This window comes from Varanus komodoensis, unplaced genomic scaffold (assembly GCF_004798865.1).
Source record: "Varanus komodoensis strain SLA01 unplaced genomic scaffold, ASM479886v1 scaffold11, whole genome shotgun sequence".
NCBI classification, from domain to species: domain Eukaryota; kingdom Metazoa; phylum Chordata; class Lepidosauria; order Squamata; family Varanidae; genus Varanus; species Varanus komodoensis.
Genome location: NW_025335317.1, coordinates 5,816,113 through 5,886,547, shown reverse-complemented (window position 1 = coordinate 5,886,547; position 70,435 = coordinate 5,816,113). Strand labels below are relative to the sequence as shown.

The 70,435-nt window shown below is 47.2% G+C and overlaps 3 protein-coding genes across 6 annotated transcripts in view; 1 reads left to right on the top strand and 2 right to left on the bottom strand.

The window, feature by feature from the left end:
- Positions 1-80, bottom strand: part of LOC123018332 (L-threonine dehydratase catabolic TdcB-like) — a 33,395-nt gene extending 33,315 nt beyond the window's left edge. For both annotated transcript variants that reach the window (XM_044420310.1, XM_044420311.1), the window contains exon 1: positions 1-80. This exon is cut by the window's left edge and continues 162 nt beyond it. The gene's annotated coding sequence lies outside the window, so the exon portion shown is untranslated.
- Positions 81-10,699: 10,619 nt separating this feature from the next.
- PLAC9 (placenta associated 9) lies at positions 10,700-24,807 on the top strand. Its single transcript, XM_044420307.1, has 4 exons — positions 10,700-10,883; positions 18,006-18,109; positions 21,424-21,544; positions 23,037-24,807. Exons 1-4 carry the CDS (start codon positions 10,829-10,831, stop codon positions 23,045-23,047), a joined length of 291 nt encoding a protein of 96 aa, XP_044276242.1. The 5' UTR covers positions 10,700-10,828; the 3' UTR covers positions 23,048-24,807.
- Positions 24,808-25,426: 619 nt separating this feature from the next.
- On the bottom strand, positions 25,427-66,555 carry ANXA11 (annexin A11). 3 transcript variants are annotated; one of them, XM_044420305.1, is made up of 16 exons: positions 66,428-66,531; positions 58,706-58,796; positions 47,747-47,798; positions 46,050-46,162; positions 43,739-44,128; positions 42,535-42,622; positions 41,121-41,215; positions 39,637-39,750; positions 38,282-38,372; positions 36,702-36,781; positions 33,579-33,635; positions 32,583-32,676; positions 31,687-31,782; positions 28,648-28,706; positions 27,847-27,969; positions 25,427-26,729 (listed from the first exon to the last, which is right to left on the bottom strand). In XM_044420305.1, exons 3-16 carry the CDS (start codon positions 47,793-47,795, stop codon positions 26,670-26,672), a joined length of 1,509 nt encoding a protein of 502 aa, XP_044276240.1. In that variant the 5' UTR covers positions 47,796-47,798; positions 58,706-58,796; positions 66,428-66,531; the 3' UTR covers positions 25,427-26,669. The 3 variants fall into 3 exon arrangements, with proteins under 3 accessions (XP_044276240.1, XP_044276238.1, XP_044276241.1); XM_044420303.1 differs by lacking the exon at positions 58,706-58,796 and having other exon boundaries at positions 66,428-66,555; XM_044420306.1 differs by lacking the exons at positions 25,427-26,729; positions 58,706-58,796; positions 66,428-66,531 and adding an exon at positions 30,168-30,178 and having other exon boundaries at positions 27,848-27,969.
- Positions 66,556-70,435: the final 3,880 nt, after the last annotated feature.

Genomic DNA, 70,435 nt, shown 5'->3' with positions numbered 1-70,435 from the left:
TCCAAGTAGTGCCAAGAAGGACACTGCAAACTCCAGCAAACTGGCTGCCGCAAGCTGTCCTCCCACTCACGATAGGACAAAGAAATGACTTTGAGTGTTGGCTGCTGCTATTTAAAGAGATTATTTTGCAGACCAACCTGTCCCTGTCAATTTGAATCACGGCCTGGATTATACTTAGAGTTCCGTTAGCAGGCTGGTTAAAGCTTTAGGCACTTTCTACCCGCAAGATCCAGGTTTTGTTGTAAAGGTGCAAAGTGTTTTTTTCTAGGAAAGAAAACAAGCACGGTGGCCCTGTTCCCCTGCTTCTCTCGACCCGTGCTTTTCAAGAGCCAATCCCAGGAATGCCTGCACGGTCACCTTCCGCACACCTGCAAAGAATTGGGAGCTGAAGGGCACTGGCTTGCCTTCCATCCTGCTGCCTGACAGCTCACCTGGCCATTTCCCTGCTCGCTGTGGGAGTGGCCAGGAGCAGGGAAGGAACCGGCGTGGGTTGAAGTCAGCAATGCCAGCAGATGGTGAACGAAAACCCAGCCTCGTCAGAAATCACTGGGAGCGTCCGGTTTTACTGGATGGGAGACTGTAGGCTCCATACACAGCTGGGTGCATGCAGGCCACAGTGGACTGCAAGTCCTTTCTGGCCCTGAGCACACAGGGCAATCCTTGGGTGTGAGAAGAGGTTTCATGGGAGGAGGTGCATGAAGGTGGAGGAAGGAGAGGACCAAGGCAAGAGTGAGAAAGTTTGTGGCACCATTCTCGAGCAGAGTGAGGCCGGGAAACTGAGATCCGGGGCAGAGGGCCGCAGAATGCATTTGCTCCAGAACCCTTCGGCCATCTGCACAATCCTGCCCAGTACAGAGAATCTGACCACCCGTCAAGCACAGATGGGCCGCTTCATGGTTGTTTATGCATGCTCAGTGATGAGGCAGGCAAGAATGTGGGAGGGTGCAAGGAGCAAAGACGGAAAGCATTGTGCAACGAAGTGGGAGAAATCCACATTACCCTGAATCTATTCATTAAACTTGATTCAATTCACATTGTGTCAGAAAGCCCCCTTTTGTACGGAAAGGTATGTTTGGCCCCAATCCGTGCAAGGAGATGGCCGCACGGGAGTCTTGCAAGAATGTAGCTCCTCCGATTATCAAGCCACGTTGACCCGGTGGGGAACCTCTTGTGATGCAAACTGGGAAGCTGCCTCCCACCAACGCAGGCCTTCTGCAGCACCTCACCCTCGCAGGCCACGAAACAGGGGGCCGCATTGTCTGCAGACGGGACTTGGTTTGCTTTTCACCAGACTCAGGGGTGGCTCATTGCTTTGTGCAGGTGGGACAAGGGGCACCCAGTAAGAATGGGGGAGGGGAGAGGGAGGTAGTTTAATGGTGCACACAATCGCGTGTCTGGACACGCATAGAAACGCATGTGCACCTGTACAGGTGAGATCACCCCCCCCACACACACGCACACACACCTCTTGAACAGAGGAGAGCTGCTTTCCTCTGTCTCCCCCTGCTCAGTCCTTGGCTTCAGAGACATGATCTCATGACATTACTTTTCCTCATTTTTCCTTTTCTGTAAAATGGGTTGCTGCTGTGGAAAACTACAACCCCTCAGCTACACCTACCATTAGTTTTCCCAGCCCTCAGTCCCGGCGGGCACTGGCCACCCACAGAAATCAGTGTGGGGTGCAGAATGCAGCCGATGCAATGACCTGCTACTCTCCATTGTACATTCACATCCAAACTTACTGCGAAGTTAGTACAATAGATCAGAGATTCTAATGTATTCTTAAACTTTCTGCATTGCAGTTTTCCTTGGTTGGGTTTGTGACTTGCTAACTCTTCTTGCTCAAGCAGGAGAGGCAGCGTGAGGAGGGAACCCAGAAAATGAGAAGGACAAATTGCTCTCTGAAGTGGGTGAGCTACCCCATAGCTCACCCTCGGGGCAACTGGCAACAGCCCCTGTGTGGATACAGTACTCAACCATTTTGTCTGTCTTGGCTCCAGTTGACTTCAATTCTCCCTCCCCCTCCTGCTTCTCTCTCACAAAATTCAACTCCAAGATTTTCCCAGGACATCAGGTCTGCACAACAAAGTTTTAGATCAACCTTTTGTTGCAGCAAGTCAGGTGATATTGACTGAACAGTATCTGTAAGGCTCCATGTTGAAATCTTTGGTTTAAAATTAACTCTGGCTGTAGTCAGAGCTGTCTTAGGTTCTTAACGGCAGATAAACTGGCAAAAGAGCTATTATTATACTGGCCTTCCTTTCATTCCTGCCAGTCAAACTCAGTTGCTGCTCGGAAATCTTATCCAGTTCTCTGTGCTTCTAACTGTCCAGACCCAGCCTCCATAATTCTCGCAACCGAGGACCCTTCATCACAGCCACCACCTCCATATAAGTAAAGTTCAAGTCTCGGTTTCCCCTTGTGAGTTCTCTCTTCTTCTTAACTACACTCGTTTAACAAATGGTACTATATCTGCAACCCTGACCCTGCTGTCTCCTGCTTTAATCCCGTGCAAATCCTCTTCGCAACAAGGGCAGTCTTTCTTATCTAAAGAATGAATTAGGACTTTCTCATCGCCCTCTTCCCTTTTTCTCCTTTCCAGGAAATTCAAGCATCCCCCTTTTAATGCTATTCCAATTATTGGTCAGATGGTTCTGGTGAACTTTCAATGGTCACCCACAACCTTCTGCTCCCAACTCCTCCTCTGCTCTTCTCCACGGCCCGGATCAATGTCATCATTGGAAGAACAGCAGTTCGATGGAGTCCACTTTCCAGTATAAACCACACTGCTTAGCCCTCCTGTAATACTTCATGGCACATTTGAGCAAGTAGATCTGTGCTCCCATGAACATAGATTAGACCGTGCAGGCCACAAATGACCATGCTCAGAGCCCTCCTCACTGGCTGGTTGCAGAAAGATGGTGTACAAATGCAAGACATCTATTTCCCGGGCTCTGCATTTTGTTGATGGACGCACAGAGAGAATGCTGGCTATTTTAAGCTTGATCCTGATCAGCTTCCCTTGTGACTTTGCTGCCTGTTTCTTTGACAAGGAATGACTCCTATGTCCAATCGTTAATCACCAAAGCCTTTAGCGGGGAGGAGAAATTGTCTATCCATTGCTGTTCCTTTTCACTGAGATGAAGGTTGATTGTGCTGTCAGGTCGCCTCCAGCTTAGGGTGACCCCATGAGTGAAAGCCCTCCAGAGGGTCCTCCCAAGTCAGGCATGCTCAGCTCCTGTCAGCTCAAGGTGGTGGCTTCCATTCTGGACTCCACCCGTCTCATCTCTCTTCCCTCTCTTCTCCTGCCTCCAGCTTTCCCTGCTCTTCTCCGGGGAGTCTTGCCTTCTCATGATGTGTCCACAATGTAACAGCCTCAGGTTTAACATGTTTGCTTCTGGAGAAAGTCCTGGCTCTGAATGTCAAAGAGCCCTCCAAATTTCCTCCACCTTAAATGTTGCGGCACCATTTAAAAAAGATTGGACTTCTGGTTTAGCAATCTCTCCCGTTTATTAAGATTCGGCAGGTAAGTGTGCTTTATTATTCTCTGGAAAAGGCTTAGATTTTTTTCTGAACAGCGAAGTATTTTCTTATGTTACTGATAAAGAACATTCTTCATTTAAGCACCCTGCAGCTGATGCCCTGCCATGCCATGCCACTTCTCAGAGGGTCAAAACAGAAAAATAGACGCCTCTGCTTTCCAATCAGTGTCAGCAGCCTCAAGGTTAAAAGCTTAAACATTCGAAGTGTCTTATCTTGTTCGAGACTCCCAGTGATGCAAATCCCTTGGCCCCCCCCTCCCCCCTGCACCGTCTGATCAGATCAACTTCGCCTTGTGTCGCAGGTCATGCAAGGTTTATGGGCAACTTCCAATTCTGTGCCATTACAAAACATGCACACTCTTTCCCACGTGGTTCAAGATGTCTGGGCTGAAAGGGAAATGGAAGGTCCGCAGGATTAGCGTCCCTGACAGCAGGCAGTGATGGCGACTCGCCAGAAAAGCAAGAAAGCAAAATCATGGTCCATGCCTCCGGGGGTCATCGCCCTTCATTGCACAGCTTGGCCATTTTCATGCCAGGCTGCACTGAAGGTGGCCATGCGTTCTTCTAGACAGTCCCGTTTCAGCCTTCCCCAACAAGGCATGCTGGGAGTTTTTGTCCAACATACCAGTAGAGCTCCAGATTGGGGAAGCCTGCTCTTTTGGAAGCTGTGCCTTATTGAGAACGACGCATCTAAATCTAGTTAAAAAAATAACCATCACATGGCTGAGTGAGGACATTGCCCATTAAGTTATAAGCTGTCTTTAGTCTCAGTACTGAGAATAATCAGTACTGAGTGGAATCATCATCATTATCATCATCATCAGTGCTTTTTTTGTAAAAAAAAAAAAAATGGTTCCGGAACTCACATCGCCGCTGGGCACTCAGCGCGCGACCACACACACCAATCCCAAGCCGAGCAGCGTCCGTCCCAAGCCGGGCGGCGCACGGACACAAAAGCAGCCCGCAGGCACTATGTTGATGGTGTTTGCTGCTGACCTGCCACGCTGACAGGCGATTCAAAATCATTTCGTAAAATCCATTGGAAAAAATGGTGCCGGAACACCGTTCCGGTGCGTTCTATGGCAAAAAAAGCCCTGATAATAATAATAGCCTTTTGCAAAAATACTCTAACAGATGTCCTGCTCAAGTGTGGTACAAAGGCATTATTACCTTGCTTCATAGTGGCTGAAACTTTTAGAAACACTGTTTTTAAAAGAGGCTATCTCTTGGCTGTGAAGGGGATGTCAGAAAACCCAGGCGGGACAGCTCCAGATTGCCCCAGTGTTTGGCCCGCTGATGTGGACAGAAGAGGCTGACGGAACATGATCTCACCGGCAGAAGCAGGCATGTGTATCTCACAGATCATAAAACTGGGGCCAAGCCAAGATGAGCGAAACCGCACCTCCACACTTTCCCATCTTTTGCATGAATCAGCCCCGCAAAGAGCGGCTTACTTTGACTTAAGCAGTGATGGAACTCTGAAGCACTGGCTTGGGACACAGAATTCTTTCCCCAGTGCAGCAAACAAGGTTTAGCTTCATATCTTGGTGCCAGAATAGAAAGGGATTGTTAGCCCAAAGACTGACTCACCGGCTGCTGGCAGGAGGTCTCCACCTGGGACAAGCTGTCTTGGGCTTCAGCAGACTTGGCTCATCAGGAAGGCCTGCTGCAGCCTTCACCACCCGTGTGTCCCTCCCGTTCCCCATAGCAGTTCCCATTACGCAGCCACGTGCACGTTGTACAGGCTCTCCTTAGGCAGTTTTCTGTGCAGTCCAGTCACCTTGGTCTGAAGAAGTTTCCAGGGCCATTGGGACAAGCTCACCACAGGGCAAAACTCAGGCCAGAAAAACTGCATTCTGCAACCCTTCTCCATGTCACTCACGCAAGAAATTCATCTTATTTTCCATAACTGATTTTGCTGTTTTGCATATTGCATATTATTGTGCTCTTCCTGGGAATGTCATGAAAGATACACTCCCAGACTTTGGAAATCTTATTCAGTCACTAATCTGGCTTCCAAATTTCAGGAAGCCCAGCCATTCCTACCATATCAATGATCATAAGGACTAGGAACTTGTCATTTTTTACAGCTGAAAGATGAGGTCCTTAGGAAGTCAGCAACCAATACCACATTTTCTGTACACAACTATGCACACATCCCATAGGATGGTTAAATTGAAAAAAGACAGAATTCCTGTACCTTAAATTGTGCAAAGTGGGAGTTCAGCTTGTCATTAGAAGGCAAAAAAGCTTGACTTCTGAAAATCTCTCTCTTTTCATTTTACACAACCATAAGAGAGAAAAGCCTGTGTTCCTTTCCATTCAACTACCCTAAATGCACACCACCAGCATCAAGACAGAAGCTCACACAAATTAAAATTACCAGTCGCAGAAGACAATGCTTTGGTTTGCTTCATCCGAACTTCATTGTGGTGGCCAAGTGAGCAATGAGGATGTCCAGACTGAAAAAAAGAGTTTTAAGCATTATGCAAAAGAGAAGGATTTCAGCAAGTGCGGCATCTTCACACCCTGTTCATCCACAACACTCTTAATGGTACACGAACCACTGTGGAAGTGGTTCTCTTCACAGGCAACAAAGCATTAGCCATCGGCACCCCTGGGAAATATACATGATCCCATCGTCTTTGTGGATTTGTATTTATTATACCCCTTATTTCTAGCGAAAGGCATTTAAGCTTTTCTAGTCTTGTTAGCCCAACAGGCAGCAAGTTGTGGGTTTTGCTTGCTGCTCTGTACAAGTCTTAAAAGTCATTTGTGACCATTGCCTAGAAAGCTCAGGTGCGCTCTTCCAACATTTTCCTGCTTGCTTAAGAACACAGTAGGGGGACAATTCCCCTGCCTACTGGCAGCCTGGAAACATTTCTGCTGAGACCTCGTATTCTCAGGATTTCTTGGTTTTCTCAGATTAGCCCATATTTGGGTAAAGATGCTAAGGAATGCTTTCTCTCTTCTTTCCGGACAGTGCTACTGCCAGAAATCTGTGGAACTGTTTTAAATTCGAAATCACTGTGGAGTTATTTGGAAGTGCTGCAAGCATTGTCCTCTTCTTATGTTGAGGATGGAGGTGATATTTGGGGTCTTGTGTGATTCATTTTCCAGCTTTTCTTTACAACCCCCCCCCCCCCCGCCGCCGCAAGCAGAAAAGCTCAAGGATGAATTCAGAGAGGGCAGATAAAAGATGGCTCTGTCCTTCAGGGGCTGCTGATCAAAACGACTCACCTGCCAGCTGTCACGCCATCGTTCAGCTATTAGCACTGGACCACTGAAATAGATTCTGGAAGCCCCTTGCTTGTCTTCTACAGTAGGTAAAATCCAGTGCAGCGATGCAGTGAATAAGAAATACATAGAACACAGTCATATGCAACGATTCTTGTCAAGATACTCATGTCCTATAGAAAAAGGCTCAGTTCCATCCAAAATCCAAGGAAAGTGTGTCATAAATGTGCTGCGGCTAGCAAATATGAGGCAGTGATGTTTAGTGGTTAGTTTGGTCCAGGTTCTCGTCCCTGCTCAGCTGTGGAGCTCAGTAGGTGACTCACTCTCAGGGTTGTTTCTGTGAGGACCAAACAGTGAGGAGGACCTTGAAAGCCACCCTGGGTTCCTCGCAAGAGGAGGAAAGGTGAGAGATGCATGCTATAATGATCACAATGACTCTCCTAAAGCGATCACCACCAGTCAGCCTGATTTCTCTTTTTTAATCCTTAAAGAATCTGCAAGTAGAAGCCTCCTCCAAATGCAGGAGGACTTTTTCATGACATACTGCAAGATCCCAGGACAAGAAGCAGAAACTGAAAGGCACGATGTACTCCGTCGCGCAGAGCCTGAAGATACGTGGCAGCCAAAGGATGAGACAATCCCTTCCACCTCGTCACACAAGGTCTTCCCGACTGGCTCCTGCATTCATGAGTTCAGGGAACACTGCCATGGCAAAAGCTTCTGCCAGCGCAGCTGTGTCCAGCCCGCCGTCCCTGGTCCGCCTCTTTCACAGGTGCACTTGGGGAATAGGAGATTGCAGGACAAAACAGCCGCAGGGCCATCTCTCCAGCCTTGCCTGGTGGCTCCAGCCACAGCATCCATGCATGAACATGGACTCTGCAAGAGAACGGATGTGTCCACATGCGCAGTCCTTGATGCGTGTAGGATTTCCCATGAAACCTGGGAAAAGGCTCGGGAAAACTCACCTAAGTTCTCCTTTGCAGGTATGCTCACCTGTCATGGAAGTCGTCTTGGATGGATCCAGCTCCACTGCGTGGGGGTGGGAGAAGGACTAGGAGTGTGATCCTGCTACTCCCTTGCGTGTGCAGCCCCTTCATGCAACGTGAAGTGGGCTTTGATGTAGCTTGGTTCTCAGCGGGCCCATTCGTGCACCAATTCCAGACGGGCTCTGGCCTGACGGGCCCTCCACAAAGTGCTCTTCCCACATCTGAGACCACCTCATAGTGGCAGGAAACCCTCTTAGCTTCCAGCAATGACCTCGGGCTGGCCGGGGCATTCTGGGAAACTCAAAGAACCACCCAGCACGGCTACCACCCGCTAAGGTGCCCCTGACTCCCCAGGGGAGGGGGAGCTAAGTGACGCACAGGTCAGAGAAGAATTGCTTCCTGCAGAAGGTGGGTGGGGAAAGGAATAGGGCTGTGCCAAAGTGGGCAGTAGGCAAATGACCCCTCCCCAAATACCTCTGTACTTTCTGGACCAATGCCTTCACAACTGGTCCAGGACTTCTTTTCCTCTCTGATTGGTCGCTATTGTAACACCATTAATAGTTTGCTTGCAAGAAGATAGGTGGGACATGAATACAATAATATTAACAGCAACAACCACAATGATAAAGTAGCTGCCACATCATTCATTCACTTTGGCGATATGGCCTTGAGCTTGCTTGTCGCGTAACATGATCTCCCTTTAAAAATGCTGCCACAGCGAGGAGGGCTGCAAAGCTTTCCAGTCTGGAGTCTGTGGCATCACTTAGCGAGCGGGTTTTGGGGAAGGGAGCCAGAATGGGTGCGGAAAGGCTGCCGATGCATCGGCCTCCGTTGGAGCTCCGCCCTAAAGGATGAGCAACAATGAAGGATTGTGGAATTTCTCTCTGCTAGAGGAAGTCACAGTTACCATGAACCAGCCGTGGTGTAGCTTGGCCCTGCTGGATAAGGCTTTGCTCCTGAATACCAGCAGGGATGCCAGGGGCACAGTATCTGCATAGTAAGGACAGTGCCACTGGTGGCCTGCCCTGGTCACTCCTTCTGGTGACCACTGGTCCAGTCCTTTGCATGGAACTGCTGCAGCTGAAGACCGTTTGGAAATCTTCCCTGAACCATCTCCTAGGCTTGCTGCTCAAAATGGAAAATGTGGCACAATTTTGGGATGGCTCCAACTAGTTCTAGTTAGTTTTTAGGGTAAATTCAAGAAATTGCTTTGCATGGTCAAGTGCTACAGGGCCTGGGCTTGGAGTATCTGTGTGAACTCCCTTGCATAGCAGCACATTTTGAAGCCTCGTTACAGCATCAGGGATGTAAGGCTAGCTGCTTGAAACAAGAGCTTTCTGGCGCTGGCTCTCATCCTGGAAATTCCTTCCCAGGGGAGACTCACCAAATCTGTGCCATTGAACCAGGAAATTGTAGCCAGTAAATTTTCCTGTTTCTCCTGGACACAGAACTATTTTTACTGTCCTCTTCTCCTTCTCCTTCATGGATTATGCTTTCCACTGTTTTATACCGTCTGGTGATTTGTTACAGAGCTATATAATAAAACAATGACAGCATAGCTTTACACTTTTGTCTTCTTTGGGTTAAGCAGTGAGCAACCCACCCACTTTCAGGGTGGTCTTTCAGAAGTTCTCTCCCACTTCCTTTCATTTATCGGGAGGGGAGAGGAAGGGAGGGGAGGGGAGGGGAGGGTCATGCTGGGGTTTGAGAGCTGCAACTGTGTGTAAGGCACATGCTGGCTGGGGAATTCTGGGAGTAGTAAAAACCCCATTCTGCCTGAGCAGACATAGGATTGCACCTTTGAGCATGATAAATGTGGGAGCCAATGTGATGTAGTGAGTCGTGCTGAAAGACCTGCGGTCAAGTCCCTGCTCAGCCATGAAGTCCACTGGCAAAGGCTGCATCAGCTGTTAACCTGACTTACCTTGCGGAGTTGCCAGCGGATAAACATTGCAGCCTAAAAGGATGCCATCCTGAGGCCCACTTGGAGAAAAGCTGAGATTCAGGTGTCGACATAATGAATGAGTGTAGCCCAGAGTCGGAGCCAGTGTGGTGGCAAGAGTGCTGGGCTGGGGATCCGGAAGATCCGGGGCCAAGTCCCCACACATCAAGAAGCTCACTGGGTGACTCCGAGCCACTCACTCACTCTCAGCCTAGCCTACCTCACAGGGTTGTTGTTGTGAGGATAGGATGAAGTGGAGGGAAACGATGTAAGCCATTTCGATGCCCTTGCAAAAGGAAGGGAATGGCAGGATATAATGCCTTAGGGATACTTTAGGGTATCAATGATACTTTAGGGAAATGTGCTGGTAGATTGCATCTTTGCCATGAAAAAGATCCCAGGTTCGCCCACCGGTGTCTCACCCACAGGCATGCAGAGAAAGTCTCCTGTCTGGTCTGGCCTGGTACACGGGGACTCTCTAGCTTCCCTGTTTCTCTCAGCTGGACATCTAAGTTGGCATGGCTGTATTTTGTGTATGAAACAAAAGACAGCCATGCCAATGTAGATGCCCAGCTGAAAGACCATAAATAGAGCCAGAACTAGTGTGCCCTACACTGAGCCTTTGGACAGAGTGGATTGAAAAAGATCTAAAGCAGTGAATAAGAGGCCTTGCAGAGGGTGCCAAGGGACAACTCCTCCTCTGTAGGCACGGGGGGATGAAAAGAGCAAATGCAGAGATCTGGGGCAGCAGCTCCGTGCTTCATCCACTGCAGTGACTCCACCAAAGCATTTCCAGCGCATTCCATTCGTGCTCAGGATAAATAAAGGACATGCTCCCCCTGCCACCCCCCAGATTTGGCCTAGAATGAGCTTGCCTGGGTGCCTAGTTCCACTGTGGAATTTGAAGGGTTGCTTGGGACAGAGAGGAGGGAGGGAGGAGGGAGGGGAGGAGGGAGGGAGGAGAGAGCAGGCTATGAAACTTGGCTGAGCGACGGACTGTTTCCTCCAATTCTCCGGCTGCCAATGCAAACTGTTCTGCGTATTCTGGGGAGAAAGTCTGCTTATTCCTCCACTTCTGCTGGGGCAAGAGAGACTTCTCTGGACCGAGACCCCGAGAAGACATGCCTTCCATTTGGCCTCTGCTTTTTCTTTTAATGTGGAGTGGACAAGGACTGGGTAAGTGCCCCAGAGCCTGCAAAGGTGGGCATGCCATTCTCACCAGAAAGGAAGCTAAGAGCAACACTCAGGTGTGCTCTGAAGCAGCCAATGGGCTACTTTCATTTGCAAGGTTCATCTAAGCAAATCTCTCTATCCGCGTGGGCTTGGTTTAAATAGGGGGGCATGTTTCATAGAGGGAAATCGCATGCTTTCACGGGATTCTCAACATCTGCAATACTTTGGAACTTTTGGCCAAATGCAGAGCAATGTCAGCTAGATGGCATGTTGCTTGAGTGAGATCCACCTTCATGGATACAGGTTTTGCTGTTGTTCAGTTGTGGTGAGGTTACAATGTATGTCCAGTTGTGCTGATAAGAAAACATGGGTTTGCCATGAAGCTAAGTCAAGAGGAATCTCTTTCAAGTCTAGTTTTAATGCATTAGCCATGGTTAGTACTTGCTGCATTCCTGGGTGTTGCATTGTGCCGTGTTTGTGTGATTAAATAAATTGCAGAAAGGAGAGGGGATGTAGTTTGTGAAAAGCGCGATCTTTGCTTTTGTCTGTGTGTAGAAATGTTTTAAAGATGGTTTTGTCAGGTAATGCTGTTAGGAGTTTGCAATCCAGAAAAAGCTAAGGATAAGAAAGACTGTGATCCTGTTCATACTTCCTTTGGAGTAACTCCCACTTGAACGTACTGGAATATGCTTCAATGAACCTTTATAGTATCTGGCTTAAGGTCTCATTTATTACAAAATTTGGCCACCTCACTAAAGCACATGGGACATAAAAATGCTTAACTCTAGCTAGATCTTGCTAAAAATCTGCCAAGATTTTTTTTTTAAACCCAGCACTCAAACCTTGCTCCCTTTGGGTGTGTTCTTCTCATACACATACTTTTTCCTTTCTCAAAATTACACAGAAAAGCCAGTGACTTGTACAAACGTTGCATTATTGGTGTGTTCTTTCAAGGATAAATGGCTATTATCGAAATATAGAAATGCCCATGTTTCTAGGGCCACCCAGATAGTTCATGATATAAGTGTGCTATTTCCTTCTGCAAAGCTGCAAGAGTTCACAACTGCAGCTGCCCCTTCCTTGGAAGCAACTCCTTGTTCCCGCTTTAAGGTTAGGCAGCAAAAGCCAGTCTTGGAGACAAGCTAAGAAAGCAAAATGACAAATGGAGTGAGAGTTTGACCAAAGGGGTAAAAATGATTAATCCAGCCCATTCTTTAGCAGGCTGCTTACAAGCCAATGCTTGAACCAAGGGTGAGCCACTCGTAAGCCAAAACTTTTGGAAGTTTCCATCTCCCGGACCCAGTGCTATGGAACTCATCCAATTTCACATACACTCACTCTACACGATATCCATCAGCTGAGTAGCAGGGAGTGTGAAATGCACATTTTTCACCATTGCAAAGGAAGCTTTTTTACATGGAAAATACGGTTACACCCCAGTACTTGTTCACTTATTTTGCATTTTTCATTTCCCCTTTCTTCCTCCCTCTTTAATGCTGCTAGTTGCACTACCCACTGCTGTAAGACTAAATCTGGCTCCTCGGTCCTCCCATCCCAATGCACTGTGCTAATCAGCTGCCCAGGGTACCTTGCACTGTCTGGGGAATTGTACATGCCACATGCACGATTCCTCATTCAGCAAGACACTAAGAGAAACGAAGCTGCCTATGGCAGAAGTACGATCCTTAGCTGGAACACGGAGCCCCAAGAAACAACGCATTATTGCTGTTAAAATAGGAATGTTGTACTCTGTAGTTAGACGCCCGAGAGATATGTATTGATGGGGATCCAAAGAACACGCCTAAGGAAATTTTAGACTTCACTGCTTCTGGTGACGTGTATCTGAAACGTCCTTCCTCTAAGAAGCTCAAGGCTTTGCACCAAGGGCCAGACCAGATGTGTGGCAGAAAAGCCATTTGCTTAGTTTCAGGCTTGTCCCAGTCGTATGTAAGTATTTGTCCGCCTGTCTGTTCTGGCATCCACAGCAAAAGTGTGTGTGGGTGTGCCAACCCTTCTGCGTCTCAATGGTTTACCTCTGTCCTTGCAAACACTTTTTCCCTTCAATGACCCAGTGTGCACATCATGCCAGCAAGCCTGGAGAGTTTAATCCAGGCTTTGCAGAGCTTGTCGTTTCTGCTTTTAATTAACAACCTATTAATTAACAGATAGGCAAAGTGAACTCAGCTGGGAGAAAAGCGAAGGGGAATCTGTTGTAAAGTTTCTGGTGCCCTGCCTGTATGCGCCTCTTTTGCTCTAAAAATAGGGTAATCTGCCCTCCCCCGCCCGTTTCTATGTGGTACAGATCAACCTCAGTCTTAGATAGACCTTAGAAGTCAAGCTAGCCCACCTCGCTTGCCCCGGTGAAAGATGCACATCTGACTTGCAAGGAAAAGCAAAGCAGAAGCCCATGGGTACACACGCCACACTAAAACGGCCCTTTGGGTTGTTTCCAGCATGACTTTTCAGCCGCTGGATGCCTCTTCCTCCAACCTACAGCTGGACTGAATTCATGAGAAGTACAGGAGAAATCTCCTTGTGCCCAGTCCATGGTATAATATGGAAATAAACAACAGCTACCCTGTAAAAATGCAAGGCACAAGTCTTCCTGGTTTAACACCATTCTCAAGAGTAGAAGTTTAGCCTCTCCATTACAGTTGCAATTAGGCCAATCGTCGTGGACAATCCACTAATGAAATGTTTAGGTGGGTCTGGGAAACTTTCTTCAGAGCCAAGTCAACATTTATATTCCCTGTGCAACCCCAAAACCTTGCTCTGCAGTGGGCTTGTGTTCCAGACTTTCTTACAGTGGGGCCCAATCAGGATGTTATTCCGACAGTAACTTTATGGGAATGCTTGAGATCCGGAATTTATGAGAATTCCACCCCAGGCAGGTGGTGGGATATGGCGACAGGTTTTCATTAAGGCAAATCCAAATGAAATAAGCAATACTTGGGTTGATTACTGGGTGCTGTTCTGTTGTTCTTGGATTTTAGCTTCTGCATTCTGGCCCTACCGTTTTATGGTCTTGTACTTTTAAAGGGTTAATTGTGTTTAGATTGTTTCCCCAGCTTGGGGAAATCTTTGAACTGAAAGACAGCATATAAGTAAATGACATTATTAGTAAAAATCCTCAGGGAGGTGGAAGGAGGATCAGTGGAAGAAGTAGAAGATAAGAATACACAAATTGTTCTGGACACCTCCTTTATATAAAATATAAAGATTAAGAGAAGATGATAACCAAGACTGCTCTATGAAGAGCAATTGAAAGCAACTTAGTCTTCTCAAAAACATGCATGTTTCTGAATAAGCTTTATCATTTTTCTCAACACCGACAGTTCTAAGCAGAGCAAACATGTTTGGGCACCGGGGGTTTACTTTTATGGGAATTTGCTTTTGCATGGACCAGAATAGGCCGTGCTTGAGAAATCCTTTCTGTTGGAGAGAATGAGCTCAGCAGTGATGTTCCCACGCCGGCAGTCACAGCTTTGTGACGAGTCGCCAGCGCTCCACCCTTGGCTGCACAGATGTGTGTTGTTGACACAGACTGCTCTTTCCACACTCTCCAGCCTCTCGAAAGCAGTCGTAAAAAAGCAGTGGAAGAAACAGCCTCTGCCAATCCCAAGAGGAAGATAAGGTTATCACTGGTCTCCACACTTTTTTCCTTCACGGAACTCCTTGTCCTCTCAATATTAACCTCACAACAACCCTGTGAGGTAGGTCAGGCCCAGAATCAGTGACTGGCCCAAAGTCACCCAGAGGACTTCATGGCCAAGTGGGGACTGGACCCAGATCTGTCAGATCCCACAGCAGTGCTCTAACCACTACACTGCCTCTTCACTACACTACCCTGGCATACATTTTCTTTAACATAACATACAGTTGCTGCTAAAGCGTTCTTCTGCATGAGGCCTTTACACTGCACTTGTCATCAGTCCCTGCACACAATTCTTTGCGGGTTCTTTGGACAACACTGTGTTTCTTCAGTTTCACCTGTTTTAAATAGCACCTTAAGTTTTTTTTGTTTGTCCGTTGTTTGTGGTCTTTCCAGACAAACCAAAGACTATGCTTTCTCCTCTTGTGTAATTGCGTTGGTCTGCCATACCACTCTGCCACCTAGGGGTGATGTAACAGAAAAGCAGGAAAAGTTACCCTCTTTATGCAGAGACCAGAGCTCTACTTCTTGATGAACGTGAAAGTCGATACAGCAGATTAACAGCTGCTGGGCAGAAGAGGCTCTTGCAAAGCAGTTTAGGATACTTCCCAGATGTGTTCAAGCATAAACCTGATATACGTGCCGGAGTATGGTCTGAAGTCATCCACCCTGTTGAAGCGAAGCAGGGCTGGGGCTGGCCTGAGCTTGGAGGGGAGACCACCTGGGAACCGCGTGCAGTCACCTTTAGTTCAACCATGGGGAAAGGTGGAACAGAAATAGAATCAATTAAACCAGAAAGTCTCATTATCTGTGCTTTTGGTTCAGTTAGCAACATGGAGGCTACAAAGCTTGAACTCCAGTATTTCAGTGTAGACAATGAGCCAATTTGGATAGAAATTTTTCAGCGTCGTTTTCCACTATGGATTTACTTGGCCTGTGTGGGTCTGCCTAGCATGATGGGTTTGGTGTGGAAATCAAAGCTTGTTGTGAGAGGAGGAGGTGTATGTACACCCAATGCTCCAGGGCCATTCCGCGAACTTGATTGGTGGGAGATTTAGAACAGAGACAAGAAAGGCCTTCTTCACACAACATGTAGTTAGAGAATGAAATTTGCTGCTATGGGAAGTGGCAATGGCCACCAACCTGGGTGACTTCAAGAGGGGATTGGACAGATCATGGAGGAGGCTATCCATGGCTACTGGGCTTGCTGGCCATGTGCTAGCAGCTTCACCAGAGGTAGGATGCCTGAATAGACCAGTTGCTGAGAAGCTTGGGAAAGAGGAGGCCTTGCACCCATCCTGCTGGAGGGATCCTGCAAGCAGCTGGTTTGCCACCAGTGAACAGAGCGCTGGACTAGGTGGGCCTTCTTCTGTTCTTAAGCTGAGAATGTTGTATCTGTACTGGCCCATCTGTGGCTTTCAGGAATTCATCGGTTGTGTTCGTGTGATTGCTTCACTATGCATCCAAAATCTGATTTTTCCATCCAGGCTGATGTTTTCTCTTAAAGGATTACGTTTTCCTCATCTCTCTTACATAAGGCATGAGAAAACAGGATTTTGAAATTGTAGAGGTTTTGCCAGCATAATTAAGAACAGAAATGTTTGCACCAAGGGTAGTCGTGGTGGAAAGTCCACCACACACAGCAGGAGCTGAACCTGCTTTGCTCTGTACTCACTGGCCCAAGAAAACCCAAGCAGATGTTGGTGTTGCAGAGTTGTGTGTGCCTTTACGGAGCCAAGAAAGCTTCCATCTAATTCTCAGAACCTGCATTCGTTACCACGTGGTTTAAAAGTCAGTTTCACAATCAGAAATGCTACCTTTTCCTCCATCCACTCTAAAGGCTGAATGGAGAATTACGTAGTGAGAACAGCCTTCCCCAAGCCACTGCCAGCATCTCCAACCACTGGCCATTCGGGCTGGGAGTTGAAGCCCAAAACATCTGCACTGCATGTGGGAAACCAGGGAAGGGAAGTCTGGAAGGGAGCCACACAACTCAGTAATGGGAGTGGTAAAAGATAACTGGCAGAATGATCGGGCTTCAGGTGAGAGAGAATGGATTGGACACAAGGGAATGCCCCAGAGAAGATGCCTGTAACAGCAGAATCCAGGCTTGAGAAAAGAGTCAGTAAAACAGGCCAATTTTTATAGTGTTGTCCAGGAAGAAATTACGCAACCCATTAGCAGGGCTTTCACATGCAGCCCCTTTAAGTGCGTTCATGATGGAAGTAGCTGGAACAGGCATTTGTTTCATGAGGATGTTATACTTCCCAGCTGCAGGAATAGACATGAGAGCTGTCCTACCGAGTGACAAACTTGTGCACGAGGGGACAGTACCTGTGTTCTTAAATAGCAGCATTTGCACTTATTTTACAGCAACATCCTAAAAGTATTCTCTGCAAAGGAGCCCATTTCCTGCCCAGCCAGGGAAGGCATGGCTGAAATGTGCTCTCCCTTTTCCCGCTTCCCCTTCCAGGCTGCAACATTTTCCCAAACTCAGGAGCGGTTTAGCTTTTTGCCACTGCTTACACCCACATTCCCTGACTTTGAGGAGAACGAATTCCACATAGTTTTGGTTTGCACTCATTCTCCTCAACTGGGTCGGGGGCTCCACTGCAAACCATTGAGGGTTTGATGGGCAGCCAGACTCTGGAGGAGGAGGTGGGTCTTTTGCCTGCTCTTGAATCACATCTTGTGTTTCTTCCTGGAAAGACTGTAAAGGAGACCTTGGTTTGCCTGTATTTTGTCTTCAAATAAAAACAATGCGGAAGACAAAATAAGGGAATCAAGGTAAACAAACAGTTATTTGATGGAACAGTGGAACTCCACGGGCCAGCCCTGGAAAAAATGCCCAGACTCTGGAAGTATGCAAAACCCCTTCCCCTCTTAGTCCTCCACCTTCAGCTCTTACCTTTAAATGCCATGGAGTGAACTCAAGTTGCAACTTTTCCATGGGACACATTTTCTCTGTCTTCAGCAGCTGCTCGCTGTGCATACACAATGTGAACTTCTTATTCATTTCCAAAAACAAGATGCTGATGCAGGCTTGGGGCAACTTTCTCTGGTCAGTTGGCAACCTTGGCCTGAGCTAGTGGAACTAGGCAGGAAAAAAGACCCACAGCCCCAACGTGGTCTGAGGAACAGCTGCGAGTTGTCACTCCTGGGCCAGCCACTGCCTCTCAGCCTGATTTATCTAACAGACTTCCTGCAAGGTATCATTAATAGAAGGAAGAGGGCCATGTGCCACTGTGGGTTCCTTGTGGGAAAAAGGAGAGACTATAGATATAATAAATACATCAGATAAACAGGATAAGCAGGTCCTGCTTCTGCCTGTTTAGGATTCTGGAGAGTCCCACACGTTTCTAAACTTCAGGGAATTCTTGCAGGACCCAACAGGTATGGATGACCAACGCAGCAACACCAAATCCAGAGCTGAGAGTTAATATTGCTTCATCTGTCCCTCTCCCCATCCCCAGAAGCTGCCACTGATCCAGAAGTTGGTCCCCAAGGCAGCTTGGAGCAGGATGAATGGTGTGATGACCACAGTGCAATTCACCGGCGCTTGGATGCCATCCAGGAGGTAAGTGGGTCCAGCCACACGCAAAATTACTCTCTTTTCTAGGCACAAGAAGGCACTTGGGCCTTCTTCCCACCACACTGCAAAAGGGTCCATTATTTCCCATTTATTTCTGAGTTGCCTTTTGGCTCAGAAAGGGTCCGCAAGGCAACCCACAATTTAAAGCAATGCAAATGATTTAAACATCCTATCATAGCAAAATTAAGACCGGGGGTAAAGGATCCTTTCAAAAGGGAGAGCAGAGTGTAAAATAACTCCAGCTTCCATGGCTCACCAGACTTTAAGTGAAGAAGGGGCCAGGCTGACCTTGCTAAGCAGAGTGTTCCACCATAAGGCTGCCACCACAGAGAAGGCCCTGCCGTCCAACCTCGCTGAAGGCGGGGGGTGAAGAAACCAGGTGTTGGCTCAAAATGGAGCCAGTACTGATCCCTTCAAAGAGATCTCCTCTGTAGCAAGAGGATCAAGGGGAGGTGGTGGACCCCTCTGCTCTCCATTGCAATCTTTCCCCTGTGCTTTATAGGCACACCCATGCTGCTTCGTCATGCCGAACCAATTTTGGGGATAGGCTCCAGCACCCTGGATAGCTCCTATGAAACTCAAACTAAAAGTTGCATTGGGTAAGGATCCCCACCAGGTTGCCTGGACAGGATCGTGACCACGAGTCGCAATTTAGAGACCCATCATTATGCTGGGGGCACGGGGAAATGTAGGCACTCTTGGGAGAGTCCTGTTGTTTGCGCAGCCCATTAGCAAATGATACCCAAAGTTGCAAGGCAAACTGATCCGGTGGCGACAGTGCCAGCAGCAGCAGGACTGCAGGCTCCATGTTGGGATGCCAGAATTTGGCTCGGAGGCACCCAGCTGCCATCTTTGATATCCCTGATTTTTTACACGGAAATAACATGGGTAGCAAAGCTGGAGTTGCCTTCTCCGCTACATACCCTGGAGAGCTGCTTCCTCTGGAAGGAGAGAGAGGTGATCGGATGAAGGTCTGGCGTAACTGAGGGTAGCTGCAGATGGGACTGGGAAGGCGAAGCAGTGGGTGGCGTGCTGGGCCTTGGACTGAATGCCGCCTTCTTGAGGGTTCTCCGTGCTGGACTGGGGCTGCCGCGCTCTCTAGGAACCCGGAAGCTGCCAATTCTGAACCAGACATGGGTCCCTCCAGCCCCCACGGCTGAGTTGGACCAGCAGCGATGGCTCTGCAGGCAGGGCGTTCTCCCGCTGTACCTGCAGGTGCTGGGGGGACCGCGAGGCCTGCAAGCGAAGCTGGCACCCTGCTCTTGAGCAACGGCCTCTCCCATCACTCCACCTAGCCTATCTCACAGGGCTGTCACACAAGGATAAAAGGGGGCAACGGCTGAGCTCCTTGGAGGAAGGACAGGAGAGGACAGTGCAGATCAGTTCTGCCCACTCTGGGGAGCACTCATGCTGCTGGGACAGCTTTTCTGGGGAAGCCTGTACAGCGTGACAGTAACGTATGTTCCCCCCTTGATTCTGCATCCACCCATTTTCGCACAATGCTGCATTTCACTTGTGTGGGCTTCCTTACAGAAAAGATGCTGCATTCACATGCAACAGTAAACCATAGCTTAACGTTACAAGAACGAGCCTTCGCAGCCTTAGGCTCCCCTTCCCTTCCCTTCTCCTGCATGGCTGCGAGGAAGAGAGTGGAGGTCTGGTTAACCACCATTTCATGTCAGGAACCTCATCTTAAATGAACTGCTTCATTCTGTGCACTTGATTTGGAGCTTGCTTTAGCATCCCATAGTTAAAACCAACCACAGTTTGGCTTTGGCTATTGAGCTATGCTGTGGCCAGAAAAAGGGAACAATTCCACATTCCTCCTTCGACAGAGACTGGGGGAGCCCAAGTCCTGCGCCCACCTCACTGAACCAGGACCGGGCAACTTTAGAAGGCCCAGGAGTCGCTTTCAGTGCCAACCTTCCAAACAGCCGGTGCTAAAACAGCTACCCGAGTGCTGCTGGTTTTCGATAGTGCAGCAGCAGCAGCAACCAAGAAAAGCCAAATTCCCACTTTAAAACAAAGCTCACGATGAGCAGGTGCCTTGTCGGAGAGGCAAATCGCATTCAGCCAAACCCCAGAAAAGCGTGAGTTGTCCTTAAAGCAAAGGGCAGATCCTCTGCGCACCTTTCCTTGAAGCAAACATGCATCTTTTGGGGTCCACTCTGGGAGTGGCAGGGTCACAAAACAGGCCTGGGTACAGGTTGCCAATCCGTGCACAAAGTCCGGACTTAAGGTCAGGCATAAATCCAGCTCTCCACTTGCCGGTCAAGTTCAACTTGTGTAAAAGTGTGATACTCTTGACCGGCAGGGGGCAGTAAAAGACCAGAAATCCTCACTTTATTCCACACTAATGTGATTTTATGTCTTGAATCCATCTGTGAGCCAAGGCCTTCCAGCAAACTAAGCTTTAAATTATCCTTGTGCAGGTCTGGATTAAAGTGAAAGGATATGCTAAGGACAGACTGCCACCTGCTTTTGCATACACCATGGGAGCAATGAATCTGGAAAAAGGGCACACACAAGAAGAGCCATGCAATTAAACTTCTCTCTGGGGATGATCAAGGCATAATGTGCACCCATGCCTTGAAAAATGGCTCCAAATGCCTCTTTAATCCAAGATCAACTTAAAGCAGGGATGGGAAGCTTCAGAGGTCTGGGAGGCTGAACTGAACCTTCCAGAAATGGCTAGGTATGCACATCGCATCTTGCCAAAGATGCTCCGTTGCACAACCAGATGTTCTACTGGGAAAAGGGGCACGTGAGAAGTAGTGGGCTTTGCAAAATTCCCCCTGGCGGGTGGCAAGCATAATATGGACTGCATGTAGGCCACTCCTGACATTAAAGCATGTGAGCAGAAGGCACAGGTAAGCAACTTGCTCTCCTGCAGATGGTGAGGCTGCGTTTCCCAGGATGCCCAGCTATTGGCCCTGCCAGCTGGGCTCTGTGGGTGCTGCGGTCCAAAATATCCTACTGCCTCCCTCTCTTTTAGGATGTTTCTAGGGAAGAGCATGCACAAAGCTCCACCTGCAGCCTGAAAGTGGAGCTGCGCAGACTCCACTTGGGTTGCTTTCCCCAGGGATGAAAGCACCTGCCTTGAAGAGACCTACCTGGGCGCAGAGGGTACCGGCTCATTCAAAAGATGAATCATGCTAATCAGTGCTTGGGTGGGGTCACTGGGTCCTCAGCAGCCCCTTCATGGTTTTTGTGCGGGGGTGTTCTCCGTTTGCTAGAAGCCACATGTCTGGATGGGAATCGCTGTGACCATACCCCAAATGTCTCTCTCCCTCCATTAGCGAATGGAAAAAACTGTTGATTCTCTGGACTCGGAAGTCACCTCTTTGCTCAACACCGTAAGTGAAACAGCATGGAGTGTCCCCCTTCCTCCTGGGTCTCCACAGGTGGATCTACTTGAAGGTATTCTTACTCTCATTTAGCTCACTTCTGCATCGCCCCATAGCCAAACTTCTCTAGGTGGTTTACAACAAGATGAGGTTACAGGAGTAGCACAATCCAAGATCAGTTTCCCAAGATGGTACCCTCCAGGTATATAGGGCCATAGCTCCCATCACTCCCAGCCAATGGCCATGCAGACTGGGGAATCTGCCAGGCTGCTGATGGGGACTGGGTGTTATGCTCACATGACTCCAGTCCTCCGACAGCTTCACTGGCTTCCCATTGAAGTCCGGGCCCAATTGAAGGTGTTGGTGATGACCTATAAAGCCCTAAACGGCTTGGGACCTGGTTACCTGAAGAAGCGCTTACATCCATACCTGCCCGACCGCCCCTTGAGATCTGCGGGAGAGGCCCTTCTCCGGGAACCCTCCGTGAAGGAAATTAGGAGGGTATGTACTCGGAGGAGGGCTTTCTCTGCGGTGGCGCCCAATCTATGGAATGTGCTCCCCAGAGAGGCCCGCCTGGCGCCGTCGTTATTTGTTTTTCGGCGCCAGGTGAAGACCATTTTATTTAAACGTCATTTTAATTGTTAACAATATTTACTTATTTATCTGGCCAGGGCGACTTCTTTTCTTTTATAACTTTTCTTTTATAACTTCTTTTATATCGTTTATATTTTTTATTTATATTATTAATTTTAATTTTATATTGTTATTTTTATATTGTATTGTATTTTATTGTGTTGTAAGCCACCCTGAGGCTTCGGCAAGGGGTGGCATAGAAATGTTCTAATAATAATAATAATAATAATAATAATAATAATAATAATAATAATAATCGCAGCCCTGTACTTCTAGTGGGACCAGCTTGGGTCTAAGCATACAACCAAGCCTAGACTCAGCCGTTTAGCCACTGGCTCTTGAATCAAGATGGTTTAATAAATATTCCTTTTAAAATCCCCACTTTTCTTCCTTGCCACGTAGGGGTTTTGCACCCACATGCTGGGCAGCATCCGCTAGTTTGGTAAGAACCCTGTTCTCTTGACCACACACTCAAGAAATGCACTCAGCTTTTGCACTGTACATTTTGCACACTGCAGTGTATATTCGAGTCACCAGGAGAAATTTTCTGGTTGTTGCATCCTTAAACATCAAGGTATTTTCGCCCCCAACATGGATGTCTATTCCATACGCATGTGCTACCATCCAACAGTCCCCTTCTGTAAGTGAAAGGTGTTCTCTTCACTGGACTTTGGATGTTTCAGAAGTCTTTGCTAATGGAAAGGAAGATGCATGCAATCTTCACAGATTTCCCATTCTCAAGAAAACCCCTGGAGGATGGAGAGATCCTCTGAAACGGGATGAGCAGTGGCACAGCGCCACATAGGGCTGCTGGGGGACAGGGAGGCAAGGGTGAATCTCCCCTTATCTGCACTGTTAGTGGTCAACACTGTCTTCTTTAGCACCAGTAGTTTGGTGGTCATCCTCAACCATCATTTTCTCACTTTCTCTAGATACCAGCTGAGCTTCACAGCGATGGGTAAGAGCATGGGCTGTAAGCATATACACAACGGACCCACATCGTTCATCCAAGGTGCACTTCATAGGCTTGTCTTGTAGGCTTTTAAATCAAGCTGCAGTATGTAAGCTTGGACTGGACTATGTTTGGCAAGAAAAGGTCTTCTGTGATGTTGAGCAAAATTCAGTCCAAAATCCTAAGATAAAATTAACTCAGGAAGAAGCATGGGATCTCGAAGAGGTGGCTGTCATGAAGATGTAAGGATGCCAGCATTGTGTAAAACCATTCAGAAGCAGCCTTGCCGTAATGCTGAAGTAACTGTTGCGGAATCCTGAGCAGCTTTTGAATAAGGTGGTAGAGAAGGAAAGGAAGGTACAGGGACCAAGCTATGAAGATTTCCTTCCCAGGGCCAATTGTGATTTCTGAGACTGAGAAAGTACTCCTGGTAGAACCAAATTAAGTGGACTGGCATTAGATTAGTCCAGCATGCTGGGCTTTGGCAAGCTAAATCTTGATCGTTGCGATTTAGATTAAATGCAGATCACCCCTCCGTTGAAGAGTGCTTCAGGTGAGAGACACCTGAAAGCCTTTAAGCAGCAATAAAAGGACAGTTACTTTACTTGAAAAAAAAGTGAAGCAACCCTCAGACCTGTCATGCCAGCATCTTCCTTAGCAGCTTCACACAGCAGCATCCCAGATGATGTGGGGATCCCTCCTCTTCCACATGCCTCATGTGGTCACCATGGCAACAGAGCGGTATCCATGTCATAATGGCTCATGTGTTTTCTCTTCAGGCATCCCTCTTAAGCCTTCCCCAGACATGAGTTCAGCCTTAACCAACCCACTGTCCTCCTGATGGTTTGCAGAACTCAAAGAATTCTTGACCCTTGGCTATGCCAGCTGGAGGGCTGTGCTTCCAGCGCATGGGAACTGAGAAACTTCCTTTCTTCACACTTTATGTACATGTGCAGAGCACTGCAAAGCTGGGGAGCAAAGGGCTCGCTCTTGACCTTGATGATCCGAGAGGCAATAAAAAGGGGTGTTTACCATTTAACCAAAAGCGTTCTTGACTTGGGGAAGACTAGGCAACAGGGCACTCTCCTAATCTGCGAGAAGTTGACGGCCCTTCCGAACTTGGAGCACAACTCTCTGTGCTGGACTGCCTTCCCAGCTGGCACGGCCTTTGGATAAGAAGGGTGGAAGCTGGAGTCCAAGCTATCTGAGGAAGGCTGTAGCACTCAGCGTTTGGATGCTCAGCTGAAGCAGCCATTTTGAAGTGAGCTGCTTGAAAGGAAATATACCGAGCCCCCTACGTCAGCCACATCAATGGAGGCATGGTGCTCAGGTCACATCATGGAAAGAACTGTGTGATCTTCTTTCCTACCATTCAACACATTCTTGGAGGAGTGTCTCACTTAGTCTCCTGTGCAAAGAGCTGAAAACGGATTCTCCACTTATTTGTGCTGCACCACCCGGGCCCTCCGGATAACACCAAAAGCTACTGGGAAGAACACCAAGGGCATCTTCCCCCGATGGTCTTCCGGTGTTTAGATGCGGCAGTCCTTATTCTGGGTATTCCCTCATTCCATATGCTGCAGTGCCCATGAAGCCTGCAGCCGTCGGGAAGGACATTCTCCTCCCCCCTTGGAGTGGGGAAGGGGATGCCAGGGAGGAGAATGTCATGGGGGCTCAGTCTGCCCATGCAGTTCCCGATCCAGTATCTTATTCTTATTTTGGACAACAAGGACTAGAATATTGTATGAGCAGCATGGTTTGCTTTGAAATCATGGATCATTAACCCGCCGCACTGGTGCCACCAGCATAAGCAGCACAAGCAAGGCTTCTAGGAAGCGGCAGTGTTAGGTGTTCCCCAGCTCAGACTCAATGCCACAAAGGAGAGGAGACTCGAGGGAAGGGTGCTGTGCAGAGGGCAGTTCCTCAGGCCCAGACTGGACTTGCAGCACACTTGCTAAAAGCTTGGCCTCCATCGCTTTGGAGCTTCCCAAGGCGGGGGCATCTGGCCACTGCTGGAAACAGGGCTTGTGGGGGAGGCTGTTCCTCATGTTTCGCTCTTGTGCAACTTCCACTCTGCCCTTCTTCCGAAGCACTGGCCCAGGGAGCAAGCGCTCACGGATGACCTCATGTGCTAAGGATTACCATGCGCAAGCAAGAATCCTGTGGCAACATTTGCCCCGGACACTGCTGAAGCCAACAAACCAGGAACGGCTTGCTCAGCAGTCTGATGATTTCCCATTTCCCGAAAGACTTTTAAGAGGCCCTGTCTCGGAAGGAAGCAGGCCAATAAAGTTGTCTGAATGGTGTTGTCAGGAGAGAAACGACCTAAGTGTATACAGGGCACCAATATAAAAAAGCCGCTTCGAGAGGTTTAGAAGATAGATTGCTTTATTTATACAAATCTGCTTCATTAAAAATTACATATATTCGATTTTAAAGGCACAATTCAAAAACCATGAAAAGAAAAGAAGCTGACATGCTCTCGTATGCAAGGTTTTCTGACTCTTTCAATGATTTCTAGTCAAAGCTGAGTTCATTTAAAGTCAGTGATTCAACTGGGAAAAGCCAAGAATGACAAGACATTAAAATCAAAGGGAGACTCTGGTGCATATTTTTGCAAAAGAGGTGCATTAAATGTGGAATTTCCATTCCTCTCTGAGTACATTTCAGTTCAGTGAATGAGACTGTGCAATAGTTTGGATGCCTTTGTGTGTAACCTAGGGATGCAAACAAACCAAGCCCTTCTTTACTGCAAAATCACCCACTTCTCTCCACCAAGAAAGGAAGGTGCAAACAGATATTTTACTGCAGAACTAGAGCCAAATTAGATGTAATGCTACAGGAAGCCAGTCAGGTTTTTAAAATTTTATAATATGGGCAGCTTGGGATGAGACTTTGCACTGGGACCACAATGTACAGCCAGGGGATTTGAACCCTTCTCTTTTCTGCCACTATCTCGATGAAAACCCTCCCAGCGATAAAAGCTCCCACTGATTAAAAAAAACAGCAACAACCACACACACACAGACACCAAGCTGCTTCCCAATGACAGATTTAGTATCTCAGCCAGTTTTTCCCTGATTCTGCAGTTCTCCATTTCCATTCTCCTTCCAGTGCTCAGAGAGGAAAATCCCACCTTCTAATAGCAAAGAAGCTGCTCCCTCTTCCCTCCTTATTCTGCCTGTGGGAGAACGGAGTGTGGCTGGTAATGAATGAACAAAGCCTGAAAAAACCACACAACCCTTTTTCAGAACAGGCACTTTTGATGCAGACTACAGGAAGCGTGTAAATAGCAAACTCGCCAAGCATCAGACATCTTGCCGTTTTCAAGAACAAAGCTATAGAGATATTTGTGCACACAAAAAGAGGGTGCCCCTTCCCCACACCTCCAACAGGAAGATAAGCCATGCTGCACAGCTCTCAGACTGAGGAACATGGGAGCAAAGTCCTATCTCCAAACTGCAAGGATCCCGTTCAGCAGCCTCTATTATAGCAGAATTTATTTCTGTATTTATTATACAGTTAATGAATGGAATATAGTGAGAATTGTTTATCCAACATGGCACTGTGATGATAGTTGGTATTTTTAAACAAAAATCCAAGCCTGAGACACTTAGTCATTTCCACCACACAGTTTGAGCAGGATTTTCCGGTAGTCCCCTGAAGTGTCACCCTGGCAATAGAAAAGCAAAACTCAGTGTGTGAGGGAAACAAACAAAATGGAAGAGCAACGCTGACCCACAGCTGGAGAAAGCAAACCAGCACACCCAGCTGCTTTCCTGATGGAGGCCAGCGGACGAGCCTCGGTTAATTGCACAGGCAGTGGCAGCGGGCAAAGAATTCTATGCACCCCAATTCGTTTGGACGATAGGGTCAGTGCTACAAATTCTATTTGCCCCAGAGAGCATAGCACATGGCAAGAGCTGGAGGGAACTGTAGTCCAAGGCCACCAAGCCGCTTACTCCTGTGACTGGATGCTTGAAGGAAGGAAAGGCTGTTCCCAACACTAAGAGGTTGCTTTGTGGGGACACCTTCATCAAATCCATCCCCCACTTTGGGTGGATGACAAAATGAGTCTTTTCAAAGGTTTCTTCTCACCAGGGAAACCCAGGTGTCAGGAATCCAGAACTGCTGTACTGGGAACATCATTCGTTCGGAAGAGGAGAACTGGACGGCAGCCACATTCCACTGCCCAGGCTGCCAGCCGCTCCTTCCTCCCAGCCCAATTTGTTGGAACCAAGGGCAGGGATGGATGGACGGATGGATGCACGAACCCCCAGCGGCTGGGCCGGAGGGCTGCCAGTCGCCAATCTGAAGGCAAGGTAAACGACCCTGCCCACCTCCACCTAATGCACAGTGATCTCATGCAGTGGGAGAGGTAGCAGCTACTGCTCCCAGCGCTGATCTTCGCTTCCTTGCCTTCGCTTCCTTGCCTCGCATTCCAGATGAGCAGGGCTTCTGCTCCCAAGCGCTGCAGGGCGCTTTTTGAGCCGGCCAGCTCACAGCACAGGCTGCCAGTCTAAGCTGGCATGCAAAGCCCGATGGAGGGCCAGACACTAGTGTTGGAAGGGGCCTGTAAGGCCACTGAGTCCAGCCCCCTGCAAATTAAAGCTTCCCTGACAGAGGGCCAGCTCACTGCATCCTGGATGCCTCCAACATGGGGGAGCCCACAGCCTCCCCAGGGAACTGGTTCCTGGTAACGGGTACTGCTCTAACAGTCCGGAAGTTCTCCCTGATATCCAGCCAGCATCCAGCTTCCTGTAGGCCACTGAGAAGAGAGCACCTCTTACCGTGATGTCTGTGTAGAGCGATTTGCCGTACATCCGCTTGTACTCTTGGCGTATATCCAGCAGGTCGACCTCGCTGCGTGAAACCATGATTCGGATAAGAGTCCTGTCTTTGGTCCCAGCTCCCTAAGAAGACCACAACATGGGCCAGAATGGAATCATTACCAGACAACCATCTTTACCTTCCACAGGTTGCATTCATCGTTATTCCAAATATGCCGTGTGCGTAGCTGGCGCTGGGCCTTTCCCAACAGGGTCGAATGCTCCAGAGGTGTTGTACTACAGCTCCCAACTTCCCCTGCCAGGGTGGGCAAAAAGGCTGGGCTGGGGTGATGGGTTTTGGAGTCCAACACCTCTAGAAGGCGCTGGGTTGCGAAAGGCTGCTGATGGAGGTCAAACTTGAAAGGCCGTTGGCAGATGGTGGTGAGAGGATGAGTCGGGGAGAAGGAAGTGGGTGCCAATCCCGTTTCTGGCGGCTGTCACCCCACTCCAAATCCCCACCACCAGCACTGCCCCAGGCTCCCCATCTCATGGCACTGCACACGCAGGCGTGTTGCTAGAAGCCTTTGGTGTGCGACCTGAGTTGAGAAACGAAGCTGCCCACCCTGCCCAGCTTCTCGGCATTCAAGCTGCCATCTTCCCAAGCCACTTTTCGAATAAAAAAGTCACTGGACTACATGGATTTAGTCTGCCCAGTCCCCACCGGCAGGGCTCACAGACCCAGTAAGCAGGAGCATTTTTAAAAGAAGAAAAATCCACTCGAGTATTTGAGCCCGTTAATACACGAAAGCCTGTGGGATTTACCTTCATGGCCTTGTGCAGTCTCTCGGCAAAGAAAGCGGGGGTGTTCTTCATACACTTGACTGCAAAAGAAATTAAGTGCCAGGTTACTGGCTGCTGAGCCCCCCTAATCACCTTGTTCTAGGATGGTGTGCAAGCCTCAGAAAAACGGCACACTTGATAACAGCCCCGCTCTATCCAGCCCTTCTGAGTATGCAAATGCATCACACGCACACCCAAGTCAGACCAGTAGTTTCATTCCCATATTGCACACGCGAGGATGAGTCAGAGAGAGAGAGTTTGAGAAAGTTTGCAGCAGCCATAAAATGTGAGTCAGGAACTCTCTGATGCAGCATTCCGTCTTTTAGCCATAGTGTTTGGCCAGCTTCCACTTGCCCTTTAGATGGTGTTTAGTTTATGAGTTTTGCAGAAGAGCTGAGCAAAACTGGGAGATGGGCTCCAATTCTGATGGTCTGGCCCATCCTGGTCTAGGATGGTGAGGGAGAGGAGAAGGGATTTTAAAAGTTTCTCTTCCACTTTCTGCATTATTCAGTTCTTCAATTGCATTAGCTGCAAACACCATCGTAAAACTTCAAAGCCTCCTAAATGTGTACAATTGCATATTATGCAAATCCATTCCATGTGAATTCTGGGTCGTGGCTTATTCTAAGGGGCAATGGAGGGTCTGTGTAAAAGCATTAAGTGTAAAATAAATCCTCATTATAGCCCATGTTGCAAAGATGCAGGCCAACATTTTTTTTTTACAATTTTATAATTCTTTTTTTGTTTTGGTTTCATATGGTCATACTCATATTTTCAGTTCCACTATCTTCCCAGGAAAGGAGGATCTGAAGAATGTTTAGCAATCTTCAAAAACCTACAAAACCTATTTGAGGTTCTTCCCCAAGCAGACATCCTCCAGAGTGTATGGGCTATGACTCCCATCATCCCCAATCAGCATGGCCAGTGGCTAACGGATCTGGAAGGCACCAGATTGGGAAAAGCAGCAAGACTGAAAACAGGATAGCTCTAACTTCAACTTTGTGATAATGCTAAGAAATTCAACCTGCTCAACAGCAGGTCTCCGGACTAAATTAAATGAAGGAAAAAAGAATAGAGACTATTTTTCAAACCATTGGCTAATGACCAAACAATGTATAAAGGTACACATAAAATATCAAAATCCTATTACCATTGGTCAATATCTACTTTTCTTAAGCTTTCTTAGGAGCTGAGATGTACCAATGAATGAATCTGAGAACACACACACCATATTCCAAAATAAAAACAACACAAACACCTAATACTACCAATGGGAAGCACACAGCCATGCAGTTTAAACAGATCTTCATTGTGTTTGGGCATCATGGCACTGGAGAGAACCAACCCAAATGTTCATTGTAACCTAATCCAAGGTGTGCTTCCTTTCCATTAGCAAGGATGAGGCTTATCACATCAATGAATGAGGCACTTCAAGATAAGGCATGGCAATGAATTTAGCCACTCACACCACAAAAAGCATTGCATAAAATTACCATACATACAATCCAGAAAGCTTTAACGAAGCCAAAAAAAGAAGCACATATTTCAAGTTAGACTCAGTGAGCAAGGAGCAAAAAGAACAAGAGACTAAAATTTAAATAGCACATTTCAAACATTCAAAAGCATTTGACGTATATTCACAGGGTCAGTCATCAGAACAACCAGGTAAAGAATGGCAGGAAGATTGCCCTGTACTGCAGACAAGAGGCTGTGGTGGATACAGAGCAACTGGCATATGTCCACCTACTGAATTTGAGGCAAATGTGAGAAGTATGAGTCTTTGCTCAGTCTGTTAACCACAACCTACTATAGGGCAAATAAACCCAAAATCTGCAATCTGGCACTACTTTTTGTAGGACCACCAAATGTTACAGAATAGTAGCTGATCCTAAGAAAGGTATTGCCCAACTGTGGATTTTGCAGGGTTTTTCCCCTCTTGTGGATCAACAAAGCACCTTTGCCTTTTACATACCTAAAAAAGGGGAAATATGGCCCCCAATATAACTTTGAGAACCAAATGCCTGCACATTCTCTAACACTTGGACATCAAATTATGAATTGAACTATGTCAAGACCTGATAATCCCAATCTAATTATTATTATTATTATTAAACTTATATTGCTTGCTTCCTCTTGCAAGCAACTCAAGGCAGCTTGAGCATCAACAGAATATGCATGAGCATCTGCAAACATCAGTCTTCTGGTTTTCTTTTTCTTTCCTTTTATTATAAAACAAAAATTCATTTGCAGATGCTGACAAATGTGATGCGTTGCTGCACCATGCAGTGGAATTTTCCCTCGAGAATTCTGGAATTCACAATAGGATCACTGCACATTTATTATACAATAGGCAGAACTTTGATCCTGGAAGCTATGTTCTATTTTTGGGAAGCGACTTTATAATGCCAAAAATTTCTTCCCAATACTCTGCAGTTTCTAAGACTAAGAACACAAAAATAGGTTTTAATACTATTTCTGTCTGCAAAAATATAGGACTGAAAAACAGAGGCTAAAACCGAGGGATAAAGTGCGGAGTATTGATTTTACCTGCAAGTGCATTCATTTCATTGTTTTGTTGGCTTTACTGCCAGGTTTACCAAGAAAAACAGAATAGTAGCTATAAAATAAGTAAACTCTGGGGAAACCATACAGTTTGAATTCATCTTTGTGACCTATATATAGCCAACTCAATCTCTGTATCAGGTCTCTCCTTGGTGTTTCAGGCAGGCAGACAAGCCAGCTTAAAATATGGTTAAAATGGCATGCATGCTTTCATAGGCATCTTTCCTTATCTTTTACTTTGCAAAGAAAATATTCACAAGTATTCAAACATTGCCTGGGATTTTCAGGGTGGTGGTAAAGAGAATATTAGTGAGGTTATAGGTGCTAGCCAGTAAGAACCTGAGAGCCAAATTTCTCGCCAGGAGAGAAACTTAGGTGTGTGTTTCGACCCAGCAAAGGTAAACTCAGTCTACACCTGAGAAAGTCACACCTGTCTTCATCCTTAAGAGACTCACTCACCTACAGCCAGCATTCCAGATTCAAGGTCTCCAGACATCTCTCTGCTGATGCTCTTCTCAATGTCACGGTTACACATTCGCTGGTATTCACTGAAAACTGCAGGCAGAAAAAAAGAAAAGACTTTTCAGTTGAGACACTTAAGCCTGCAATTGGAGACAGGTATGTGGAAGTTGCTCCACCAAATTCTGAATAGATATGCAAAGGATTACACCTAGCTTGAATTTAGAGACTGGCAAGCCCTGACCTTCCAGAATGCTGGTACACCTCTATCAGAAGCACCTCTGCATGGCAAGTGCAGCTTTTCCTGTCCCTGCTCTCTGACCTAAGCAGCTTCGCTGCCAAAGCTCTTGATGCTGGGCTCACCAATAGGTGCTCCATCCATTACAGCCCGTCTCACGAAAGGAATGCTATAACTTTTATTATTGTACTCTGCTTTCCTTTATCTTCCTTCCTTCAGAAAAAAGCAGTGCATAAAAGCAGAGGGGCAGAAGGGGAAGAGTTCAGTTTTCTATCACCCTGCAATGCGTCCCTGACCCGATTCAACACCCAACCCCAGCTAGAGTCTAGAGCCAGTCAGAAGCCTCCCCTCCACCTGATGCATCTATTTGGGTTCGAACTCTCTGAGTGAACTGGCATTTGGTGGCTTACATGGCCCAGAGTCGGGCAGACAAAGCTTAGCTCTCCAGATGTTTGTGGACTCTCTCCCAGAAGCTCCTGTCAGCATGGCCAGTGGTTAGGATCACTGGAGCTTGGGTCCAAAACATCTGGAGATCTACTTTGTGCACACTGGAACTGCAAAAACACACGCACAAGAATATGTGAAGCTTCCTGCCCTTTTGACAGCCCATCACCAATCAGCCCCTGGATCAGAATGAAGCAACTGCAGACACAGTTACCTGCTCTCAGGTGAGCTCTGCTTCTGGTGCAGAGAATGGCGTTGAACTTGGATTCATCCGTCCCAAGCCGACTCTCTCCTGCTGCATAGAGCGCCTAAAAAGTCACAGCTGCTTATTACCCAATTACTCCAGCTAAGCCACTTAAAGACAGCTCTCTCCACCTTCCAGACAATTGCTTCTCCCTCTTAAGAGATGAATCCTCCATGGCCCGATATTCTTGGATTATGACCCCTTTCTTATCTGGACAGGACACTCATCATCCATCAGGGTTTCTTACGTTGCAAGAAATCTGGGCTTGCTACAGTTCTGCACTGAAGCACCCACCCCCAAAATCCTTCATGACACGTGGTACATTCCCCCCTTTTCTCTTTAGCTTCCTAGGCAGTATGTTCCTCTCTCCACCAGGTGCTGCTTGTGCAAAAAAGCTCAGCATAATAATGCCATCACTCGGAGCTGCCACTAAAAATGGCAGCCCTGGGTTCATTATCAATAGTGCAGCGCCTGTATGTTGGACAGCAAACATTTTCCGTTCAAAACCGCTTTCGGGAGGCAAATGAAAGGTACCAGAAATGTCCCCAATGCTTCCCGCATGCTGGCTTCTAGAAATACCTTGTGGGCTTCTAAGTTGAAAGCCAAGGAGCTCCAGATGAAGGGCACATATGCTCTGCATCAGGACTGCCCTAACTTTCGACAGAGTGAAGTAGCCACCTCACGTTACAGATTTTGGGCGTCACGCAAGGGTAGCCATAAATTCCAGCATTCCATGCGTACCATGCTTTGGTAACTGCACACCATGGAAAGTGTGCCATGCTTTGGATCACATGACCAAAACTGATTATTACTTAAAGGAGGAACTCTTGAAGGAGAGACAGATTTTAATAGAAGCTGGTGGGTGTTCAAGCTGGAGATTCAGCAACGCAGGACCAGCGACTCGCCTGGACAAAGCTTGGTAAAATTTGTCAGAAATATACACCCGCCACAGCCGATCATACCGACCTGCACATCCCCTTGGACAACTGACATGTTCACGCTGGTGCTTTCATCTCGGTTTCCCTAAAAGAATTGGGAAAGAGATGTGAATTGGGGCAGCACACGCACGGCTGCCTTAAGACCAGCCCAGTGAAAACCACTGCTGATAGGAAGGACAAAGCTGGGAGAGGACTGAGGCACAGAAGAAGGAGCAAGAGTTTAAGGGGCTCGTACTCCATCCTTGCACCACTGAACACTGAGATGCTGAGCCGCATTCCTGATGGATGCTCAGCACACCATGCGTCATTCCTTTTCAGACAAGCAGCTCAACTTCCACACCCCTTTTAAAAAGTGAGGAGGAAATGCCAGGGATAAAGTAACGTGATTAACTGCCTTGAAAAGCAGAAGGTTGGAAGCAGGCCCAATGGGGATGTAACACTAAGCTCTAGTTAGGCATTATGGGCAGTTGCTCCCTTGGACATTTCAGGAATAGGAACATCAGAGGCTGCCTCAGAAGGAGTCCAGTGTGGTCCATCCAGGTGAGAACTAGCAATACTGACCACCAATAGCTCTGCAGAGTTGTAGGCAGGATTCTCTCCTCACCCTACCTGGAAATACTGAGACCTGCATCAGAGGCCCTCTGCGCTTAAAGTCTGCTCCTCTCCGCCTCAACTTTGCCCACACAGAGGGTGTTGGAAGCAAAACTCATTCTGGTTTAAGCTTGCAGCAACGCTTCATTTCGCTCAAACCAGGAATTGCAGTAAGCTTCCATCATGGCTTACGGAAACAAATCAACATCACAAACCATAGTTTACTCTCATAAACCAGCATTTTGTTTAAGGTAGTTGCAGTTTGGCTTGGTTCATGGGATGGAAAGAAATGATCATACTATTAAGTCAGAAAGTGGAGCCGGGGAAGAAGGAAGGATCGCTAAGCTTGAACAGGCCACTTCTGGTAACAGAAAAATGTGGTTTAACTCTTCCTTTGTAGATAAGACCACGGATATCACAAACCTGAACTTATCCTTTTGACTAATCTGGTAAGAGGCTTGTGTTTCCATGGAAACACATGGGCATGTGTTTCCTTAGAGAAGGATAAGAGTGTTTTTAAAAGACCTTCCATCAAGTGGATGGAGCGATGCAGCCTCCCTTTGCCCGTCCGTGTATTGGCAAGCTGATTATGCGAAGGAAGACATTTTATGCACTCTGCAATGGGGCAGATGACACACAGTCTGCATGCAACATCAACTGACAGTATCTCCCATCAGATTTATTTTCATTTTTTAAAAAGAATAGTGGCCCTTAGTTGCAAACTACCACGAACCCTTCTGATGCTCCGCAGCTGCAATGGATGCCATTTTTTAATTTTAATATAAATATGGGGCCCACAGGAGGTGGGGTGCAGCCTGCAGTGGGGCCCAGGAGGTGAAAATGATCCCCCAGTCTCCCAAAATTGCTCCCCGTTACTCTACAATAGGAATAAAAACTGCAGGTTTCTCAGAAAGATGGAACAGTTTGTCTCTTTTCTGCCAGCTTATCTGATGGCAAGGAATTCCATGCACTCACCTGCTGGAATTCCTGGTCACAGGTAGCTACAGTGAGCAGGCAAATGACTAATTACTAGGCACGTTTGGCAGGATGAGACCCTGGGCCTCAGGGCGCTCTGAGACAAGCTTTTGATTGCAATTGTCTTGGCTCATTCACAGAATTTGACAAGGAATGCAGAAAATGTGAACTTTCATCTGTAACCCTCCCAGATTTCCCCACTGCATTTTCTGTCTCTTTTCTTACCAAATTAAAAAAAAAAAAACCCTGAAAAGAAGGAAGACAAAGAATCATTGCAGAAAGTCCTTCCCTGGTTGCGCTCTCACTGCTATGCCTGGAAGGAGCATCCGCTCCAGCAAAACATGAAATTTGGACCCCAGCTTGGCTCTAGGGAGGTCTGAGGAATCCGTCTGGGCTCGGGAGCACCAGCCTGCTCTGCGGAGGCCCAGAGCCCGGGTTCTTGGCACACACGTCCAGTACTGGCAGGACGCCGGCTAGAAACTGCCCCCTGCACGCTTCCTAAACAGGGTGTGTGCTGTTTCATGCACTGGCCATGCAGACATAAACTCCAACGGTGGCTGCTTCTTGCGCCAAAGAAGACTGGTTGGGGGGCAGCAGAATAGCGTGCCAGAACATGGCAGCCGCTCCCCATGCCGAGAAAGACTGCTTGTGGGGCGCTACATTGCAGCAGCCCTGCCAGGAAGAGCAGCCAGCCAGCACTGTGCACGCACCATCTCTCCCCTACAGCCGGCTTTCATGATGCCGACGCAGAAGAACGCTGCCGGCTGCACAACCAGCACGCTGCGAGTGTTCGCAGACTTCCTGGCAGCTCAGCTCACGTTGGAAGACCAGGCCAAGCCCCAGAGGAAGCCTGCAAATGTCGGCGGGATGGATTCCAACAGGGCTCATGCTTCCCCCCCGCGACTCTGTGCAAAACAGATGTGAAGGAGGCATCTGAACGGAGGACTCTTAAGCACTGTCTTCCTGTGTAGACTAGACAGCCAGGAAAGAAAGAGTGGGTTTTACCTTGACTGTAAGAAAAGCCCCTCACTAGTTCTGCCTTGCTTTAAGAAAAGCATGAGATGCAGTATTCATGGGAAGACCCCAGACCTGCCTTACTGGCTGGGACTCAGGGCCGTTCAGTCCAGCCCTGTCAAACATTTGTCACTGCTCAAACTTTCATGAAGGCTCGTTCGAGGCATGCAGCAAGCCAAGGAAGGGAAGAGCAGACCCGATTCCCATATATTCCATTTGCGGAGAGATCCTATAAAAGGCATTCTCAAAAATGGGACCGCAGAAGGGGTGAGGAAAGTGTGACGAAAACTTCCAGCTCCCCAAAAACCCGGTCACCGCAAGGCTTGGCACTTAGATCTGCAAGGAGCCAGACGCTTTGGGGCCGGGTAAGAGATCTCTACAGGACTGAGTCAGGCCTAACAGCTGGACGTTTCCCACTGCTGCTCTGGCATTTGCGTATGTAAACTTTCACAAAAGGTGCACCGTGTGTTTTGATGAAATCCTCTTTAAGAATGGCTGCAAAATCTGTTTATGCTCATTATAAAAGCGAAACCAGGATAATCACGAGTGTATTGAGCAGTCCTGCAAATACCTGAGCAAGTGAGATTAGAAGTCTCTGGAAGTGCCCAGACGTGTCACTTCGGATGGCTTCCTCCAGAGTTTTCTTAAATTCTGCAAAAGGCAAACGGAAGAGCCTCAGTTCCATGCTCCTTGGCTCTCTTTCGGGGGCACCGTCTTTTCTGCACCAGACAGCCAGCCTGAGTGAGTGCTGGGCAGCCCATCAGAGGCTAGACGAGAAACAGGGATGTGGATGCAGCCCAAATGGGGCATTCCCAGTGCAGGCCACTAAGAACAACATTCTCTAACTGCAACAAGGTTGTCATGCACAGATTCACCTTCATCCATTACCCACCTCATGCACTGATATTTAAAATCCACTCCGTGCATCAACTTTGCAGAGCCTTACCCCTTCGATTGACTGGATTCCTTTCTGTCCCCATTTAATTATCTTCGTTAATTTAACTGCCAACTGATGCCCTGGTTCAACTTCTCCCCTAACTTTGGAAGATGCCCCCCGAGAGAAGCACCCAAGTGCCGCCACAGAGGCAGTCTTGCCTCTTGGAAAGCAGCTCAAAGCCTGCCCTTGGGCAGCCCTGATGCGGCTGTGCGGGGCCAGTCCCAGCAGCGACTGCTTACTCTCTGGAAGAAGCTTGCTCATTTGTGGACTCAGTTCTGCAGCAGCAGCAGCCTGGCAGCCGTTCACACGACCGCTTGGGCACTCCTTCCCTCCCCAAGAACATTCTCCCAGGAGCGGAAAACCACCAGTATTGGGAGGGACAGGAATGGGAAGGTGAACTAAGGCAAAGCTACAGAATTAAGGCTCCAGAAGTTTTGCAAGTTTGCTGCCCGACTCAACCAATGCTTTTCTGTAAATCTGGGCCTTACACTTACACATGTGTGTGAAAAACGGCAGTCTTAGAGTGCAATCTGCTACAGGCCCACACAGAAGCAAGTATCATTGGCCTGGTTTGCACATTACAACAAGCCAGAGAATGGGTTCATTCGTGGGTGGTTGCTGAATCATGCTTTGTTGTTGGGTTTAAACCCGGTTTGTTCATGGTTACCCACTCATCATGACACCACAGTATAAGGTTTACACATAATGAGAACTCGCATTAACAACAACCTAATTTCCCTACGTGCCCTGGGTTGTAATTGCAGCCTCCCAGATTTTTTTAATAAATCTGTGGGGAAAGAAGTGGGGCTTATTTCTAGGAAGGCTGGCATGGAATTGCAGTGTGTGTGTGCTTCAGATGTGGGGTGAACTGATGTGGAGAAGCAATATAGAAAAACATGGCACCTTGCAAGCGGAGAGAGTCACTGGGCTATGGAAACAATTAACAACATTGTATTGTTCCAAGTGTCTCTTTCTACCTTGATCAAATGGCTCCCTGCAAAATGGCAAACCTTTGTGAACAACATAGCTTGCCATCTGCAAAGAAATCACTGGAAAATACAGCAGTTCCACCAACAAGCTCATGTCTGAAGCACATCAACAGCTTATCAGTCACGGAAACTTCACCGCCGGTGGCCAAAATCCAACTCCTGAGCCAAACATTTCTTGGCATAATACCAGAGCGGCGGAAGGCGCAGGGCCGCAACAGAACTGACCTGTTTTGTAAGCCCTGCTGATTTCTTGGATGTGGTCGTTACTGCGAGATGCCAAGATTTCTATCAGGCAGGCTTCGTCGGTGCCAGCGCCCTAAGGAAAGAAAACGTGTTCCATGAGTCCCTGGCGGCATTTCTCCCAACCCTTGACCCATGTCAAGGCTCAGGGCACCCTTGGGCTAATTGCCAAAGCCCTGATTTTCCACAGATGGAATGAATTCTTACCCGCTCTGCCAGTTACAGCACATTTTGCATGGCTACACATATGGCTCCGATTCAATTGTCTGACAGATTTTAAATAGAATTTGGACTGCAGATACTTGGAGAAACTGCAGGTGGCAGGCGGGGTCTTAAAAGAGCCATTTGCTTGCCATCCACGTGCAATGCAAGTCCATCAAAAAGGTCCTTGGGTGGCTTTAAAACAGGCCAGCCAGGGTCCATCTGGAAGCCCCCCAGAAGCCACGTCAGGACTGCCTCAGTGCCCCCATCTTAGCACGAACCAAAGAATCCCTCCAACCTCTGCTGAGAGACCAGAGATAAAGGCAGGGTTCCACCCAAGGCAGGCTTTGGGCCCAAAACATTCACATACCCTGCTTTCAAACATTTGCGCATGTTCTCAAAAGCACATGCAATTGATGGAAGTAGCCCATCGATTAAAACAAATACAATTAAATAAAGCTCAGTGATTGTTTATCATGAGAGACTCTAAGTGTACTTCCCCAGGGCCCTGGAATAACCCCCTCTTCAGCCAGGCTGGCTAGCCAGCTTGGGACCTTTCTGGTTAGTTTTCGCTATACTTGAGCTGGTGATAAGCTACGTTTTCATTGGCTGTGGCCTCCCATCGATCTGAGCAAGGGGATTATTGGATCCAACCCACCCTATAGGAGTTAAATAAAATAGCTGAGCTGGACAGGGATGGGTGACCCACAAGGGGTTCCCCAAACATTGCAGGCCCGGACGGCAGGAGCTGGAAACATTGCAATGGAGCCCCCGCATTCAGCAAGGAGAGCCACCTGCAACTGCCTGGGATTCCCTCCTGCAAGCATGCTGCAAAGAGAGCGGAAAACTGTGGTTGTTTATATCCAGAGCCTTGTCTGCTGATCCTCAACAGTTAAGGGCCTCCAGTGAGAATACTGCTATTTTCTGTTTCTCCTTGGCTGCTGTATATATAATATTTAGCACTCCTTGGCTTGCATCAGCCATTTGTCTACCTGGCACAAAGCCATACTGATCTGCGTGGACATAATTCATTATAAAACCGTTCAATCTTTGAGCCAATACTGAAGAAAAATAGTTTTGATCCTGGTTTTGTAATGTAATTGGACCATATGCTAAGGGAAGGGTAAATTCATCCAAACCTTGATCGCATCTTTTATTTCATGAACGTCGAACTGGACAGGTGTCTTCATCATTGCCAGGATGGTCTTCTCAAAGTTTCCAGAGAGCTCAGACTTCAGGTCCTTGATCAAATCCTGGTTTTCAGTTCAAAAGAAATAAACGTGTTGCAGTTACGAAATGGAAGGCAGCGAGTTTAAAGAATGATGCTCTTTGGGGAAGTCCCTGGGACTTCCTCCCAGGGAGACCTGCACAGGATTGCAATGCCAATCTATTCCTGTGACACTTGGCTGGCAACATTATGCAATATTTAAATGTAATTCTTACAGACATTCCACCATCGATTTAGAGGGTACTTTAAGGAGTAATGGAAGGACAAAATCCAAGGTCCCTGCCCAAAGGAGCTTACAGTGCAAAGGCTTAATCGGGGAAGGAAGAATAAGTTACAAAGGCAGTGGCAAGCAAGGCAAGGCAAATGGCACAGGATGAATATTTGCCACTTCACACATGTTAGTGGTAGACAAATTAAAGTGCATTCGTGAAGAATAATGACCAAGACCATCAGTTTAAAAGTCATTCTCCTCTTTGCCACCTGCTGGGCACTCGGAGCAGCTTCATGGCATAAGAAATTATAGAATAAAAATGTACTGTTATTTTGCATCTGTATCCCACCTTTCTTCCTCCTGTAAGGAACCCTTGTAAGTAGCTTACAAGGTTCTCCTTCCCTCCAGTCTGTCCTCAGAACGACTACCTTATGAGGTAGGTTAGGCTGAGAGGCAAGACATTCAGTGAGCTGCATGGCAGAGTGGGGATCAGAACACAGACTTGTCAAGCCCCAGTCCAGCGCTCTTAAGCACAGTAGCTGCGTATCAGCAACATGCCTCCTAAAGCAACGCAAAGCCTAATACAGGGACCAGCAGCACAAATTCCGTCTGAATTGCCAAAAATGCTCCTGTTGAAGAGTTATTACCAGATGTATTTCGCTTGGGCCCTCACAAAAAATGCCAAATTCGTTCGCTTCTTTTGCTCTTATCACAGAATGCCCCTCCTTAAGGCTCTAAAAGACTTGCTGTCTTCTCCAGCAAACTGACCCTATTTTTAAAGTTCTCCGTGGCTTTGCTCCCACTACAACAACTATCCACAATCCAGAAGCCCCCTGCTCCCTCCGCAGGCTCCATCTTTTCTCTCATGGTGGCCCATGACACAGAACGGCCTCCCAGAACCCCTGTGCGATGCCTCTTGTGTCACCTGCTCCACGTCCCTGCCCGAAACCCACCTGTTAAGCACCCCCCCCCCATGTGCTCCTGCCACAACTCATCCTGTAGCTTAACCCACCAGGGGCCAACGAAGCAAGACTCCCCCCCGCTTCTGTGCTTCCCTGTGCCAAATTTCAGACTGGCAGTTTTCAGGGCAGGCTTGCACTCCATAAACAGCCATGCACATGGATGGTGCAATCAACAATAATGAGAATTAATATATAATTGCATATCCATGGGAGGAAGCTTACCTTTCCATACGCTGTTTTGAATGAGAGCAGGATCTGCTGCCGTTGCTTGTTCGAACGATTTCCAAGACAGTCTATGATCGCCTGCTCATCAGTGCCTGAGAACACAGACAGGGACACTCCATGAGACCACAGTACTTTGTGGTCTAAACAGTTTCAGTATAAACAAATCCAGTGTTTCATATGTAGACAAAAATCAAACCGGCCCACATTGCTTCTGCTGCATTGGAATGCATGTTCTCATATACATGCTTAAATCTGCATTTGTTGCATTATGCGTGTGATAGTTAAACCTCCAGGAGGAACGACATCACGGAATGTTCACGAACACTTCAACTGTTCCAAGCACCCCAATGTTTCCAACTTCTATATGAGAGGGCATGTTGTCAGGTTGGCTGCTTTACTGCCCCAAACTTTGCATTGGCTGGGGAGGAAGGGAACGCAGGAACTGAAAGGAAAGATCCAGCAGAATCAGGTGGGGAAAAGCAGCAAGATGTTGTAAAAGACTGGAAAAGTGTTTCTATTACAAAGCAAATAAGGAAAATAAAATAAAAATAAAAGCAAGCTGAAGACCTTGTTGCCTGGAAGGACAAGTGAAATGCCATGTGGGGATGCCTTAGAAACCAGAAGGGAACAGAAAAGCTCATTGTTTAACCAGAATGAGAAACTATGCATGGTTTTCCATACATTTGTTCTGACCCAATATTTTCAGTGGGCAGAATCCTCCGCTGCCCCTATTCCCCCACTGTTTCTTTTGCCCCAGCAGGAGAGGCTCTTTCTGCAACCGGGGATTTTAAAATGGCTGGGAACTCGCAGAAATGCTCACTTCCTAATTGAAGCAGATCTGCAAAGCTCTTTTCTGTGGCCTCGGCCGGCATGCCCCATTCCACAAACAAATGTTTCTGCTCTGGGGGACTTGACTGGAAGACTGTATGATCTCCATTGTACCAGTGGTGCTCCCACCGGCCTGTCAGTACTGCAGGGCGCTATCAAATATCCTTGCGGCTGACCACAGAACCCCTTAGCTGGTCTCAGTTGCGTTTCAAGGCCAGAAAACACGTGCATTGTAATTCTCCGAATTCCTTTCAAATTATAAGCAGACACAGGTGCTGCTGCACCCCGTAAGAGAGGCAAAGTAAAACAGAAAATGCTTTATTTGAAGGTGCAAGCAACAGAGGTGACAGAACTAGCTCCTCTGCCTAGAATTCGGCCGCCTCCCTTCAGTGAGGAGCAATGCCAGCTTCCCCCAAGGCACAATGCCTACAGAATCATCACAACTCCAACCTGGAACATTCTGCACAGCTCCTGTAAAGCAAAGTGCAAACCGTTCGGGGATGTGTAGAAACAGCAGGTGGCACAAGGCAGAAACTCCACTGCAAGAGAAAAGCTCCCGGCCGTGAATTCCAGCAACACTCACCGAATCCTTTCATGGCTTTCCTCAGCACTTCTGCATCCCTCAGGGAGTCAAATGAAGGCGCATCATAGATGGTGCCTCGGTTTCCAGACTAGAGTTCCCCAAGAAAGAGAACAAGGATTGATTAAAAGTTTTGCATTCTGCGATAAACCTACCCTAAGTCTGCAGCACCACATTTGCAGCATGTAAGAAAACACAGACGAGGATTCAAAGAAGCTTTCCTTTTAGAGTCAAAATGCCTTGTTCTTGGTACTGCATTAGCTGGCCCTTTTGCTTGCCGAGCTACAAGTTAAACGGGACTTGTTTGTTAAGTCCTCCTAGTTAGATTAGTTCACTTGGAAGGACCCCGTTTATCCCAAAGGCCCAAGGTTGCTTCATACTTTTCTTAGCCTCTTACCACATATAAGCGTGCCAGCCCATTTGCAAATCATGCCCTTCAAGATACAAGATTCTTTTTATTTCTTAAAGTTATCCATTCTTTTAGCCATGTTAAAACAGAAGCTTGTGATAATACAACATTCAATCAGGGAGACCAAAACCCCCGTTCTCTTTAGCCTCCTGAAGTATTTTTTAATTTAATGCTTGGTTTCTTCTTTCTCCATATAAGTCTTGAAATTTGAAAATTTAAATCATCAAAAAATGTTCCTATTGATTTTTATGGGAATCATTTTTTATGGGAATCAATACGAACAAAAGCTTTGGAAATATATTCATTTTAGCTAGCGCTATTCTTCCCAGCAAGGATAATTGCAAATTAGCCCATTCTTCCAAATCACTCTTAATATCCTTAAATAGTTTATCATAACTGTCTTCTTTCAGAGGAGTACACTTAGCTGTAAGATAAATTCCCAGATAGCTTCATACTTTTCTTCAAGCTAAGGATGGGGGTACAGAACCTAGGCACTACCAGAGGGGACAAACTGCAGACACGGGGGAAATGCTCAACCTTCTTCCTGTCTGACCTTCTCTGAATGCTCCTTCCCCCTGCACAGCCTCTTCTCACCACTCAGCGTGGCAAACACCTATTGAGGAAGGTCGGAAGGGTACAGAAAAAGGGTCACCCGTTCTCCTGCTTCCACTCCTTGCGACTAAATCCTCCCAGATTGCTTTGCAACCAGACAACAGCTGCAGAACTTCGAGATTCTGCCCCATCTCCCAAGTTCAGTGCAAGGAGGAGCCCAGTAAAGGAGAACAAGGACTCCCTTACCTTTCCAGGAGTCACGCTGGGCATTGCAGGTCCGGGATAGGATGGCATCGAAGGATTAACAGCTGGGCCAGGAGGAAAGCCCGGCATGGGCTGCTGTCCAGGATATGTCATTGGTTGGGGTTGCTGCCCTGCGGGTGGCATGGGCCCCCCAGGATAGGCTGGGTAAGACGGCATTCCTGAGGGAGGGTTTCCTCCTGGAGGCGGGGGGTACATGCCGTACCCAGACTGCTGCCCTTGTGGGGGCTGCCCGAAGCCCCCTGGAGGTGGGTGCTGTCCTTGTGGCGTTTGGCCGAAGCCCCCTGGAGCAGCCGGGGGATAGCCACCAGGGACTGGTGGGTACATACTCTGCGGCACGTTGGCACCACCAAACGTTCCTGACATGTTGGAAGCCTGAAACAGGAGAGAAAAAATCCAATTTACACAGTTAGCCAGCACAGATCCAGTAAGACACAGGACTTTAGACTGTTGGGAGCCGCTCACATAGAATAGAGCAGCAATCTTTTATACTGGCTCTGTAAAGTAGGTCAGAATTATTTCAAACTGCAGATACAGGGAAATGCCAAGTGACTGCAGCCTTCTCCACTCTGGAGTCCTCCAGATGTTTTGGACCACAACTCCCAATATTCCTGGCCATCCACTTCTGGAGGCCCCCAAGGTGGAAGAGGCTACTTTGTGAGTCCATGGTTTGGGTGAGATCTGGACTTGGGACTTCCTGGTTGTCGGTGTAGTTTCTTCTCCAATGCACGCTTTCTCCAAATTCACTCATTTAATTCTCAGGCTATGACTCACTCTATAACCAAAGATCTCAGGGCAACATGCATTATGCTCACACCCTAAAATGTCTCACAAAAAAGAATTTAAAAGCAGCAGCAATTGTTAAGCAACTCCTTATAACCAATCAAAGCATCTACAGCAAAAGGAAAATTTAAAATGCAGCTGTTATTTTTAACAGATTGTTAAAAATGAAAGAGGCGGTAGCCTAAATAAATAAATATTAATGGCCTGGGAGAACAGAAAAAGGTCAACCAAGTTAGTTAGTTCCTAGGAAAGGCTTTGCACAATTTTGGGACTGCCAGAGGGGAAAATGGCCCATAAGCAGCTACCCACCGAATGATGCAGCTACTCCAATGGCGTTCTTTAGCACAGGTGGGGTAAGATGGGCAGGGCGATTTTTCAGGTTCTGTTGCCCCACACCATGCCAAAAACTAAAAAAAAGGGCCATACATTTTGGTAGGCCGAGAGAACCCCTCATTCCCCCTTCTGTCAAAATTTAGTGTCTGCTCTGGAATCTTATTTTTATATCTCTACAAGTATGCAAATAGCTCTACCAAATATTTCAAATACCTGAAGAGAATGAAGGACAGAAGAAGCCTTTGTATCAAGATGGATACTTTTGAGGATATCGTCTCTGTTAGAGCTTTAGACAGTGTTTCCAGAGGAGTCCTTTCTTTTATCATTTATCCTTCCCATTGTGAATAATAATTTAGATTACTTTTCCTATGGAGCCTCTCACATTTCTTGCTGAAGCCGCCATCCTCAGGATGCTATTTTCCCCCAGGAGGTTTAGGTCCAGTTGCTCAGGCGGGCAGTGCCTACTGTTGGCACAGGGATGTGTTAGAAATTTGGTTTGGGAGAGGGAACCCATTGGATTTCCTCAGCTCTGCTCCCTGGACTCACTCATTTTCTCTCTCCCCTAACTCTGCCTTGTGCCAAGCATCCATTTCCCACATACATGATTCGCAAGCTTTACATACTTTGCGCAAAGAATCACAGGATTTGCAAATTTTGCAAAAGAATTGCGTAATTTGCAAAATGTGCACGAAGAATTACATATTTTGCGCAAAGAAGCCACTGGTGTCCTTGAGCACTCACGGGCTTGATCTCACTTTGGTCACTTCCTGACCAGGGCCAAGTGTGGGAAAGAAGTTTGGGAAGCACAAAAGAGTGAGATTCCAGACTAATCGATACGTACGTCACGAAATGACCCCTATGAAAAACTTCTGTGATCCCCTCAACATTTAATCAAAACATATGTGCATACAATTCCACTTATTTTGCAAATAAAATAAAGCTTCAAAGAAGGGATGTATGTAGTAAAGTTAAAAAGGTCGAACAAAAATAAGGTAAAAGGAGGAAAAGACGGGGGAGGAAATTTTTAATTTAGCTTTGTTTTCTTGTTGCTGTAAACCAACTTAATGACCTTATGGATAGACATGCTTATTAGAAAAAATAGGGGCAAAATGGCTACCAGCACACCTTTGCCATTAGCTTCAGTGCAAACGATTCAGACTCCTCAAATGGAAATACTTACCATGCCGCTCATATAATCTGGATTAAACTGGCCAGCATAGCTGGCAACATTTTCAAGCCCAATTGGGGGAGGGTTTGAAGGAGGATAGCCGGGAGCTCCCCAGGGACTACTGCCTGGAATGAAGGCAGAAGAACAAAAGAGTAAGCACAGAGAAACATCTGGTATGTGTTGGTGTGTGAATCGATACTGCAGTATTCAGTGGCTCAAATGGCAAAGCAGCAGTTTGATGGAGCTCTCAGCCCCGGATGACTTCTCCTGCCATCCTCCGTTGGGACTCCCAATCAGGGAAACTCCTCTTGCAAGGACAGAGCCTCTGGTCTTAGCAGCTGCTTCACTGGCAACCATGCTAGAATCACGCACACATTTCAAAGGTCTGAGAACACCCATCAAAGAGAGAATGATCTCTCTGCAAGCCACGCCATGCGTAAACCACACTGGCACAAGGTATACAAGAGGGAGTCTGTTGAACACGATGCATGGGAGCAGCCGAGAACTTCAGGAAGAGAAAAGCTCTGCTGGGTCTATTGGCTCCCAAACCTATTGAGGGCACAATCCAATGCATGTTCAACTGGAAAACCCCCCTCAACTCCAGAGTCTCCCAACCAGCTGGGAAATGCAGGGCATTTTTTCTGCCTGAATATGCATAGAGACACACTCTTACTTTGCTTTGTAGACTGTCCTTCAATAGAATTATTGGAAGCATGTAAGCATAACTGAAACAGGATCTATAAGGCAACGTCAGTGGCTTGGTGATATGATTAGAGGTCCACAGTGGCTGTGTCTGGATTTCACACTAGACTATGTTTTGTTGTTACATGAATGAGCTTCAGACTCGCTCCAGACTTGCCCTTCGTTTGCACTTGTGGAAGGAGAAGGGAAGCGCATGCTTCCATTTCTAATTAACTGTGTTTTAGCGTTATGTCTGCACTCAGTTAATCATAAATAAGCAGTATGTCCAATCTTGGTTAACTTGGTTAATCTTAACCATGGTTTGAAGTTGACCTGTTTCAGGAAACTATAGTTAGGACTAATCAGCTTTGTCCAGATTCAGCTATAAAGCTGAATTATGATGAGTGAAGAATGGAAATGCAGACTTCTGATCTCCTCTAGGCAGCCATGCTGGGTGTGGGAACAAATGAAACCAAGGCTTTTTTGCAAAATGCAAAATCATAGTTTAACAGGATGTGTGAATGAGTCCAGAAAATGCTGTTCCAAAATATTTTTAAAAGGTAAAGCGGTCATACCATCATGCCACAAATCTGTATACTTCTTAGCATAGAATCCATTCTAGATCCCAAATCCTATCATTTTGTAAACTTAAAAACACCAGCAACACAATCTACTCCCACAAAAAAGATGGCAAGCACTGATCCAAGGACTGCCTTCATCCCCACCTTCACCTGCATTTGACCTATGAGCCGCTTCGACACAGTTTAAGGGAGGGAGCTTTCCCACCACAGCAAATCACGGTGATGTGGCCATGGAAGGGGCTTCTGGTGGTGCTGGGGGGACACAAATTGCCCACCCTGGTCTAATGGAGTGGGAAGCAGCTCTTCAAGGGTTCAACTCTTGCTTCCCAGGACCCTCTTAACCGGAGATGCATGGGTCGTCTTCAGCATCCTTTACCCATTCGACCCAGACCTTCCCAGACCAAGCTACTTTGCTCTGCCATGCCAAGTGAAAAGCAGCAAGCTTACCTGGAGCAGGTGGATACCCACCAGCAGGAGGATACCCCGGATAACTCATTCTCTAGAACAGAAAAGAAGAGATCTTTCTTAATGCAGCTCGTTCATGCTATAGGCAACACAGAGAAACCGGCTGGACTCTTAGAATTTTGCCTTATATAGCACTCCCCATTTTCAGGCCGGTTGGCTTGGTCTTTCCACCTTATCCTCACAATGGCCTGTGATGTAGGTTAGGCTGAGAAATGGCAACTGGCTCAAAGTTACCCAGTGTGATTACCAGTCATCCCGGGGTTTGAACTGAGATCTCAAAGTAGGTCAGACTCCAACACTCCAGCCGCTCACTGGGTAATGCTATTTCCATTGTGTGTTGAATTTTTATAATTTGGATGTTTCAGCCCACCAACACTGTCACGAAGGGAAGCAGCGGAGGACAGGAGGGCCTGGAGTGCTGTGGTCTGTGGGGTTGCAAACAACAACGGTGAAAAAAGTGCCCCCTCCATCTGCAGAGTGACACTCATGATTGAAGATTATGCACAAGGATAACCCCATTTGGCTGATGGAGGTAGACTTTCCCAAGGGTATTTGCCATCCCAAGTTTAAACAGGTTGCCCCTGGAAGCCAATAACTGATAGCTGTTAGAATGTAGGACGAACTCCAGGGAGCGCTGGGTTAAAATCTCTCTGCTCTGAAGCTCACTGCAGAACCCTGGGCAAATCAGTGTCTCAAACACACCTCAGAGGGTTGTTGGGAAGATAAAACAGGATAACAATAATGATAATGAAAGCAGGCATTGACCAGAGCCAATTAGGTGGGTCCTTCCCACTGCATCACACAACTAACTGGCAGTTTTAAAAGTCTGCTGAGAAGTTCGGGGGAAACTAGGAAGAATGTCCCCTTGTAGCACATCCAAACACCCCAGAAGGGTATGCAGGTAACATAGCGTAAAAGTTGCACCTTTCTTCTTCAGGTTGTAAATTCGTGCACTTCCTCTATAAAGTTTTACAATTCCATATGCTACCTTCTCACCTATCCAGGCACAGATGCGACTTCAGTGCACCATTCAAAGCAAATTTATCTTGTTCTTTACTTCCAAGTAACAGTGCTTAAGACCAAAAGACACATCCATCAAACTCTAAGTGCATTGACTTTTTATCACAGAAGAGAACTCTCCCAAAGCTTCACACTTTACACACCTACAAATGTGTATTAATAATCTTGTACACACAGTGAAAACTGTACCCTATTTCAGCTTTCTGGTAAGTGCATTTGACCAAAATAAAAATAGTGGTATGTAAGCACATATGATATTTTTACTCCCATATATAAAATGTTTGGAATGTCAACCTCACATTGGAACATTCCTTCAGCTTTTTCCAGAGTTAATATTACTTTAATGATATTCGACTCCACCTAAAACCAGACTTTTTCTTCAGTAAGAACTCCTATAGCAAAAGTGTTCCCTTCCCCTCCTCTGGAAAAAAAAGTAAAGCCACTTCTGTCCACAAACTGGAGTAACAGGAATATACGTATGCTATTTTTTTGGCCATCTGCTAGAAATACACCACAAGAGCCATTCTTGGGTTGATTAAAATATACTGAATAAAGAAGAACCTAGTGTTCTGTTTCGCTAAAAGACCTCCTTATCTAGATGTAATCCACCCACATCTGTCCCCTTAATAACACAAGTTTTGCTGCTATACTTGGGTCTCTAAAATTGTAACCGCTTTTTCCAGGTTATAACGAAATCCTCATAATACGGTTATTCATTCCGTCCAGCCACAAATGCCAGAAAGTGAAGAGCGAAGGATAAGCACAAGAGAACGGCTGTGTTGTGATCCAGAGCATAGAAAAGTTTGTTGATTTAGCTACCTAACTTCAACTTAGAAATCTTTTTTCTAGCAGCTTCAAACCAAAGGCTCTGGCTATGTCAACTTTCCACTCGTCCTTGGCTCCAGGAACTATATACGAACATCGTGAAAACATATTCCCGTTACTGAAGATCATGTTCATCAGAGGTCACACATGAATAATGTCACCAGAATAACGGACCTGTAGAACATTCTAGCCACTCCCACCTTATACACAGATGGGTGATAAGGAAACTGGGAGAAGAATGACAGGTATAATAAATTTCACAACCGTCTGGACCCAGTCCAAGGGCACTTTAGGGCTGCCTTGGCATTCCCGTTCTGCCATTTGTTCGAAAGAGAATTTAGATGGTTGTCCCACACAGCACTTCGAGCTTTTCTAGACAGGGATGTTTAATCTTGGCTTCTACCTCCAGTTTCCTTGCAGAATTGAGATCTCTTCTTGGGCTCTTCCATCCCTTTTCCTTCTTTCTGTTGGCCCAGGCTGCTGGGGAACAGCAACGAACAGTCCCGATGCGTATCAAACTGTACCAGTTCTGGCCATAAGAAGGACCATTTTTCTCCATTTTTGAAAACGAGGACATTTTAGAAGAAATAAGCAGTTTAAGCCTTTCTCTCTTTGTCACACACACACACACACACACACAGGCAAATGAATTCCTCATTTCATCCATTGTTTTCTTTAACCAAAGTGTAGTGCTAGATGTTCATTATTGAGCACTAATTACAAATAGCGATAACCAGAGTCGCCTTAAGGATTGCATCAAGCACATAGCACATGCCCAAGAAAAAATGCCGGTATATCAAAGCACCAGAACTCCGTCTTTCCCACTCTAGCACAATCATTTCCAGTAACACCAAGCCAGAACAACCACTCAGGTCAAACGCAGTCCACCCACCAGGTATGACAGCCCACCGGCTATCTGACAATTTCCCATCTTTTGTAGGGGGCAAACCACAACAATCACAATGGAGACTTTCCCAGGTTTCCACTCAGAGCCTGTGGGGTGCATTCATTTTTGGCGGGGAGGGAACAGAAGCTACAATGGCTGATCCACTACAAGCTGTTATCCCTTGATAAGGAAGGGAGAACCAGAAAGAGGGAGGGAGAGACAAAAGATAAAGGAAAAACAGCCAGTTCTCACCAACAGGATGTTGTTGTGGAATTCTAAGCCTCCTGCAGTTTCCAAACGCAAAGTACCCCATTCCCACCCATAAAAAGAGCCAAAGGACGTGTCCTTTCCCCAAAAAAGTTTCCCGGATTTTTTAAAAAAATGAAAGAGAAGGGGGAATGCTCTCTGACTGTTTCAAGTGAGGTGATCCACACACCAAGGGGTAACTTTTTAAAAATGGCTTTTATCCCACTCCTCAGTTAAAAAGGCCCCAGGATTGGCTTCTGTGCAACCAGCAAACAAGATAGTGCTTGAGTTCACATGACACTTTAAACCTGGGCTGGCCCCTGCTGAACCTGACCAATGACAGGGCAAACTGGGGCCCCTGAGGCACCTCTCCCCACAGAGCTTCCACCAGTACTCCAGGATGAATGCAGGAGTGCTTAAGGCCTGGAAGAGGGATCGCAGCTGCCGCAAGTGCCAGAGTAGCAACAGACGTCGCCTAGGGGCAGCTGTCAGAGGCCCCCCATGGTAAAGCTTGGCCTCTTCTCAAGGAGACCAAGCCGAATAGGACCTCCTCTCGAGGAGGCCAAGCGCAACATGCCCGGTCACATGCCAAGGTCTGCCACACGCTTGGCGCTCGAGCCCCAGTTCAGGTTTCTGGAGCCAGCACGCAGTGCTCCAGGCAGTGATGCCAACCCTCCATCTGGCAGAGGAGGCTCAGCAAAAGGTGTCTGCTTGCTGGCAGCACCGGCTGCTGCACGAAGCTCTCAACCCGCTGTTGCTGAACAGGAGTGCAATCTTTGGCGTGTCTCCTCAGGAGTCCCACGAAGTTAAATATGCAGTCTTAATTGATCGACAACTGCATGTGCACGTGAATAAAAGAACGGGCTGAAGCAAAACAGAAGGCTTTTAAATGATTATGCACTGTAAAATTGGCAGGCCACTGTGTGAGAGAGAGAAGCAGGACTGCTTCTTAAGAAGACTGCAAACGGCAAGCACTTTTTGTGAGTGCTTGGCTCACAATCAGGGCACCCTTTCAGTTGATCAAAGGGGTCTCCCCCCCGGTGCCACGAATCAGTTTAACGTATTAACTGATTAAATGTTGCAGTCTACTTCTCAGCAGAAATCAAAAGACAGAAAAGGGATTGATTGCGAGTGGTTTCCTGACATGGTAGATCTCAGCTCTCATTGTCATTTTAAAGCCAGGAACTGCTTTGTTTGCTCCATTAAAACACGGCCTCGCCTCGGATGAAGCTCTGAAACTGAAAAGGCAATATTGACAAAGGGTGGACAGCACAAACGAAACCCCACAGTGGCGCTGTGAGTTACTCAGAAAAGTTCAGTAAGGCACTCTGCTGTTCGCCTCTGGTGTACTCATGCAGACCTGGTATGAATTCCAGATAAAGCAAGCTCTTGCAGCCAACAAGTAGCATAATTAATTCAAAATTGCTCAGCAATGCAAAGAGAAAGATCTGGAAAGGGAGGTAAGTGTTTGCAAGCGACTTTGGGGAGCATTTGCCTTCATTCAGCGTGCTGGGTCTTAGATTTTTTGGGGGCTACAGCATCCAGCATTCCTGCAAGTTGGCCAGGCTGGCTGAGGTGGCCAACCTTACAATGGAAGTATTTTCATATCCACTCCTGAAGCCTGCTTTACAACATCACTTTTCCATTTAAGATAGAAGTGTAACAAAGAAGCAATTCTAAAAATTGGAATTGCAAGAGCTGAAAGGCAAATATTTAATGGGCCCCATCCTGCTAATGCTTAGGCACATGCAGACCCCAATGAACAGCAAGATTATGTGATTTTCCCCCAAGTCTTTTGCTTGCTGTATGTCCACACCACATTTTAAAATATGCTGGCAACCAAGGGCTTGCCTTTCCGGGCAATCTCTATTCCTTGGCCTTGTGCCGCTTTTAAGGGAGGAGCAACCATTTGTTTGTCCAGTGGAAACATCAACTTTCCCCTTTTGGATTCACACCTTAATGTGGTCGGCAGTGATGAGGATTAGTCTGAGCTTCGTAAGCTACAGCAAACCCTTTGACTGTGTCAGCATGAGAAGTTACGGATGGTCCTGACAGAAATGGGCACACCTGAGCACCCGATCAACCTTGATGCGTAGGATGGATCATGGGCAAAGAGGTACCGTTAGGACAGAATTTGGAGGAACAGAATGGTGTCCTGCAGGCAGAGGAATCAGGCAAGGCTGTAGTGTCTCTCTCTATCTGCGCAATCTGTATGCAAAACATATCATAAAGAAAAAGGGATTGGGACTGGAGGAAGGAGAAGTGAACATTAGTGGAAGACACATCAATAATCTAAGATTTGCAAACCATGGAAGAAAGCAGCACTTGACTGAAACAGCTCCTGAAAGTGCAAAAGCAGCAGGACTGCAGCTGAATATTAAGAAAACAAAAATAACGACCATGGAAGAATCATGTAACATTAATGTCAACAACTAAAAAAACGGATGCTCTAAACACTTGGCATACCTTGGCTCAATCATCAATTCAAATGCAGCCAAGAAATCTGAAGACTGGAAGGGAAGAAATGAAGGAACTAGAAAAGATCGTTAAAATTAAGGACATTTCACAGGAAACCAAAGCCAAGATCTTCTATACTATTGTATTCTCCATCACCATGAATGGGTGTGGAAGTGGACCTTGAAGAAAACCAACAAGAAGAAACTGGATGCATTCGAAACATGCTGCTGGAGAAGAGCTATGTGTACACCCTGGACCAACGGAAAGATGAACAAGTGGGTCATAGATCAGATCCAGCTGGAACGCGGACACACTCTGGACCTGGTTTTCTCGATGGGACAGGAAGGAGGTGATCTGAGGGTGAGGAATTTATGTCTGACTCCCTTGTCATGGTCAGACCACTTCCTCATGAGGCCTGAGCTCGAGAGCGGCCTTTCCCTCTGTACGGGTGCGGACCTGATTGTGCTGGTCCGCCCCCGGAGCCGGATGGATCCGGATGGTTTCCTGAAGGCCCTGGGGGAATTTCCAGTTGACAAGGCTGGTGCTCCTGTCGAAGCTCTGGTCGAACTGTGGAATGGGGAAATGACCAGGGCTATTGACGCGACCGCTTCTAAGCCTCCTCTCCCGCCGGACCCGTTCATCCCCTTGGTACACACCTGAATTAAAGGCGATGAAGCGGGTTGGGAGAGGGCTAGAGCGTAGGTGGAGGAAATCACGGGATGAATCTGACCAAACACACTTAAGAGCCCATTATTGGGCCTATGCTGTGGCGGTGAGGGCGGCGAAAAAGAAATTCTTTTCCGCTTCCATTGCCTCCTCACAATGCCGTCTGGCGGAGCTATTTTGGGTGGTACAGGGGCTGGTTCATCCTGGCCCTAAGAAAGATCCTGTACCGCCCTCAAAGGCCCGCTGTGACGACTTTGCCAAGCATTTTAGGGAGAAAATCGCTCAGATTCGTCACGAGCTGGACTCCACTAGCGACTCAGAGCCTTCAGGGGAGGGGCCAATGTTGCCGTCTGGTCCACAATTGATGGATGAATTTCAGTTGTTGTGGCCTGATGATGTGGACAAAGTGCTTGGACAAGTACTTTCCACCACCTGCTTATTGGACCCTTGCCCATCTTGGCTACTCAAGACAACCAAGGACGGGATAGGGACCTGGATCCTGGAGGTTGTCAACGCCTCTCTAAGGGATGGCCAGGTACCTGCCCCTTTAAAGGAGGTGGTAGTCTGGCCTGTCCTAAAGAAGGCTTCCCTGGATCCAGAGATGGCCACCAATTTTAGACCGGTGGCCAACATCCCGTTTCTGGGCCAGGTGTTAGAGCAGGAAGTGGTGGGACAACTCCAAGCACTCTTGGAGGAAACTGATTATCTGGACCCATTTCAGTCCAGCTTCAGACCCGGGTATAGTACTGAATCTGCCTTGGTCGCCCAGTACGATGACCTGTGCAGGGAGAGAGACAGGGGGAGTGTGTCCCTGTTGGTTCTCCTGGACCTCTCAGCAGCTTTCGATACCATCGACCATGGTATCCTTCTGGACAGGCTTGCGGGATTGGGGGTCGGAGACACTGCTTTGCAGTGGTTCTACTCCTATCTCAATGGCCGGTTCCAGAAGGTGGTGCTGGGGGACTATGGCTCTGCGCCATGGCAGCTATGCCATGGAGTACCGCAGGGGTCCATTTTGTCCCCTTTGCTGTTCAACATTTACATGAAACCGCTGGGAGAGGTCATCAGGAGGTGTGGGCTGCGGAATCATCAGTACGCTGATGATACCCAGCTCTACCTCTCGTTTTCCACCAATCCAGGTGAGGCAGTGGCTGTGCCGAACCGGTGCCTGGCCGAGGTAATGGGCTGGATGAGGGCCAATAAACTGAAGCTCAATCCAGACAAGACGGAAGTCCTGTTGGTAGGTGGATTGGGCTTTAGGATGGGGGACTTTGACCTTGTCCTGAATGGGGTTGCACTCCCTCTTAAGGACAGGGTCCACAGCTTGGGAGTGCTCCTCAACCCAGAGCTATCGTTGGAAGCTCAAGTGACAGCAGTGGCGAGGAGCGCTTTCCTTCAGCTTCGGCTGATCCATCAGCTGCATCCCTACCTGGAGAATGACTACCTGGCAACAGTGACACATGCATTGGTCACTTCCCGATTAGACTTCTGCAACACACTCTACGTGGGGCTGCCCTTGAAGACAGTCTGGATACTTCAATTGGTGCAAAATAGAGCTGCCAGGCTGCTGACGGGGACTGGGCGTTGTTCTCATATAACCCCAGTCCTCCGTCAGCTCCACTGGCTCCCCATTGAAATCTGGGCCCAATTCAAGGTGCTGGTTATCACCTACAAAGCCCTGAACGGCTTAGGCCCTGGTTACCTAAAGGAGCGCCTGCGTCCATATATGCCCGCCCGCCCCCTAAGATCAGCGGCAGACGCCCTTCTCCGGGAACCCTCTGTAAAGGATATTAGGAGGGTGAGTACCCGGAGGAGGGCTTTCTCTGCAGTGGTGCCCAACCTATGGAATGCACTCCCCAGAGAGGTGCACCTGGCGCCGTCCTTATTTGTTTTTCGACGCCAGGCCAAGACCTTTTTATTTAAATGCTATTTTAACTGTTAATGGTTTGTTTGCTGATTTTAAATTTACTGGGCTGTGTCCACTGTTTTATTTTATGTATTTCAATTATTTTAATTTTTTTTTGTATTTTTCATTTTATGCGGGATTTTATGATTGTAAGCTGCCCCGAGGCTCATGCGATGGGGCAGCATATAAGTTGTATAAACAAACAAACAAACTTTCCCTGAAAGCAAAAAATGGCAGAACTGAACCAGTCCTACTTTGGGTTCATTAGAAGGCAAGACGGGAGAAGATGATCATGCTAGGGAAAGTCGAAGGCGGAGGAAGACGAGAAAGAGCAAATATGAGATGGATTGAATCCATAAAGGAAGCCACAGCCTTCAATGTACAAGGACACAGGACTGTCCAGGAGGCAACATTTCTGAAGGGTCGCTGTCAAGTCGGAGATGACTTGTTAGCATGTAACAATCACAACAGCAACCATTCTGCACTGAGATCATCTAGGAAAGGTAGGGTTAATCTGTCAGACAGCAGTTTTGACTGCAGACCTCCACAACCAAACCCTCTTCTCCTGTTTTGGACTACAACTCAGAGCATTTCTAATCACTGGCCAGGCTGGCTGGGCCTGATGGGAACTGAAGTCCAAACCGTGCAAAAGGAAACTGTTTGGGGAAGTCTATTCTACTGCTTTCCCAGTGGAACATGGGGCTGACCTACAGAGGCAGAAGATAAAATGTGTTCGGCCCCTCGTAAGGTTCAGAACTTCTCTAACCCAACCAAACCTGCATAAAGAACTCTGAAGCTTGTGAGTCACATCTTCACACCCTGGGTAAAGGGGCATCCAAAGATTAGTTGGAACATTTTCATTTTGTACCGTCCTGGGATCTGCTTCTGAATAAGGACAGGTATGCACTTGCAAACACAGACTGCTTGATAAACAGGGCCTGTACAGACAATTTAGGGCCACAATGCACAATGTTTTCTTTCTCTCACCTACTACATTCTGCTGCACAAAGCAAAAAGCACAACCCAGCTAACAAAAAGCACCCAGGAAGGGCCCCTTTCCCGACACCCCTTAAAACATTTTTTAAAAGCCCAACACTCCGAGAAACGCTATTGAAGTTTTCCATTATGCTACATCTGAAGCATTCTGGGAAACAAAATGGTGGCTTGGAGCCAGCCTGCTTCAAGCACACCACTGACCAGGCAGTGCTCTCAAATGTGGGGTCGGGCTGGGGAAAGAGGCCATACAGATTTCTCATGAGACCAGAGTCTGAATGTGAAAGCCTTACCAGGGCTTTGAGCCACTTTTGTTCTATCACTTTTAATGCCTGAGGGTCGATCGTACAGAGGAGAAAATGGGAGAGCAGCATCCTGGGCAAGGTCTGTGCTCACAACAGGAATCAGCCTCACATGCACTGCCTCCACCGCCTGACGCTCCATATCCTGCTGTCTAATTCATGGCCGTCATCCAAGAGTTGCAAGATTGCAAGAGGTATTTGAAGAAGAACGCTCTGCAAATGAGTATCTGGGAGCACCAATGGACAGATGTCACTATCACTATCATTAGACATCTTACTCTTTCAATTCACACACAATCCAATGCAATTGCAATCCAAATGCAACCTTGCCCACACAGACCTTCCAGTCTCCCACACTGATCACCTCCTTCTGACTGACTCCAGTTTCCTGAGCCAAATGCAGAGAGAAGAGGGCTGGGCTCTCAACAAGGTCGCAGCACCCCTGCAGAACCTCCTGGCTTGGCTACGCCCCATGTCCACCGTAAACAGTTTGGGCGTTCAACACTCAACTGAAAAAAGCAACAAAATGCCACAGTGCAAGCTCACCTTCTAAGAGGAGCGCTTTACACAAAAATGGCCCCAAATGCAGCCTCTTCAAACACGGCTGAGGAAGACTCCTGCCTGAAGCCCTGGAAACAGCTGCCAGTCAGTGCAGACAGCACTAAACCAGACGGTCCAACAGTCCGATGTGGCATTAAGATGACTTTTCTGTTGCAGGTCCAAGCCCAGCCTCCTCCAGGACAATATAAGATGCCTGGAGCCTAGGCAGGTCAACCAATTTTCCTCACCCCCTTGCTCTCCTTTTCAAATGCTACTCGATATTCCAGGTGGTCACTGAGCATGGCCAGTCCTCAGAAGCCTGCTCTGGGAGAAAGCTGCTTGCTATAGGTTTGTTTAGACTGTCTGTATGTCTATAAACATTGTCAAGCATGGTGATACCATCCTCTTCTTTCTAAGCGGTCCAGTTTCAGCTCTAATCTTGTTGGCTTTCAACCACCTGGATTTGCAAGTAGAGGGAATAATCAGATTTGCACATCACAGTGAGTGATGCCTATGACCCGCATTGCATTATATCCTCTCTAGCATTATTCATATATGACCTCTAACGTGGTCTTGTTGCATTGTGAAATGCGGCCACTAAAGACTGAAAGTTGAACAACCCTCCCATGGTTTAAGTGAGAGTCAGGGTTGCGCAGAGATATGACCATCTAGACTTAACACACATGTATGCTGCTATTTAATGAACTACTACTGAGTCATCTAACATACAGTGGATGTCATTTTGCTCACCATTTTCTAAAAGCCGCACTGCTGCTGTTCATACACCATCCCAAAACTATATAGAAACCAGCTTTCCTGTCCATAAGAAATAAAAGCTCAAAATTTCTGTAAAAACATAAAACAGGCATGCACACGTAAAAGTAGAGTCTATATCAGAAAACAATTAAACAGAGAATCACAGCACTCTAGCAATTCCACAGGTGGGTACAGAAAAATATTCCACTCTTGCTGCATGATAATTTATCTGTAAGCAGCACAAAGTTTCCCATTTTATGTGTGAGGTTTTTCCCTCAAAAGCAGCATTCTAAATAGAGGCATTGTAACCATGACAGCCTTTGGGAACTTGGCATATTGCTGACCTGGTAGTATTAACACCACCTCTGTTTTCATGCATCAGACAGATTCCCTCTATGGTGACGAACGTCGGCTCAGAAGACTTCAAAATAGGATCTGACAAACACATGGAGGATAAGAGCATCAACGGCTATGTCCATGTGCCACTTCTGGAGCCAGACACAGCATAACTTTGAATACCAGTCTGTGGGGAATATTTGCAACATTTCCAAAATTTATTTATTTATTTATGTATTTAAACATTTCTATGCCGCCCCATTCGCCGAAGCCTCGGGGCAGCTCACAACATAAAATATAATACATAAAACAAATTAACAATATACAATAAGTTGCCCTGGCCAGATAAAATAAGCAAATAATATTAACAATTAAAATAGTGTTTGAATAAAAAGGTCTTCACCTGGCGCCGAAAAACAAATAACAACAGTGCCAGGCGGACCTCTCTGGGGAGCACATTCCATAGATTGCGCGCCACTGCAGAGAAGGCCCTCCTCCGAGTACCTACCCTCCTAATTTCTTTCACGGAGGGTTCCCGGAGAAGGGCCTCTCCCGCCGATCTCAGGGGGCAGGCGGGCATATATGGATGTAAGCGCTCCTTCAGGTAACCAGGACCCAAGCCGTTTAGGGCTTTATAGGTGAAAAAAGCACTATTCTTAAACCTGGTATGAATTTTGGAAATGTTACATTTTCCCATCTATTTAGCTATTATAACACAGCTAAAATCCAACCTACTATTAATACCATTCCCTAAACAAAAATAAGAAACAAACATGATGCATGGTAAGCCTCGCTTTTCCCCTCTCCATAAATGCTATATTATATGAACAGCTTCCTCCGCACACAGCTTTGAACACTGAGCAGTACAAAGGTCGTTAACGCTCACCTGCGAGATCACATGAAGTCAGTTCCGACACAGAGACAACTGACTCTTGCCGTCGTATCCAAGTTAGGCAATCTACTGGTGCAACCCCGGTGCAATTATCTTCCAACCAACCTTTACTAAACCTTTGACTCCCTTCCTCTCCAGTGCAAAGATGCTCTTCTGCAGATAAATCAGTGCAAAGAACATTCCCCCAAGGTATGCAATTTGAGAACTGCCCATTAGCCAAGGATGACGGAAACCTGTAGATGCTTTCATGGCCTGCTCCTGGGAGCCAGAAATGTGTTTTGCGATACAATCTGCCCTCCTCACAGATGGCAAATTATGCGAACAGAGTTGGCACCATACCATGCTTCATGATACTGCAGAGGACATAAGCTCCAATTCAGCTAAAACACCATACATGGAACCCAGTAAGAGATGCTCACATGACTCTGTGGAGTAGCTCTTACCTCACACATCTTTTGAAAACATCTGTTCCTTTTGAGAACCAAAAATTATGGGCACACTTTCTACCACATCTCAATTAAAAGTGATTCGGACTTCTGGGGAGCAGACAGAATTACATCCAAAACTGATCTTCAGCTTTTTGGAGCCCTTCTTCTCTTGACAAGCCTTTCCGATGTTTCAGTAGTTCTCCTCACATCAATCCCCATTTGTTTCCGTCTTTCTTGAAATACGAGACTATGTTCTATGAGAGGAGTAGGAACCTCGTGGACAATTCCTGCCACATTTGCCCTCTGGAGAAGTTGCAACTGATGCTGAGGGAGCTACAGCACTGGTCTCTTGGAGGTTTCCATGGCACTGACCATGAGCTCATAAACCATTTATGAGCCTATGAGGAAAGAGGAAATGGCTGTTTGCTTTAAGGTTATGTTGCACAAGGAAAAATACACAAGTGAATGACTAAGAAACCAACAACGAAACCCACCTACGCTTGGTCAATGCATTTTTCTTCTCCATTTCGCCAAGCATACTTTTTCCTTTTTCTACAATTAGGTCTAAAACAAGCAAGTCTGCCAGGCATGGTTGGGGTCACGGAGACATTTGCCTACTTGGTGAATTAAATCAATGCCTAGATCTCAAACCAGAGGCTGTTTTCCCGCAGAAGCCCAATGAATTGAACGAGAGCTGCAAAACCACACATTAATTTCAATAGCGCTTCTGCAGGAAAACCTCTTGCTGCATTGGCCACACTGTCTTCAGATTATCTCACCAGCTTTATAGATGGATTTGTTGACCATAACGATGCTGGAGTGATCTTGTGCTACTCAATTGTCTCTCATTACCGCTCTTTCAGGGATATATGTGAAAGCTAAAATGAGATACATTTCAGAAACGACAAAAAACCCTAAACAAATAGCAATTAAACCTTCCACCCAAATGATTTTGTAGACATTAATGTCTCTGGGCATCTTTTTCTGCATCTTTTATATAAAGAGCACTCACTACGATTTTTGTTTCAGATACAGCCTATCATTTCAACACTTTTAAAGTACTTTACAAGATCATCATGAATCTTTCCTGCTTTGCGTTACATTTCCTTCACTAGAAGAGGAGGAACTAAAGCAGAGAGAGTGGAACTTGATCAAAGGAAGTCGGCCGAGCAGGCAAATGACCCTGTTACTCTGATCGTCAGAGTATGATCATTCCACTTAGATTATCTTAGTTCAAAAGGGTTCATACATACACTAAAGTTACAACAACACGCAAGCCTAATTTTCTGGAAAAAAAGAGAAAACACATTTTAAACATATTAAATCTCGATGCTGCAGCACTCTGTTAACTACTCCGTGTGCCTGATGGCCAGAGTTCTATATATTCATAATAGCAAGCAGCAAATGGAGATGATCCTCCCATTACTCCGCCCTTATACCAGAATTGTCTTCCCCACTGAGAAATGGCAGAATCCAAGCTGCTAAGAAAGAAGATATCTAAGGTTAGCCAGTATTATTCCCATGATCACCACAGCCCACCATGTGGGATATAAATATAACAAACAAACAAGCAATGAATTTAAGCCATGGCACGGTGAGTGCCAAGGGACGTTTTATATATTCAGCCCACGGCAGGGAGTTGTCACAATTTCTTGTGTTGTTGGAACCTGGGTGGCTTGAAGGTTATCCACCCCCCGTAGTAGCCCTTCAATGGGCCATGGGTTATTTGAGGGGGTTTCTCCTTCAAGCAACCCCTAATGCCCAGGTGTGGAGGACAGCACCAATTCTGGCACACTTGGATAGCTGCCTCTATACTTCTGAGCCCAGTTCAAGGTGCTGGTTTTGACCTATAAAGCCCTACACAACTGGGGAGCACATTATTTGCTGGAGGGCCTCTCCTGACCGCCATCCACCCAGACTCTATGATCCGAGTGGGATCTAACGTGGTGTCCTGCAGCAGCAGGGAGTTGGACTCGATGGCCTTCATGGCCCCTTCCAATCTATGGTTCTAGGACTCTATGATCCAGCCAGCTTCCAACTGCCACCTCCAAGGGAGGCTTGGCTGGGGGCAATAAGGAGGAGGACTTTCTCAGTGATGCCCCCTTGTGGAATGACCTCCCCACTGAGGCCGGCTGGCACCAACCTCAGCATCCTTCCAGCACCAGCTCAAGACTTCCCTGTATCACAGAGCATTTAATTACTTGACTGGGACTTTGTTAGCTGTCTAAACAGGTTGCCTGATTAATTCATACAGGCTACTGTAACTTTTTAATATCTGCTTTAATTTGGTGTTAAAATTTGCATGACAACCTTTTAATGATGCTTTTCATGAGTGCTCGTATTTTATGTTGTATTTTTGTGTCTTGCCGTAAACTGCCCAGAGAGCTCATGCTACTATGAAGTACAGAAAATAAATAAATAACCAGCACGACACCCAGGAGGGGCTGCTGGGGCAGCTTAAATAAAACGTGGGGAGCTACGGCAATCACGCAAATCCAGTCGGCCTACAAATGTTCCCAAACACACGGCTGACAGATCATACCCATATAAGCAGTGTGTGTGCAGGTGGGGGGGGGTGTTGCCTGGGAAAAGATCAGCAGTTGAAAAGTGGGGCATCCCACGCTTCCCTATTCTCTCTTGCAAGTCTCTTTCCCAGGGTGTTTTCCTCTTAAAGTCTGGTAGCTGCTTTAAAAGCCTAAAGGGGAGGGGGATATAAGGTGGAAGCAGCTGGGGACATTTGCAGGGGAATTCTGTCTGCATATGAATAGGATAAGCAACCCACTGGGACATTGCTGGCTATTCCTTGCACTAGCACTGCTACGGAAAAGTGAAGGTGTGGGAACCCAAATTTCCCTCCAGACCCATCGTCCCTCCTTGAGGCATCCCTAGAGCTCATTCCACCCTGGAATGCTGTTTAAAAATACCCTGGGTGTAGCCAGCGCTCCTCGTTATCCAGGAAGCAGAATCGGGGGGTTTACAGCCATTCTAACCTGGTTCAACTGCAACGGAGCAACCAGAAACTGGAGAAGAGAGGCAATGTTGTTGTTGTTATAAACAACTAGAAAAGATACCAACAGGCGGGACTTCTGTTTTTAGTTTGTGCACAGAAAGGGAGAGAATGCAACATTTGAGACAGTTCAGACTGACTGGGAAGTATTTCAGACTGCCAATGCACGCCAATCCCTATAGGATTTCCAGAAAATAATGTTGTGCAGGATCTTTTTCGTTTTGTAGATAGCAGCGCTATAGCACATGCAAAAAAAGCCCTGCACAACTCCCAGTGCACCACTCGCCAACTTCATGTAACCGCTCAAACAACCTCTACCAAAGGAACCCAAAATCTGTGTTTGGCATACATTATACACAGGAGGCAAATTCTGCTACAGCTGCTTATCTGTTTTCGTTTACTGGACTGTGCCCTCTAGTCCCAGGGGATGCAAGGTGCTTTGAAGGGCACTGCATCCCCTGTATCCCCATTCTGCTTTTGAAATTTCACCAGGTGCTCCCCACCTGTTTAATCCTTAATTCAGGCTGAATGGCTGGCAACCCACTAATTAATTAATTAATTAATTAATTAATTAATTAATTAATTTCTGTACCACCCAACAGCCAAGGCTCTCCGGGCGGTTAACAAAACTTTAAAAAACACAAGCAAACAAAAATTAACACAAAACAACAACAAGAAAAAGCCACAGCGATCACAACTGAATCAGTATTAGAAGCACAGTCAGTTTAAGATAATATGCAATATTAAAACTAAAGTTTAAAAGTTATACTGTTACAATGAAAAGGTCTTAAACTGGCACCAAAAAGAATACAGAGTAGGTGCCAGGTGCACCTCCTTGGCAAGCTCATTCCACTTCCTGGGTGCCACTACGGAAAAGGCCACCCACCCCACTTCCTTTGAAGGGGGCTCCCAAAGAAGGACCCTGCAGATGACCTCAGGTCCACGTAAGTACAAATGAGATGAGGCCTTCCTTCAGATAATCTGGCCATTTGAACCCAAGACATCCAGCCCTTGAAGTTCTCATGCTAGCCCAGTGTTCTGAACCAACAAACCAAATGTAACGTTTTAGCTCCTTCCTGGATTTAAGTTAAAAATAAATTGCTGCTATGTAGGAAGTCCAAATCTGACCATGATGTGTGAGTATGGAGGGGGCATTTAATCTTTCCTCTTTGGCCTTCTATCTAAGCACAAGTTCTCCAGTTGTTCTCCCACACGCAGGTGGAAAGATTCTGGGATGACATCAACTTTCTCTTGCAGGAGAAACCCAGCCAGAGACACACTGACAGCTGTCCCAAAGGAAAGGGTAAAACACCATCCACTAGCGCTGCAAACAAATTCAAAGGTTCCTCGTGGCCAGAAAGGTGCTTCTGCACAGAAAAACCGCTGCATCTCCACCCTGGTTTCCGTTTCATTTTTAACCCTTCAAAGAAGCCGAAATACTTATGGTACAACTGTGTGTTTACATAACACGCTGGGAAATGTGGGTCAGGAATCCACACAACGGATTGCTGAATCCACGCAACCCAGGCTGAATAAGCAGGAATGCAGCTTGAAGGCTGACTCCATCATTCAGTACCTGATGGTGGCCAGCTTATTGCCATGGCCTGGTCTTACCCACAGCCGGTCAGGTGAAACAGACCTGTTTTCTCAACCTGGTGGCTTAGAGATTATTGGACCAGGTATGATGAGAGTCCCACACTTCTGGAGGGTACCAGGTTGGGGAAAGCTGGATATCCGACTGGGAAGACCTGGGTCCAGATCTTCACTCAGCCATGGAGCTTGCCAAGAAAGTCACAGTGTTGGCCCAGCCTAACTCGCAGGATTGTTTTGCAGATAAGATGGGGGCTGGTGAGAAGAAGCATGTCTGTTGCCCTGAGCTTCCTAAAGGTGTGGAACAGGTATAAAAGGGAGAGAAGAGAGGACAAATGCCCCTGCAGTCTGTGTTATTCACGGGGCCTGCAGATCTGGAGGCGCGAGGAGGAACAGTGCAGCCATAAACCCATAGCCCATCATCCCCAAGTGCAAATAGTGCAGCTCAGCCATAATATCATAACTGAGTTCCTAGTTCGATCAGCAATGAAGGTAGCAAGGCAGGCAAGAAAAAACTTTGTAACATAATGTTCCCCAAGCGTTCTTCAAACACTCCACAAATCCATCATATCGGGGTTGGCTTTTGCTAAAGAGGTAGTGTAAGGATTATCCAGATTGTGTATCCAAAACACTTTCCAAGGTGGAAACGTGCAACCAAAATCGTGCTACGTAACATCAGAAGAGCTGGTGCGGTGCTGAAGTGCTGGACTGGGACTCAGGTGATCTGGGTTCTAGTCCCTGCTCAGCCTTGAAACTCCGCCTGTGACTTTGCAGCAGGCACAGGCTCTCAGTGCGTCCCACCTTGCAGGGTTGTTGTTGTGAGGATAAAATGGAGCTCGGGTTCTTCACAAGAGGAAATATGGTGGGATATCAACGCAATGCAATAATAATAGTAATAATAAAAGAAGGGCTCGAATGCAATTTTTATTTCTATCATGCTCCATCTCGTGGCTTACAGCAGGTCAGGGCTCTGCCCCAAAGAGATTACCATCTCAGTTTTACCAAGCAGATCAAAAGGATGGGAAATCAGTAATGCAAGAGGGCAAGGGTTGTTGATAAGGGTGGAAAAGCACAAGCCTTTTGCTAAACATCTGGTGCTTAGGAAATTATGATATTATAGATCAAGGGAGCCGAACCTCAAAGTTGGCACATCCTGAGCTCGCCAAACGTCCCGTCTCCTTGCCTTGGCTAACCGCCCACTCTTCTCTTCAAAAGCTGAAATGTCTCCCTAAGGCTCAGCTACTGGCACGAAGAACTGCAAAGCTCCGAGAACTTAAGCTGTGGGCTGGGTGGTTTGCTTGCTTGCTTTTTAATACGGTATTCTGGGCCCCACCCCGCGCCACCATCACGCCCGCCGCGGGAACGCAGGGCTCGGGAACCCCTCGAGCGGCAAGAGGCTCCGCGCCTGCTAAGGGAGCGCGGCCGGATCTCACCCGCCCTCCGGGATGCGCCCCGAGGCTCCCCGTTCCGCCTGGCCACCCAGCCCAGCAGCGGCGCCCTGGGCAGGGCGCAAGCCTTCCGCACAGGTCGTGCGCCCTGCTCCGCGCGTCTGCCCGTCCGCTCGCCCGGGCTGCCCGTCGCTGCGGGGGCCCCAGGATGAAGGCGGCGGCGGGCGGCGCCCCGGGGCTTCCTTCCGCCGCGCATGCCCCCGATCGCGGGCCTCACCTCGGGGGAAACCCGCCTAGAGCTCGACCCACCCCGGGCTGCCTTTGCTGGAGCCGCCGCGAGGCCCCCGGCGCGGCGCCCGGCTTCCAGCAGCGGCCGGCCGGTGCTCCCGGGGGCCTCCCGGCGCAGCGCTGCCCTGCCGGCTTACCGTGGCAGGTGGAGCTGCGGGCGCGAGACCGGAGGGGTCCGGGAAAGCGAAAGCGCTCCGGTTGCGCAGCGTCAAAGCCAGCCGCACTCTGCGCGCTTCCTTATTCCGGGAAGAAGAAAAAACAGCGAAGCGAGGAGGAGGTGGGGGAGGAGGAGGAGTCGAGCTCACAGCGGGCGCCTTCCCCCCCCCCCTTCGCCAGGCCCGCCTTCCGTGAGTAGCGTCGGGTTTCCGCTGTAACACAAGGCGCGTCCCCAAAGCGGCGCATTCCGCGCAGACCCGCCCGCTGCCTGGTATTTTTGGCTCAAGCGGAGTCACTGCAGCCCGGGGTATCCAGTTCCCGAGGCTCCGGAACAGCCCTGGCTTTCGGGAAAGCCTGTGACCCAGCGGGGAGCTGCCGGAGCCCCCCTCCCCCGGGGGCTGCGTACGCGAGCGGCTGCTCCCAACGGAGTTGCTTCCCTTGGGGCGCCCGTGCGCGCTTGCTTCCAAGTAAGCATGCCCCGCATGGCAAGCTCCGTAGCTGGCTAAGAGGGCTAGCTGCAATGGGCAGGGTCTCCCCTCCCGCAGGAGGCCGGGATGGACCTCAGAACCGGACGCCTGGTGGCCCGTGGACGTGGGCAGATGCGGTTACAGGAATCCGGGGTGCGGAATGCCTCCCTCGGCAGGGTTGGCCAGAGTGACCCCATTCATACTTTTTGGCTGGCAGAAGTTCCGGCTGCTTTTTTCTATGAAAGCATAACTGTGTGTCTGAACACAGTTCAGAGGTGGCCTACAGTCTAAAAACTGTGTAAAAAGGGAAATTCCACGAACAACAAGGAACGGGCTTGAAAAATCAACCCTAATACCGAGTGTGGTGGAAACGCACCACGTAGTGTTTTTATTTTGGCAGTCTCACTATAATGTCATTAGGTGTTAGTGCCTGCTTCTCCAACCCATTTTTAAAATATACTACACAATGTTACTGTGGTTATAATATTCGATAAATAATCTTCTGTTACACTGCCCTACTGATTTTGCCCCACTGTTGCAATAGGTTTCTGGACTGCCGATAATGGGGTTGGAGAAAAGCTAGCAGTCCTAAAAAGAGGCATTGTGGTCAAGTAGCTAAATGAGAGCAAATTAGTCAATCCTAAAGGAAGTCAGCTCTGACCGTTCTTTAGAAGGCCAGATCCTGAAGCTGAAGCTCAAATATTTTGGTCACATAATGAGAGGGAAGGACTCATTGGAAAAGACCCTGATGATGGGAAAGATTGAAGGCAAAAGGAGAAACCAGTGGCAGAGGAGGAGATGGTTAAGTAGTGTCACTGCTTCAATGGACATGAAATTGGGTGAACGGGAAACAGTGGAGGACAGGAGGGCCTGGAGTGCTGTGGTTTGTGGGGTTGCGAAGAGTCGGGCACAACTGTGCGACTGAAAAACAACAGCAGAAAGATCACACCCTCCATCTGCAGGGTGACACCCATGATTGAAGATTATGCTCAAAGATAACACTATTTGGCTTATGTTGTTGTTAGTCGCGAAGTCCCATCCAACGCATAGTGACCCCATGGACAACATTCCTCCAGGCCTTCCTGTTCTCCACTATCTCCCGGAGTCCATTTAAAACCCCATGGACAGTACCAAAAGGCAGAAAGATCTGGCTTATAAAGTAAACTTTCCCAGTGCTTTTTTTGTAAGAAAAAATGTGCTGGAACTCATGAAATTATACGTAGTCAATCACTGTACACACACCCACACATGTCAGTTGTGTAATGAAACGTAATGGTCGCCGCCCACAGTAAGCACTCAGCGTGCGACCACATGACCGATCACAAGCCGAGCAGCACCATCACAACCAGTGTGGACGAAGTACGCACACATCGGATTCGACACACAAGCAACCCGCATGCACCGTTTTAATGATTTTGGCACCGACCTGCTACGCTCGACAGGGCGATTCAAATCCACGTGGACCGAACATCAGATTTTCAAAAGTTACTTTTAAAGCTTGGAAAATCTGTTGAAAAAGGTGCCAGAACTCCGTTCCGGTGCGTTCTATGACAAAAAAAGCACTGGACTTTCCTAAGAGTATTTGCTGCCCCAAGTTTAAACAGGATGCCCCTGGAATCCAATAACTGATAGCTGTTAGAATGTAGGACGAACTCCAGGAAGCACTGGGTTAAAACCTCCTCTTGGCTCTGAAGCTCACTGCAGAACCCTGGGCAAATCAGTGTCTCAAACACACCTCAGAGGGTTGTTGGGAAGATAAAACAGGATAACAATAATGATAATGAAAGTAGGCATTGCCCAGAGCCAATTAGGTGGGTCCTTCCCTCTGCATCACACAACTAACTGGCAGTTTTAAAAGTTTGCCAAGTTCAGGGAAAACTAGGAAGAATGTCCCCTTGTAGCACAGCATGCTGAAATAAACCACACCTTCCTTAAACATCTATTTATAGACACAAACATCAGACCAAAAGTAGTCATGCCTATTATTAGCAGAGGGCAATTATGTTAATGCTAATTTGCCTGTGTACTGTATGGAGCGGGATTCCTGTTTCCAAACCAACATGGAAATTTCCTTTCACAGAAACTGACATCATACACACAGGCTGTTTCAGTCCTGACGTTTCTTTCTAGGATAAAAGTCATGCATATGGTAAAAAGAAGAGTTTATTTCCATATTTTATTTATTACACTTATATACCACTCTGAGTGGTTCTGATGTCAAACACCTAACTGAGCACAATAAAGTTCACTCAGAAAATGCAAACATGAAAGGACAAGAATTTATTTTCTTCTAATTTATTTTGTATTGGTTTCATAACAAAACCTAAACAACAACTGCGAAGAAACAATAAACCAAACACAATGTTACAGCTTTCTTAGATAACTTTTCTAAGGGATTGTCTATAGCACTACATACTGTATACGTGCATTATCTATCCCTGTTTACTGCATATTTTATATATTGAAATTATGCTCTGTTATGTTTTTTGGTTTTGCAAGCCATCTTGAGAACTGTCTCAGACACAGACAGGATAAAAATGTTGAAAATAAATAAAGAAATTATTTGGTTGATTATGCATTAACTTAAAGCCAGCCCAAACATCCATATATTTGTTAATTTGTAAGTCACACCTAAATACTACCTGTTTGAAAACTGAAGGTTTCATTAAATCCTATAGTGATAGCTGTGGTATGATACCTATGCACAAATACATATGTATTTTAAAAGCCTGGCTTAGCAGGGAAAAAGTAATTTTTCAGTGTGTGTTGGGGGGCAGAGGTTCAGAAAAGGTAGGGTCCACCCCCTCTGCCTCCACTGTGCTGCAACAAGTTATTTTAAAAACTCTCTCTTGTTGCAAATCAAGACTGCTCTCAAAGCTTTCATGGTGGGAGGGCAGCAAAACTGATTTCTGATTGCAGGCAACGCAGGGAGCTGAAGATTGGATGGGGCCTCCCACAGCCCGTCTTAGGCCCGTCCCCGTTTTTGCTCCATGCATCTGACACCAGTTGAAATTCTGATGTCTGCATTTCAGATCAGCTGAAATATCCAAGCTGCTATCAAAGCCAGGCCCGGCTGATTACATAAATCCAGTCTAGAGGTTATCGTGGCTAGATTACGGGGGCCAGGTCAGCCATTCTGCTCCTCAGCTGCTGTGTTAGCAGGGAAAATTTACCCTGTTGGTAAATTTCAAATAGTTCACATTTAGTTAAATCTAAAGGGGTTCTCTTACAGCAGCCTTCTCCAACCTAGTGCCTTGAGATATGTTGGACTACAAGTACTATCATCCCCAGCCAGCCTGGCCACCATCTTGGTTGTGTAAGATTGGAGTTAGAGTCCAACACATCAGGAAGCACCAGCTGCCTTACACACACACACACACACACACACACACACACTTCCATAGTACATATATTTGGAACAAGGATGTGTATGCAGAGAAACTTTGGGTGAAGTACGAGAGGGAGCTAGAAGAGGGTTAATAGAAAGGTTTGCATGCATTTGAAAAATAGCTAGTTGTACAA

What these genes read in the sequence shown, in the direction of transcription:
- PLAC9 (XM_044420307.1), top strand. Translation starts at nt 10,829, where the DNA reads ATGCCTTCCATTTGGCCTCTGCTTTTTCTTTTAATGTGGAGTGGACAA. An exon ending in GTGGAGTGGACAAGGACTGG is followed by an intron (nt 10,884 to 18,005) that starts GTAAGTGCCCCA and finishes CCCCATCCCCAG; the next exon opens with AAGCTGCCACTGATCCAGAA. An exon ending in GCTTGGATGCCATCCAGGAG is followed by an intron (nt 18,110 to 21,423) that starts GTAAGTGGGTCC and finishes TCCCTCCATTAG; the next exon opens with CGAATGGAAAAAACTGTTGA.
- ANXA11 (XM_044420303.1), bottom strand. Translation starts at nt 47,795, where the DNA reads ATGAGTTATCCGGGGTATCCTCCTGCTGGTGGGTATCCACCTGCTCCA. An exon ending in GACTGCACAAGGCCATGAAG is followed by an intron (nt 27,970 to 28,647) that starts GTAAATCCCACA and finishes TGGTCTTCTTAG; the next exon opens with GGAGCTGGGACCAAAGACAG. An exon ending in CGCTCTACACAGACATCACG is followed by an intron (nt 26,730 to 27,846) that starts GTAAGAGGTGCT and finishes TTCTATTGCCAG; the next exon opens with GGTGACACTTCAGGGGACTA.